Source organism: Terrapene carolina, unplaced genomic scaffold (assembly GCF_002925995.2).
Source record: "Terrapene carolina triunguis isolate 2854851 unplaced genomic scaffold, T_m_triunguis-2.0 Scaffold125, whole genome shotgun sequence".
NCBI classification, from domain to species: Eukaryota; Metazoa; Chordata; order Testudines; family Emydidae; genus Terrapene; species Terrapene triunguis.
The window spans coordinates 864138-932163 of NW_020664476.1; the positions used below are offsets into that span (position 1 = coordinate 864138).

The 68026-nt window shown below is 47.1% G+C and overlaps 1 protein-coding gene across 1 annotated transcript; it reads left to right on the forward strand.

The window, feature by feature from the left end:
• Positions 1–28306: 28306 nt before the first annotated feature.
• LOC112126067 (TFIIA-alpha and beta-like factor) lies at positions 28307–50443 on the forward strand. Its single transcript, XM_024224477.1, has 9 exons — positions 28307–28327; positions 31164–31265; positions 31880–32003; positions 35220–35275; positions 36815–36908; positions 40084–40685; positions 45887–46168; positions 47785–47874; positions 50336–50443. Exons 1-9 carry the CDS (start codon positions 28307–28309, stop codon positions 50441–50443), a joined length of 1479 nt encoding a protein of 492 aa, XP_024080245.1.
• The last annotated feature ends 17583 nt before the right edge of the window (positions 50444–68026 follow it).

Below are 68026 nucleotides of genomic sequence, written 5' to 3' on the forward strand. Positions count from 1 at the left end.
TCAACATTGTCTCTAGTGCCCTGCATTGCTGGTGTAAGTCTTCTTCAGGTATAGTGAGGAGTTTTGGAATATCATACAACATCCCAAATATACTGCTGTGTTCCTTGAGCTGCATGAAACGTTCTTCAACTGACTGTATTGCACAATCTAGCACCTGGTTAAAGAATTCAACTGTGAATTGTTGTTTGAGGTCTCTTATGGGATTATCCCATGCCTCGTAATCAAAATGTCTTCTTCTTCTTCGGTGACTCTTGTATTCTTGAATGGATGGGAAAATAGCTTCAGTGTGAAGTTCCTCTGCCAACTTCTGTGTACTCTTCAGAACATTTTGAAATCCCTCGTCTAACCTGTAAGACTGTAGGTATGACTTTGCTTTGTCCACTTGTTCCATTGCTCCAGATATATCAAGGTCAACCTTGGAGTCTCTTGCTTACAACATTTATTTCAAACAGTATGTCATGCCACAACACTAAGCCACACAGAAATTTGAAGTTATGTATGTTTCTGGTGATTCCATTTCTCTCTGCCACTGTTCTCCCATGAACAGTTCCTGTCATAGCATTATCCTCCATAATGGCAACTATGGCATCATCTATCTTCCCAAGTTGGTGTTTGATAGGCTTTATCACCTCCGCTCGACTTTCCCATCATGTGGCACTCAGTGGTTTTAGTGTCAGAGTGGATGTTCCTAGATGTTGCTTCAAAATTTGCCATCAATGAGTTGATGCAGAGAAAAATACATAGATGCTTTGAATTACATTAAAAAATTCAGCAGCCTCACAAGAAGCTGATGCTGCATCACTGACCACCAAGTTCAATGAATGAGAACTGCATGGGACAAAAAAACTCGAGGGTTTAACTCTCAGATCCGTGTCTGCACGCCTCTGTTCTTTCCTCTCATGTTGGCACCATTATCGAAGCCCTGACCTCTCATGTCAGCTATCGCAATTCCCGTATCTTCCAGCTTTTTAAGAAGCACATTTGTCATACCAGCTCATGTAGTATCATCAATGTCAATAAATTCTAGAAATGCTCTCTGACAGTCACCATTGCAGGGACATTTTCACTAGGTTCTGTTATTGTTACAAAACACACCATTAAAGTAATTTGTTCCGTATGGCTGATGTCAGGTGTGCAGTCCAGAATAACAGAGTAATATCTTGCTGACTTCAGATCTGCCACAATCTTCTGTTTGACTTTTGTTGCCAGTAATTGTATGATCTCATTTTGAATTGTTTTTCCAAGGTAGTGGTGTGTGTACATTTCTTGGGTGGTGACTCTTCTTAGATGCTCCTGGAGTACAGCATCAAACTCAGCCATCAGCTCCACAATTTTATGGAAGTTTCCACTGTTTGGCACATACAGCTAATCTGAAGTGCCACGCAGTGCTAGGTTTTGGGTAACAAGCATTCTCACAATGGCAATGAGCCTTTTCAGAACATTTTGCCAGTAAAGAGACTCTGATGCAATTTTCTCTTGATGCTGATCATCTATGGTGGCCTTTAGCCTTAGTCTCATCTCAAGCTCGTTCCACCTATGGAATGCTCTCTGTTGATTTGCTGCCTTCTCATGGCATGCCAGATTTCTAGCCAGATTTTTCCAGTCCTTTGTTCCTGTAGAACCCAATGTGGCTGGAAGATGAGACTGGAAGAGTTTGCAACAAAAACAGTATGCAGCATTCTGGGTTTTTGAGTACATAAGCCATGGCCTCTCCACTTTGTCACCATTGGGGATTTCATGCCAGTAATGTGTTGGATGGAAACTTCTATTTTCATTGTCTTTGGGGAACATGAAGTTTTTGGGGAGGAGATGACCAGCCCTCTGTGGAGAAAGAAGTGGTTCGGGATTATTTAGAAAAGCTGGATGAGCACAAATCTATGGGGTTGGATGCGCTCCATCCGAGGGTGCTAAAGGAGTTGGCGGATGTGATTGCAGAGCCATTGGCCATTATCTTTGAAAAATCATGGCGATCGGGGGAGGTCCCGGATGACTGGAAAAAGGCTAATGTAGTGCCCATCTTTAAAAAAGGGAAGAAGGAGGATCCGGGAAACTACAGACCAGTCAGCCTCACCTCAGTCCCTGGAAAAATCATGGAGCAGGTCCTCAAGGAATCCATTTTGAAGCACTTAGAGGAGAGGAAAGTGATCAGGAACAGTCAGCATGGATTCACCAAGGGCAAGTCATGCCTGACTAACCTAGTTGCCTTCTATGAAGAGATAACTGGGTCTGTGGATGAGGGGAAAACAGTGGATGTGTTATTCCTTTACTTTAGCAAAGCTTTTGGTACGGTCTCCCACAGTATTCTTGCTGGCAAGTTAAAGAAGTATGGGCTGGATGAATGGACTATAAGGTGGATAGAAAGCTGGCTAGATCGTCTGGCTCAATGGGTAGTGATCAATGGCTCCATGTCTAGTTGGCACCCAGTATCAAGCGGAGTGCCCCAAGGGTCGGTCCTGGGGCTGGTTTTGTTCAATATCTTCATTAATGATGTGGAGGATGGCGTGGACTGCACTCTCAGCAAGTTTGCAGATGACACTAAACTGGGAGGAGTGGTAGATATGCTGGAAGGTAGGGATAGGATACAGAGGGACCTAGACAAATTAGAGGATTGAGCCAAAAGAAACCTGATGAGGTTCAACAAGGACAAGTGCAGAGTCCTGCACTTAGGACGGAAGAATCCCATGCACTGCTACAGACTAGGGACCGAATGGCTAGGCAGCAGTTCTGCAGAAAAGGACCTAGGGGTTACAGTGGATGAGAAGCTGGATATGAGTCAACAGTGTGCCCTTGTTGCCAAGAAGGATAATGGCATTTTGGGCTGTAAAAGTAGGGGCATTGCCAGGAGATCGAGGGACATGATCATTCCCCTCTATTGGACATTGGTGAGGCCTCATCTGGAGTACTGTGTCCAGTTTCGGGCCCCACACTACAAGAAGGATGTGGAAAAATTGGAAAGAGTCCAGCGGAGGGCAACAAAAATGATTAGGGGGCTGGAACACATGACTTATAAGGAGAGGCTGAGGGAACTGGGATTGTTCAGTCTGCAGAAGAGAAGAATGAGGGGGGATTTGATAGCTTCTTTCAACTACCTGAAAGGGGGTTCCAAAGAGGATGGATCTAGACTGTTCTCAGTGGTACCAGATGACAGAACAAGGAGTAATGGTCTCAAGTTGCAGTGGGGAAGGTTTAGGTTGGATATTAGGAAAAACTTTTTGACTAGGAGGGTGGTGAAGCAGTAGAATGGGTTATCTAGGGAGGTGGTGGAATCTCCTTCCTTAGAGGTTTTTAAGGTCAGGCTTGACAAAGCCCTGGCTGGGATGATTTAGTTAGGAATTGGTCCTGCTTTGAGCAGGGGATTGGACTAGATGACCTCCTGAGGTCCCTTCCAACCCTGATATTCTATGATTTGATGATTCACTTGTTGTGGCCCCTGCAGTACAAGGAAGTCCCTCAGACTACTGCTCAAGTGGGTCCACAGTCCTGGATCATCTAGACTTAAGGAACTAAACTCAGCAGCAGCTGTTTCTTGAGCCTCCATCACACTCTTTTCTGATCTACACTTTTCTTCAGAAATGTACATGGTTACATCCATTTGAGATGGAGATATGGATGCTGCAGTAGCTGCCAGGTCACCTGCACTCTGACTAACAGGAAGATCAGGCATCTCCTCACCACTCACATCCTCACTGGGGCTGGAAGGCTCACCGTGAACATTTGAGTCTATGTATCTCAGGAAAAGCTCCTTCCTGCTTAGATAGAAAAGCTTCCTTTGCTTTCTTTCTTTTTCTAAATGCTGCCCCAGAGAGGTGTTTTCTTCTTTCACTCATGATTGCTGTTCTGTACCAGCTATAGTGGCTCTCAACACTCAATTGAAGGGGACAAATAAGCAGGCTGGTAGCAGGGCCTGAGTGAGGGAAGATATCAGCATCTTAAGGGCCTAACTGGATCCTACTACTTCAGCTGACTGCCTGTTCTCCTCAAGTGGGTTCAGGGAAGCAGCAGGAAAGAGGAAGCTCTCTGAGAAGCTGGAGTTAATCAGTCCAGGCCCTGGGGGTGCTAGAGAGGTACATAAGAGGCTCCTCCTCCTCTCTCTCCCTGCAGTTCCTGCTGCTTTCTGTTATTCCCTCTCACCTTTTCTCCTGCCTGCCTGTTATGTCTCTTGTGCCCTCCTTCCTCCGGCACAGCACTCCACCATCTCTGTGCATCTAGAGCAGAGAGAATACATATGCACCAGCAGCAGACACAATTTTCTACACTCTGGCTCCTAGTTGGCCCCCCTTCCCCCCAGTCTGGCACCTGAGGTGACTGCCTCAGTTTGCCTCATGGTAAGGCCATCCCGGTTTGCAGACAGATCCCTGCTTCAAAGAGCTTGCAAATAAGGTCTTCATCCCACAAAACACCTAGCACCACACCTAGTGCTTGCTACTATTGAGTCAATGGGAGTACTCTGAAGAGCCAGAACTATACTAGATAGCAAAGATCTGGCCTTAATGGTTTCCAATACCTCTCCCCAAAGAAATTCTAAAACTTAATGGAAATCCCTTGTCTGGAATCCAACTCTAATTGAAAGGCCAAACAAATAAACAGCGTCCATGGTAAAGTTCTTCCAGTTTTAACAATTTACCATGTATTAATTAATAACACAGGATATTTTTAAAAAAATCATTAAGATCACAGGTTTCAGATATCTACAACACTCCAAAAGAATTATGTTGTTAAAAGAATTCTTTTCTTTCTTACCGTAAGCCACTAACACTTATGTAAACTTTGTTTGAAATGTAACCATGCAAATATAATGAGCTAGGCCTATCCACATGCTTTTGCTCCAGGATTCATTCACTAAAGCCCCAATCCTGCAAATGCCTATGCATGGGAGCTCTCCACATGCATAACTGTTTGCAGGATCAGTATCTATGAGAGAGTAAATAGCATGGAAGCAGCTTCTTAAAGCCACACCAGTCAAAATAAAATCACAGATCTATTTCTTTTAACCTTGGATTGCTGTACTTTACCCATAAGATCACTACAACAGAAAGATCAAAGTGTTTTTTCAGTTTGTTCACTGTGTGGACTTGACAGCAGTTTAGAGCCTGATCCTGCACTTATTAAGACCTCACTGCAACCTAATCTGCACCCTTTAAAAATACTCATATAACCTCCTCAGAACTCTAGGAAGAGGATAAATTATTAACACTTATCTACAAAAGCAGCCTAAATGCTTTACAATTAAAAAACCACCAATACAAGTCACATCTTGCATTAAGATCTGCTAATGTAGAATCCCTCAGCCTTCTTTACCTCTCTGCTCTGGATCTGTCTCCCTCCAATCAAACTAAATCTTAGCCCAGTCTTTCTAACATCTCCTGTCAGATGTCCACCAGCTGTCAATATGGCCAAAGCAAGCTCTTCATCTTTCCCTGCTGATGCTAGGTGAAACATATTTTGGTCTAGAACTGCTTACCCATTGGCTAAGCGGCAGTTCTGCAGAAAAGGGCCTGGGGATTACAGTGGATGAGAAGCTGGATATGAGTCAACAGTCTGCCCTTGTTGCCAAGAAGGCTAATGGCATATTGGGTTGCATTAGTAGGAGCATTGCCAGCAGATCTAGGGAAGTGATCATTCCTCTCTATTCAGCACTGGTGAGGCCATATCTGGAGTACTGCGTCCAGTTTTGGGCTCCCCGCTACAGAAAGGATGTGGAGAAATTGGAGAGAGTCCAGCGGAAGGCAACGAAAATGATTAGGGGGCTGCGGCACATGACTTACGAGGAGAGGCTGAGGGAAAGGGGGTTATTTAGTCTGCAGAAGAGAAGAGTGAGGGGGTATTTGATACCAGCCTTCAACTACCTGACCGGGGGTGGGGGACGGGTCCAAAGAGGATGGAACTCGGCTGTTCTCAGTGGTGGCAGATGACAGAACAAGAAGCAATGGTCTCAAGTTGCAGTGCGGGAGGTCTAGGTTAGATATTAGGAAAAACTATTTCACTAGGAGTGTGGTGCAGCACAGGTTACCTAGGGAGGTGGTGGAATCGCCTTCCTTAGAGGTTTTAAGGCCCGGTTGGACAAAGCCCTGGCTGGGGTGATTTAGTTGGAGGTGGTCCTGCTTTGAACAGGGGGTTGGACTAGATGACCACCTGAGGTCTCTTCCAGCCCTAATCTTCTATGGTTCTATGATTCTGACCTCAAACTCTCTGGGGGACAAGATACAGCTACAGTGTATCCAAGGGGACACCCAAATCTACCCAAACGCCTGGGTAAGGCTCGAGGTCTACCCTGAGAGGAAGTGCTACAGGTGGGCATGGTCCCCCGGCTAGCTTACCTGGTGGTATTAGGGTGAATTTGGCCGGCATTTGGGGAGATCCTACAGGACTTGGAACCATGTCAGCAGACCCCCAAGGAAGGAACTACTTGGACACCCCTTAGAAGCTGAGCCTGAGAAGGGCCACCCAATCCCCTGAACTGGCCGTGGACTCCCACCTGGACATGGATCAACCAGTAGAAAACACCCAAACAGAGCTTGAGAGAGACAGAGATTTCCTATGGGAGCAAAGGGAGGACCCAACTTTGAGTTGAGCCTGGGAACAGGCAGTGGTCCCAGATGCAGAAAGGGCTGACGTGCCGAAACTCCCACAGGAGTCATGGTTTGAGATCTGGAGAGACCTCATATATTGCATGGTTAAGGACCCCCAAACACTAGAGGCTATCCACCAGTTTCTGGTTTCCTGGAGATTGTGCAGGAGTCTCCTGCATTTGGCTCATGCGACGCCCTGGGCGGGGCACCTGAGTAGAGAAAAAACTCTCCAGAGGATAGTCTGCCGCTTTTTCTGGCCGGGCATCCACCAGGAGCTAAGGGACTATTCTGCCTCCAGCCCTAAAGGTAGGCATACCATTCGAATGCGTCGGAATGGATCTTATTGGACCACTAGAGAAGAGCAAGACCGGGAACTGTTTCATCCTGGTGGTTGTCAATTATGCAGAGTTAATAAGATACATGCACCTCTAATTTTATTACTAATGACATGAAGAACTAAACTGTATTTTTCACATTTCAAGGATTACAATGACTTAGAATACAGGACATTTTTACCTGGCTGATTCTGGGAAAACCTTCCTGGGAGAGTGCATCAGCCACTTGGTTAGAGGCTCCTGAAATGTGTTGTATTTCAAAATCAAAGTCTTGAAGAGCTAAACTCCATCAAAGAAGTTTTTTATTAGTCTCTTTGACTGTGTGAAGACACTTCAGTGCAGCATGGTCAGTCTGCAGGTGGAAACGCCGTCCCCAAATGTATGGGCGTAGCTTTTGCAGAGCATACACAATGGCATAACATTCTTTTTCTGAGACTGACCAGTGGCTTTCCCTCTCAGAAAGTTTTTTGCTGAGAAACATGACAGGATGGAATTGTTGATCTGGTCCTTCCTGCATTAAAATTGCTCCTACACCACGCTCGGATGCATCTGTGGTTACGACGAATGGTTGGTCGAAGTCCAGGGCCCTTAGTACAGGGTCAGGCGTAAGGGCCACCTTAAGCTGGTTAAAGGCTCTCTGACACTTCTCAATCCACTGAACTGCATTTGGCTGTTTTTTCCTGGTTAGGTCTGTTAGTGGGGTGGCAATTTGGCTGTAGTGTGGTACAAATCATCGGTAATACCCGGCCAAACCCAAGAATGATTGTACCTGCTTCTTTGACTTAGGGACAGGCCAATTTTGGATAGCATTTACTTTCACCTGTAGGGGGCTGATAGTTCCTTGACCCACCTGGTGTCTAAGGTACGTTACCCTGTTTAGGCCTATTTGACATTTTTTGGCCTTAACGGTTAATCCTGCCCCCCTTATGCACTGTAAGACAGCTTGGAGGTGTTCCAGGTGTTCTGTCCATGAATCTGAGAATATAGCCACATCAGCAAGGCAGGTGACTGCAAATTCCCCAAATCCAGCCAGAAGGTTATCTACCAGTCTCTTGAAGGTGGTGGGTGCATTTCGCAGTCCAAAAGTGAGCACATTAAATTCATACAGCCCTACATGGGTGATGAAGGCTGACCTTTCCTTGGCTGGGTCATCTAAAGGCACTTGCAGGTACCCCTTAGTTAAGTCTAAGGTGGAGATAAACTGGGCACGTTCCAGTTTTTCCCATAGCTCATCTGTGCGTGGCACTGGATAGTTTTCTGGGTGAGTTACAGCATTTAGTTTACGGAAGTCCACGGAAAAGAAGATTTCTCCATCTGGTTTGGGAAGCAGAACCACTGGAGAGGCCCATGCACTCTCAGAGGGGCGGATTACACCCATCTATAATATATCCTTGATCTCCCTTTCTATTGCGGTTTTGGCTTGAGGAGCCATCCGGTAGGGTTGGGCTCTAATTGGGTGAGCAGCACCTGTGTCAATGAAGTGGTATGCCCATTCTGTCCATCCTGGGGTGGCTGAAAACATTGGCACGATACTGGGGCACAGCTTCTGGATTTGCTGTCGCTGCTTACGCCCAAGGGTTATGGAAAGGTTCACCTCTTCTACACCACTGTTGCATTTTCCTTCATAGTAGACTCCTTCAGGCCACTCAGCATCGTCTCTCTCCTGGGCTGTAAACTGGAGAACCTTGATTTCTCGGGAATAAAAGGGCTTTAGAGAATTGACATGGTATACTTTAGGTTTTAGGGTAGGGTCTGGGAACACTATGAGGTAATTAATAGCTCCCAGGCACTCTCGGACCATAAATGGCCCCTCCCACGATGCTTCCATCTTATTGGCCTGGAGTGCTTTCAGGACTATGACTTGGCCACCTACTCTGAAGGAACGCTCTCTGGCATGTTTATCATACAAGGCCTTTTGTTCTTGTTGAACATCCTGTAGGTTTTCTCGAGCAAGGGCTAGAGAGTCTTTCAGGATGTTTTGCAGGTTGGTTACAAAGTCCAAAATGTTAGTTCCTGGAGAAGATGTAACCTCCTCCCATTGCTGCTTCACCAACTGTAATGGCTCCTTAACTTCGTGGCCATAAACGAGTTCAAAGGGTGAAAATCCCAAACTGGGATGTGGTACAACCCTGTAGGCAAAGAGCAACTGCTGCAACACTAAGTCCCAATCATTGGAGTGCTCATTCACAAATTTACATATCATGGCCCCCAAAGTCTCATTGTACTTATCCACAAGGCCATTAGTTTGATGGTGGTAAGAGGTGGCAACCAAGTGGTTCATCCCTTGAGCTTCCCAAAGACATTTCATGGTCCCTGCCAGGAAGTTAGTTCCTGAATCCATAAGGATATCGGAGGGCCAACCTACCCTGGCAAAAATGTCTGCCAATGTCGGGCTCATGCCTTTAGCCCTGGTGTTGCTTAGAGCTACTGCTTCCGGCCATCGGGTGGCAAAATCCATGAAGGTCAGTATGTACAGTTTTCCTCTGGGTGTCTTTTTAGGGGAAGGACCCACAATACCCACAGCTACCCGCTGAAATGGAACCTCAATTATGGGGAGTGGCTGAAGAAGGGCCTTGATCTGGTCTTGGGGCTTTCCCACCCTCTGGCACAGCTCACGAGACCGGACATAGGTAGAAACATCCTTGCCCATTCCCTCCCAGTGGAATGACTTCCCCAAATGGTCCTTTGTCCTGTTCACCCCAGCATTGCCACTAGGGTGATCATGGTCTAAGCTCAAGAGCTTTTCCCTATATTTAGCTGGAAGTAGCAACTGTCTCTGAGGATGCCAGTCCCCCATGTGCCCACCAGAAAGGGTTTCCTTGTATAAGAGTCCTCCTCCTACAACAAACTTGGACCTATTAGAAGAGCTGAGAGGCAGTGGGTCGATCCGTGCCACCGTCCAAGCTCCCTTGAGGCTTTCATCCACTTCCTGCTCTGCCTGGAACTGCTCCCTTGATGCTGGAGACATTAGTTCCTTGCTGGGTTGTGGACTTAGGCTTGGTCCCACTGGAAGCGATGCAGGTGATGGGAGTTTCTCTGTTGACTGTGAACAGCTCTTTGCTGGTGCATTAGGTTGTATTTCAGGCTCCGATTCAGCTTCTTGCACCGGTTTACCTGCTGGTGCAGGCTCTGTGGCGCCCTTTGGTGCCGGCTTCCCTGACTCTGGTAGGGTTGCAAGCATGGGCTCTGGTGCTGACTGCTCCACCAGTTTCGATTCTTGGGCTGGTTCTGGCTGAGTCCCAGGAACTGGATCTACAACTGCTGCCATAGGCTTTGGTCTGGGGTCTGGTTCCACTACGTTAGGCTGGGTCCTGTGGTATCAGGGGACACAGACTGGGTCCTTGGGAGCTCAGGAATGGAGTTAGGTGTGGAGGCCTGTTTAGCCTGGGTGCGGGTGACCATCCTCACCTGTTTTGTTAGCCTCACATGGTTGGCTAAGTCTTCTCCCAGCAGCATGGGAATGGGATAATCGTCATAGACTGCAAAAGTCCATATTCCTGACCAACCCTTGTACTGGACAGACAACTTGGCCATAGGCAAGTTAAAAGAGTTGGCCTTAAAGGGTTGAACCATCACTTGGGCCTGTGGGTCGATGTGACACCTGTGCTCCAGTGTCTCTCCACACAGTAATCTTTCTCCTGCCCACACTCACAGTTTCCCTTCACTCTGGGGGTATTTGCGAGGCATCTGGGCCTGAAGGCTCTCGTTGGGAGCCCGGGGTGATGAGTTGAAGTCGGCTGGTGCTCTTGGGGCAGTTGGCCTTCACATGCCCCATCTCGTTACATTTGAAGCATCATCCAGCTGACTGTGGGCTGGGGCGAAGTGGGTGGTTGGAGAGTAGGGTGGTGGGCCAAAAGGGCATCTGGGGTTTCCCTGGCTGTGTGGAGGGTTCCTCCTTGTGAGGTGGGGCCTTGGGCTGACTCCGATGGTGGAGTGTCATCTCGGGTTGCCCCTTCTGGTATCTGCACCAACTGCTACTAGCTTTCTTCTTCTCCGCCACCTCCACCCATTAGGCTCCGATCTCCCCCCCTCGATTACAGTTTTGGGCTTCCCATCTAGGATGTACCTTTCTATTTCCTCAGGAACACCCTCTAAGAACTGTCTCTCCTAATACAAGTGCTAGGTGTGTCGGGAAAATGCCACGTCTGGGTTCCACCTTAGGGCTCTGAACCGCCGACGGGCATGCTCGGGTGTTGGCCCCATCCGAATTCTGGCCTTTTATTTAAAAAGTTCGAACTCATTCATGTGTTCTTTAGGCATTTCAGCTGCCACCTCTGCTAAGGGTCCACTGAGTTGTGGCCTCAACTCCACCATATACTGGTCTGGAGGGATGCTGTACCCCAGGTAGGCCCTTTCAAAATTTTCTAAGATGGCCTCTGCATTATCGCCTACCTTGTATGTGGGGAATTTCTTGGAATGGGGAGTGGTATCTGGAGAAGGACTGTTAGGGCTACCTGGTTGACCCAGCTTAGTCTTTTCCAGCTCTAAGTGCTTTAGCTCCATTTCCAAGCGCTTCGCGTCTCTCCTCTCCTTCGCTTCCACCTCCAAGTGCTTCGTCTCCACTTCCAAGCGCTTTGCCTCTGCTTCTGCCTCCAAGTGCTTCATCTTTAGGAAGAAATTCCTTTCTTCCACAGTTAGAACTCGGCCTGGGTTAAGGACATCCCTCCATCCTGGCACTGGGATCTCGAGTGGGGGAGGGCTGACCCCTTCTGGGAAGTCTCTGTCATGGAGCTGGAGGTCTGGGCTTGATCTGTGTCTGTCTTCTCCGTGGCATGCCGCTTTGGGAAGACTGGTTGCTCTAGGGTTTCGGTGCCCGACCGCAACTTCATGCACAGGGCTGCCCTACTCTAGCTTAGCTATTTAGTTGCCAGGAAGCTAGAAAAAAAATAAACTGATTGTTGGACTCCCTTGCTTGGCAGGCTGAACCCTTTCCGTGCCTGTTCTCCCTTAGGCAGCAAAGAAAAGGAAAGAAAGAGAGAGAGAGAAAAAAACTCCCTGGCTTTGCAGGCTGCCAAAAGGAAAAATGTGTCCTTTTAAAATCCTGAGGTCTGTGCTTCTGGTTCAAAATGATCCCACTGGTCTGCCATCATGTCAAGACTGATTCCCCACTCTGGCACTCTTAGTGCAGAAGGTGGGGGCCCGCAAGGATTCTAAAAATTAATACTGGCCACTCCAGGCTTGTATAAACTCCCAAGGTTACAGCGTTTTCTGACCTTGGATGGCTAGATGCTGCCACCACCCAAGTGCAAAAACCCCTTTGAGAACCCAGGAAGGCACACTTCAGAATTCCTTCATGTGGGGTACCCTCAAGCCCTTTCACTCCCCCCTCTGTGGAAGAGCCGAGAAAGAAAACAAAGGAAATCAGCTGTTACCACCAGCTAATTAAACAACAGATACACAAACCTCTTAAGACACAAAAATCCAATCCTGTTCTTAAAAAAAGGTAAATTTTATTAAAAACAAAAAGAAAGAAAATACATTTGGAATTTAGGCTTTTTGCTAGATTAAAAAAAAAACAACAATTACAAGGATTAAGCACCAAGATAGCTCTCTTGAGGTCCGGTTACAAGCAAAACAAAAGCACTGGGGGTTAGCACAGAGGAGTCCACAAGCAATAAAGAAATAAAAGAAATAAACCTAATCATGTCTTCCCAGACATTTCCTGATCTACTTACATTTCTGGGGTTTCAAATGAGTAGTTTCTAGGTATGATCTGGTGATTTTTCATACCTGGCCCAAAGCTTTCTACAGCATAGTTCCAGCCCTGTCTCCGCTCTCCAGGAGAACAACACAGACAGACAAAGGGGAAGTTTTTTTTTATCAATTTTAAAAAGTTCTAGCCTTCCTATTGGCCCTTTTGGTCAGGTGCCTACTCCCTTCCTTTTACCTATGCAGGGAGACTTTTTAACCCTTTACAGGTAAAGCAAGTAGAGAAGAACTACCAAGGGGGATTTATAGCTAACTGGCTGGCTGGGTGTCCATAAAAGGGAGCTGCCCCCCATTTCATTTATCACAGCCCCTTCGAGGTGTCCCATTGTGTAGGACCCATGGATTATGAGATCAGGTTGCCAGGCCGAAGGAAGGAAGTGCACATGTACCATGTGAACCTGTTAAAAACCTGGACGAGCAGGGAGGCCTTGTTCATTGCACTGTCACCCCCTGAACCGGAACTGGCGCTCCTAGTGGGGGAACCGCTGGACCCAAAACTGGCGGTATGGGAGAAGGCCTCAGCCCCATGCAGCAGGAACAAGTACAGTGCATCTTGCAGGGTTTTCAGAACAGCCTATCTACCCACCCCAGATGGACCAACCTCATAAGCCACCACTTTGCAACAACTCCGGGGTAGAAAGTGAGGGATGACTACTGGCATCTCCCCCGGAAGTTGTGGGCTGCCGTCCTCCAGGAACTCAACACGATGTTGAGATGGGAGTAGTCGAAGAATTGCAGAGCGAATGGAGGAACCCAATCGTCTTGGTACCAAAACCAGGCAGGGGCATCCGATTTTGTATTGATTTCTGCAAGGTCAATGCCATTTCCTGGTTCAATGCGTACCCGATGCCACATATCAAGGAACTTCTAGAGCAGCTACGGAGAGCCAAATATCTGTCAACCCTGGGCTTAACGAAGGGTATTGGGAGATAACCCTGATGCCTAAATCCCGGGCAAAGACTCACGCCATGCCATATGACCTCTTCCAGTTCATAACAATCCCATTTGCATTGCATGGGGCAGCTACCACCTTCCAGAGGCTAATGAACTAGGTTTTACAACCCCACGACCGGTATGCTGCAGCTTATATAGATGACATTGTTATCAACAGAAGCAACTGGGAGGACAACCTGCAGCACCTTGCTAATGTCCTCAAGGCTGAGAGAGGAGGAAGGAGGGAAGGATCACCTGCCAGGTCCCTCTTAAGGGAGAGGGTATGTGATGGGGTGAGCATACCCTGCACTGGGCTGGAAGGGGTTAACCATACACAATCAGTTGAGTAAATCCCGCCCCTCAGACCGTAATGGGCATGTGCCAAGTGCTATGCTAGTATAAAAGGGAGCAGCCCAGCTCAATCTGGGCTGACTGCTGGAGAGGAAGGACCTTTGGTGAAGGCTCCAGCTGAGGAGCCATCCAGCTGAGGAGCCTGTGGGAGCCGGAGATCCCAAGATTCGGACTGGAGATTTGTAGCCAACGGAGCCCTGGGTAACTATCCACTCTGAGGAGCCCGGAGACCCTGACGCCCCATGGACTGAAGCTTCAGGAAGTGTGGTAATAAGTGACCCAGGGAGGGTGAGCAAATAGTATTTTCCACCCGTGTGAGCTCAGCGTGTTTCGGTGGGATTCCCCACAGACCCAGTGGCGGACCACTCCGCCACTGGTAGGGCCCTGGGTCAGGGGCCGGTGAAGTTGGGTGGGCTCGGACCCCCCTGCCTGGGCCACCCCACCCTGCCCGTGGTGGCGCTGGGGTATTGGCCACTAGTCCACACTGCCCTGTATCTGAGGGCTGCTATACTGATTCTGGCCACTAGGCCGCACTGCTGTGTATCTGAGGGCCGCTGTATTGACTCTGGCTGCTAGGTCACATTGCCCTGAAGGCAAGGGTCACTGTATTGACTCTGGCCGCTAGGCCATACAGCTGCGGACCCAAAGGCTGCTGCTTTAACTCTGACTCTTGGACCTTAGTGTGGAAAGGTCCAAAAAAGTTGGGTAGACAGTAACCGCGGTGTCCTCACATCCACTATCCACCGGCAGGGATGGGGTGTGCATACACTGCCCCAGATGCCATCACGCAGAGGTGTGCTGGTTTGACAGCAGGGTTGCATTGCAGCATATCAGGGTGTAACAATGTCTCAGTGCGATTCCATCAAGTAGGGCAGCAGTGACCATGAGATGGTTGAGTTCAGGATCCTCACAAAAGGAGGAAAGGAGAGTAGCAAAATATGGACACCGGACTTCAGAAAAGCAGACTTTGATTCCCTTAGGGAACTAATGGGCAGGTTCCTCTAGGAGCCTAATCTGAGGGGGAAAGGAGTCCAGGAAAGCTGGCTATATTTTAAAGAAGCCTTATTGAGGGCTCAGGAACAAACCATCCCGATGTGCATGATATAAAATTATTCTACTTAACTGCCAGGGGGCAAATTTGTCACGTACACACAGGGTCAGCTATAGATTGTCTTAACCCAGGAAGTTCCTTCGAGAGGAAATGTAGCCAAACTCCAAACCTGGAGACAATGGAACTTTCTGTGCCTGCGTCCTGTAGATAGCTAACCGCTTGGTTTGCAAAATAAGCAAGGAGGAGGGGGCAAGTAGATGGACAATAAGGGGTCACAAGAGGGGCAGATACATGTAGCTTGCTAATTATGTATGGTAATGATAACAAATTTTGGCCAATCATAGAGCAATAAATTATCATAAGCAACTGCATATAATGCTTTGGTGTAAGTGTTTTCTTTGTTCTTGCTGACTTATGAGCTCGAACCCAATTGCAATTGAAATAAACAGATCGACCCTCCCAGGGCTCCTTGCTTGGCTAGCTATGTCCGTCTCTCCTTATTCCTCAGCTGGAACGGACAGAAATTTCTATGACAGTTTTGGTGACCATGAAGGGACTTCTCCAGCTCAGAACTGCTCCGTGGCCCCTCCCTCGAGAAGGGCCAGCGCGCGCCGATGTGAGCTTACCTTGGGTTGTCTTGGGAGTTGGCCCCCGGCGGGGACGATAAGGAGGACTCTGAGAAATGGACCACAAGCAACCAGACAGATCGCATTGGAAGAGGCCTCATCAGGAGACGGGTAAATTGTCTGTTTTATGTTATGTGTACACGGGGGGTCTTAGACCCGATGGTTTCCTTGGGACAGCCTCGGTGAAATTACTGGGACATCTGTCTGGCAGTTAAACACTTTTAGAGTGCCAACCCAGTATAAAAACAAGTTTCGGATGACAGGAGATTACCCAGGCAGGAACAGAGGCTGACTGGATAGGCTGGGTGGTCTCCCCGGGACATAAAGGAAACCGTCACTGACTCCAGGGCTTTGTTCTCGGTAACACTGCGGATGGTGGAGAACTGAAGCAGGGAATTTAGGAGTCAGTTAAACCTGACATGGGAAATTGTCAGGGGAAATTCGATGCCGGCACACTTCTGGGATGTGTTCTCAGGAATTGGGGAAGACTTCACCTCAAGACCTTGAGAACCATCCTGGAGGATTTAAGACCAGAACGAATGAATTATTTGTATTTGTTTTATAGCGCTGCTCCAATTTGCAAAGATAAAGAGTGCACTCTCATGTTACAACAAGCTAAACCTCCTCCTTACCAGCAGTGTAGAGTAGAGGAAGATGATTATAGGCCTGTTCCCCCACCAGCTGCGTCCCCTCAACCCCTTCCCGTTCAGGTAAATCAGGTGGTCCCAGGGACCGCCTCTGCACTGGTGTAGGATCTGCCTCTAACCCTATCCCGACCCCGAGCCACATTGTATCCTGATCTGCCAGTGGCCTATAATAACTGAAGCCACGTTCGCAGGCAAAATCTGCCCGACTCCTCGTCCGGCTCATGGAGTTAGTCTCCCGAGTGTGTTCCTGGAGATGTCAATTTCAAGTTAATTAAACAAGAAAGACAGGACTCTCCGGCACTCCAATTGCCCTTTAGACAGTACCCTGTTCCTACCGGAGAGGGTCAGGTTGTTGACCACTATGTCCACACTCCTTTCTCTATCCATGACCTATTGAATTTGAAGATTACCACCCCAAAGGTCAGGGATGACCCAGAATCTGTACATAGGACATTGAAAGAAAGGAAACAAGTGCTCAGTCGAGCTCAGGAGTCTATAGGTGATTTATCCCTACCGCCACCAGTACGGAATGCCCTGACAGCAGGAGATGTAACTGGGGGTGATCCTAACTGAGATTACAACAATACTGGAGAACAATATAAGTTAACCTCTTTAAAGACTGTAATTTTAGATGGAATTAAGAAGGCTGGGCAGAGAACTACTAATTGGAGTAAAGTAACTTCTGTCCATCAAGGCCCAGATGAACACCCCTCAGACTATTATGAAAGACTGATGAAAGCTACTAGGTTGTTTGGGGGTCTAGATCCTGAAGCAGAGGCAAATATGCCAGTGATAAGAGGATTGGATTGTTTAAAGACCAGGCTGCAGAAGATATAAGGTGGAGATTAAATGTTGTGTAAAATTTGCAGGGATGCCTCTCTCTCTCAGATAGTGGCTATTGCCACCAGAGTGTTTAATGGGTGAGAAGCCCAATGAAAGGCTGAGAGGGTGAAGGAAGAAAAAAGGAAAATATAAGAATGTTGGCGGCTGTATTGAAGGGAGCAGAGCCTGGTGTCGGCAGAGGCTGAGGAAGAGGACAAGGGTTCATTGGTAGAGTGGGACCCAGTAAAGGGTCCCACTCTACCAATTTGTTATTTGCTGTCATCAAGAAGGGCACATGAAGAGAGATTGTAAACTGAGAGCCCAGGGACAACTTAAACCTCCTCAAGGTGTTAATAAGGGCCAAGGTCCAGCTTGGACACTGCCTAATCAACCCTTCTAGGGGATGATGCAGGATGGGGACTTTATGACTGATGGGATGAAGGGGGTTCCATGTTGTTATGTTGCCCAGTGTTTTCCTTATCCCCCAATGATCCCCTAGTTCCTTTGATGATTGGATGAAAACAGTATGATTGCTTATTAGACACAGGAGCCACCCTCTCCACCCTTACTGATTTGGATCTTCCTAAGAGTGGCAAAATCGAAATGTTATGGGAATTGAAGGAAATCCTTTTCGTTGTCAGATTTCCAAACCTTTAAACATACACATAGGGCCCCTGTCTGAGGAACACGCCTTCCTACTTACCCAAGGACCAACCAGTTTATTGGGACACGATTTGCTGTGCAAACTCCGGGCTACTGTTCACTGCTGTCATAACTATAAGGGGAAGGGCAACAGCACTAGTGATTTTGAGATTTCCCTATACCCAGGAATCCAGGACCTACAGAAGGATGAACCTGACCCAGTAAAATGTACTAAAGATACTACCAAATCCTTTGAAAGTATTAAGACAGCCCTTGCATCGGTACCTGCCTTGGGATTCCCGGATTATAGGAAACCTTTTACCTTATTCGTTCATGAAAGGGCAGGGGTGGCCTCTGGTGTTCTTACACAAGCTTTAGGATCACAGCAACGGCCTGTGGCCTATTTTTTAGCACTACTGAATTCTGTTGCAAGAGAAGCAGTAGAATGTTAAAGCTCTGGCTGCTGCAGCTTTGTTAGTTGAGAAAGCTCAAGAGTTGGTACAGAGACACCACCTAGTGGTAAAAGTTCCACATGCTGTTACTCTCCTTCTAAATTAACGAAATACCCAACCTTTCACTAATGAAAGATTGACTAGAGAATCAGTGGATGGTGTAGACCTTGCCTGGACTAGGGTGACCAGATCGCAAGAGTGAAATATCAGTACACATTGGGCGAGCGGGGCGGGGGGAGGGGAGAGGACGACAATGACAGACATAGGTGCACAGAGCCATGAGAGGGGGCCCTAGGAAGCTGCGAGAGGGGGCCCTAGGAAGCTGCGAGAGGGGGCCCTAGGAAGCTGCTGGAGGGGTTGCATAGCCCCCTGCTGCAGCCCGCACCACAAGCCACAGGGCAAGGACACCTATTGAATTCAATGAGAATTTTGCATGTGAATTGATGTACCTAGTTCTGAGATTATAAAGCCAGAAGGGATCCGGTGATCACCTGGTCTCACCACCTGTATAGCACAGACATAGAACTTTCCCAAAATAATTCCTAGAGGATAGCTTTTAGAAAAAGCTTTTAGAAAAACACCATAACCCTTAGTATATTGTTAATCGTTAATTACTCTTACCATTGAAAAGGTATGCCTTATATCCAGTCTGAATTTGTCTAGCTGCAACTTCCAACCGTTGGCTCATGCTCTACCTTTCTCTGCTAGACTGAAGTGCTCATTATTAACTATTTGTCCCCCATGTAGATACTTCCAGTCTATAACCAAGTCACTTCTTAACCTTCTTTTTGTTAAGCTAAATAGATTGAGGTCCTTGAGTCGATCACTATAAGGCATGTTTTATAATCCTTTAATCAGTCTTGTGACTCTTCTCTGAACACTCTCCAATTTATCAATATCCTTCTTAAATTGTGCACACCAGAACTGACACAGTATTCCAGCAGTGGTTGCACCAGTGCCAAATACAGAGATAAAATAACCTCTCTACTCCTGCTTGAGATTCCCCTATTTAGGCATCTGGTCACCCTATTTCTGTATGCATTTCCCCAGGTTTTTTTGTAAAAATCAAAACTGAACTGCCCCAGAAATTCTGTCATGTGGAATCATCGTGAAACTCGCATGGCTCCAACCCTGCCGATGAACCTTTAGATCCACTGCACAGACTTCTGCCACTTGAGCTAATGGAGTAAGTGATGGCAGAGACAGTAGGTTGTCATCCTATATGTGATAGATCAGCTCTATAGGGGGATGAGACATTTTTTTTGCCACTGGGTTTCACAGATATCTGCTGACAGAAGAGGAACTGTGAAACTCAGGAATCCTGGGTCTATTCCAGGCTCCTGAATGGAGTGGTCTCTAGTAGTCAAAGACCCTTCTTCCCCGTCCCCTCCAGTCTATGTCTATCCTATTGCTGTCTAACCCGCCCCAGCTCCTCAACTGATTTCAACTGCCCCCCACTACCGCTCTGGATTCCTTGTCCCAGTTTCCTGGTCCTGTCTCACTCTCCTCTCTCCCCCCCACCATCCCTCAGATGGGATGTTCGTTCCAGACTGGCAAAATTATAAGGCTTCCCAACATTTCAACACTTCCCATTCTAAATTTTTGGTTGCTTAACTATAGGCTAGCTCTGCCTACAACAAAGCATATTTGGAACCTCTGATTAAAGGGATTATAAGTCTAGCAACCTCCATCATAGCTAGTCACCAAAGATTGAACCCAAGCCATCCAGACTTAGAAGCATGAGCTTCTACTACTTGAGTTCAAGATATAACTCCCTTAGCTGGTAGCTATACAGTTATCCTCTAAAAATCCACCAGAGGAGGGCACAAAACACATGTTGGACAGTGAATTACAAAAGTGCCAAATATTATCATTAGACCTGCAATACTTTTCACAATGAACATCAGCGGGGGGATAAACTGGGAGTTTAAGAATATTTGGAAAAGAATTTTAGAATAACATTCAGTGCTGTGGTTTAAAAGAAAAAAAACCTGTTAAAACTCATAACTTAGCAGTATTCAGTGTTTTAAAAAAAAAAAAAACTTTTAGGAGCTATGGGATACAAGTTAAGAATGTTGAAACAGGAAGATGTTATACTTAGTTACCACTTGCGCAAGGTGGCGTGCTATGTAATACTTGCAAGATTTCACTGTAATGTTTTACAATATATAGCAGCGCAATGCTGATTCCATTGATATTGTTGAGCAATTCATGCTGATTTTATTTATTTCAGCCCACATTTTAATAGTTTTGAATACTATAGATCACAATTTTCAGCTCAGTTGGTCTGAACATGCAGAGATTTAAAACTGCTATGCTCTAAACTGTATATTAACTACAGTTTTATAAACCTGCATGTCAGAGAACTGTGTGCCACTACTACTAAACAGTGGCACAAGGCAATTCAGTGTGAATCACAGAAATATAGGACATCAACAGGTCATCTAATCAAACCCCTGCACTGAGGCAGGACTGAGTAATAACAACACTAGACCATCCTTGACAGGTGTTTGTCTAACCTCTTAAAAAACTCCAATGACTGCTATTCCATAACCTCTCTAGGTAATTTGTCCAGTGCTTAACTACCTTTACAGTAGGAAGTTTTTCCTAATGTCTAACCTAAATCTCCCTTGCTACAATTTAAGCCCATTGCTTCTTTTTCCTGCATGTCCTGAGTGGGATGGGGGTGAGTCCAGGCAGTGGGATTGTGGGGAGGGAGGTAGAAGAAGTCGGTGGGTGTGTGGGGATGGACCAGGGGAAGCAGGGTGGAGGAACTGAGGGGGACAGGACTGGGACTGGGGGAGTCAGGGGGGCTGAGGGGGATGGGACAGGACTGGGATGGGGGGAGCAGGGTAGGGGCTGAGGGGAGCATGAATGGGACAGGGTAGAGAGCTATGTAGAGTGGGGCGGGGCGGGGGAGACAATGGGGCTGGGCTGGGGAGGATCGGGGGGTTGGGGAGAGGGACAGGGTCTGGAGGGGATGAGACAGAGGGGAGCAGGACTGGAATGGGGGGAAGTTGAGGGTGTGGGACAGCAGGGGGAGCGATGGGGGTGGGATGATGGGAGAGGCTGAAGAAGAGATTTGGGGTGGGGCAGGGACTGAGGGCAGTGGGTTCGGGGTGGGAGGTACGGGGGGACTGCGGGGGAGGCTGAGGGAACAGGGTCAGGGTGGGGGCTGAGGGCATTGGGTTGGGTCTACACTGGCACCTCTCAGCATTGCTGTGCCGGGCGGCAGACCTGCGCCAGCGCTACCCTGGCAATGGAAGAGTCCTCAGTGGAAATGCAGACTTCATGACACAGACCCTCCTCATCACTTCAAACCTGATGCTGCTCTGGTCAGTCGCTAGGCTCTTGTCACTTTCAAACCCATGCAGGGTATCTGGCTCTTTTCAGTTCTCAGGTTAAGAAAAGCCTCTGCATTTTGTGAGGGCTTCAGCATTCACATTCCTACTTCACAAACTGTCTGCCTGACACATTGCTCCCAGGGCATTCATCTTTATTCATTACCAGCAGGTCCATCAGATTAACGAGCAACACAGGGGGAAGCAACACAATGGTGTCAAGGATTTTTAATTTTTCAAACCACTTTGGCCTCAACAGGGATAACAGCAAAACTGGACAGAGCAGATGGGTGTCAGGATGGGTTTGGGTATTTATTTATTTATTTTTTTAAGTGAAAATGTTTGGGTCTGAGCAAAGGCTGCAAACTTCCCTTTGGAAACCTCTGCTGATCTTTTGCCCCAGGGGCTAACGACAGCCTGGAATCTGGGAAGATTTCCACATCCATGCAGGGTGAGATGATGGCGGGGGAGGGGAGGGGAGGGACTGTGGGGGAGGCTGTTGGAACAGGGTCAGGGACTGAGGGCAGTGGATTGAGGGTGGGGGGCACAAGGGGGACACTGCGGGAGAGGCTGAGGGAACAGGGTCAGGGTGGGGGCTGAGGGCAGTGGGGCTGAGGGGAGCCCCCCCCCAGAGATACCTGCCAGGGGGCCAGGTGAGCCCAGCAGTGCTTACCTGGAGCGGCTCCCAGGAAGCAGCCAGCAGGCAGGTCCCTCCCAGTCCCTCTGGCCCCTTCCTAGGGTCGGGTCGAGGGGAGAGGGGCGGGGGGGCTCTCTGCCCGGCGACCGCTGCCTGCTGCCGGAATCTACAGGCCCCGCCCCGCTGCAGCACGCAGGAGAGCGAGACCTCCCTGCCTCTCTGTGTGCCGGGGCAGGGGCAGGGCTGTGCTCTGCAGGCTCCTGCCGGCCAGGCAGCGGGCCCCGTGGGCTGGCTCTGCCGCACCGGGAGCTCAGCTGCGCGCTGCCCCAGGGCCCAGGGAGGAAAGGTGAGTGGCGCCGGCGGTGCCTGCTTGCCGCGGTCTCCCTCATATAGGGTTACCAGACGTCCCAACCAATGTAAGGTCGGGACGCGGGACAAGTCCCCGAAAATCGGGACTGCCCCAATTATATCGGGACGTCTGGTCACCCTAGCCTGGACTGAAACTTAAATTCCCTCGAAAGGGAACCCCTAGATGAGGTCCCCAGTGAGGGAGCGACACTTGTTGGCCGACCAGCAAGGCCAACCCGAAGTAGATGACTACAGGGCAACCAAGGCCCTAAACGACTGATATCAGTTTTCGATGGATATAGAAGATTGGACTGTATTATTTGGATTAACGTTTATTGCTCTTTTTTCTTTTATTTGTTGGTATTTTAACCTATTGTGAAAATGTTTCCTCTGTTGATTTTGTTGTTTTTCCCTTCTCTTTCTTATGGCCATAATAATTTCATTAGATTTAGCCATGTGGTGAGGAATAGAATCCCAGAATGGAGGAATGACTCATGCTGGGTGTGCACCTTTGTGCCTCCCGATGCAGAATGAGGACTTTCTTTCCTTCCTATCCCTTTGACGGCTGCAAATATTACTTGTTCATAGGTGTATGTTACTCCCCATCGGGCTACGACTCATACCTGGCAACAAGAAGGTATAAGCCCTAACTCCGGGTATTTGTTAACCTTCAAGGCATAGGGTGAGTGGTGTCTCCTGGGAAATGGGCTAGACCTGTTTTTAAGGAACAGTACTTGCAAATACTAAGTGGGCCCAGATGGTGATGGAGAGTGGGTCACTCCCCTCGTTTATTGTTTTGACACCACTGACGACATTAACCACAAGGGTGTCTGCGCCAATAGTGTCTGCTATGAAAGCTGCACTATGGTATGGGAAAACTCCGATGGAAAATGTCTGTATGCAGGCAGGAATGTAGAGATGGAGACATCTCCTCGACGCACGGGCCTATTGGGTTTACGGGACGTTATGCATCCCTGTTACAAAAAGCATTGGGGGTGACATGGGATACTCCTCCCGGCCCTGTTCCATCAGGGTTCAGTTCTTACTGGGTGTTTGGGAATAAAGCCTATCATACCCTTCCAGTACACTTCTCAGGTTCTTGTTATCGTGCCTGGTTGTTACCCCCCACTTGTATTGTGAAACAATTACATAAAGGCAAGATTAAAAATGTAAGGCACACTAGCAAACCTCAAGCTGAAGAGGATGCAGCCCTTGAACCAATGATGTGGACAACATTCCCTAATAATCGCAGACTTAGGAGAGGGGTTATAAGACTCCAGGGTATTTTAGAAATTATGGCTAATGAAACTGCTACCATAGTTACAAATCAAGCCACTGAGCTTAAGCAACTTAGACAGTTAACTTTACAAAATCATATGGCTTTAGATATTCTTTTAGCAGCTCAAGGAGGAACTTGTGCCCTTATAGGCCAAGAGTGTTGTGTATTTGTGAATGACACCTATAAAGATACCTTTGACAGAGCAGCCCACTTAAGAGACCTCGTCCGAGACAGGTCTGATGAAGGTAGCTGGACACATGATTGATTTGATGGTTTATTTTCCTGGTTCCCTTCCTTAACAGGCTGGTTAAAGGGACTTGTCAAGGCTGCTTCCCCACTCTGAACTTTAGGGTACAAATGTGGGGGCCTGCATGAAAACTTCTAAGCTTAACTACCAGCTTAGATCTGGTCCGCTGCCACCATTCCCAAAGCTAATTCCCTTCCCTGGGAAGCCTTGAGAAACTCTTGACCAATTCTCTGGTGAATACAGATCCAAACCCCTTGGATCTTAAAACAAGGAGAAATTAACCATCCCCTCTCCTTCCTCCCACCAACTCCTGGTGGATCAAGATCCAACCCCCTTGGATCTAAAAACAAGGAAAAATCAATCAGGTTCTTAAAAAGAAGGCTTTTAATTAAAGAAAAAGGTAAAAATCATCTCTGTAAAATCAGGATGGAAAATAACTTTACAGGGTAATCAAACTTAAAGAGCCCAGAAGACCCCCTCTAGCCTTAGGTTGAAAGTACAGCAAACAGAGATCAACACTCTAGTAAAAGGCACATTTACAAGTTGAGAAAACAAAGATAAACTAACACGCCTTGCCTGGCTGTTTACTTACAAGTTTGAAATATGAGAGACTTATTCAGAAAGATTTGGAGAATCTGGATTGATGTCTGGTCCCTCTCAGTCCCAAGAGCGAACAACCCCCAAAACAAAGAGCACAAACAAAAGCCTTCCCCCCCACCCCCAGATTTGAAAGGATCTTGTCCCCTTATTGGTCCTTTGGGTCAGGTGTCAGCTAGGTTACCTGAGCTTCTTAACCCTTTACAGGTGAAAGGATTTTGGAGTCTCTGGCCAGGAGGGATTTTATAGTACTGTACACAGAAGAGCTGTTACCCTTCTCTTTATAGTTATGACAGGACTCCTGAAAGGAGGTGTTATGATTTTACTGATGATTGTGGTTTTTTGTGTGTTTAAACTGTCCATGTGGATAATGTCTAAATGTGCTAGGGCAACTAGCAAATTGAAGGGAATATTTCTCTCTTTACAAGAAAGACAGGTTTTGGCAAAGGCGGGAAACCATGCCAGATGCTGATATTCTGACCCTTACATATTTGCTGTAACGCTCCTACTGCTGTGAAAGTGTGATCATGAGCCCATTATATGGGTCATGATCAAAGGGGGGAAATTGATATAAAATTATTCTACTTAACTGCCAGGGGGCAAATTTGTCTCGTACACACAGGGTCAGCTATAGGTTGTCTTAACCCAGGAAGTTCCTTCGAGAGGAAATGTAGCCAAACTCCAAACCTGGAGACAATGGAACTTTCTGTGCCTGCGTCCTGTAGATAGCTAACCGCTTGGTTTGCAAAATAAGCAAGGAGGAGGGGGCAAGTAGATGGACAATAAGGGGTCACAAGAGGGGCAGATACATGTAGCTTGCTAATTATGTATGGTAATGATAGCAAATTTTGGCCAATCATAGAGCGATAAATTATCATAAGCAACTGCATATAATGCTTTGGTGTAAGTGTTTTCTTTGTTCTTGCTGACTTATGAGCTCGAACCCAATTGCAATTGAAATAAACGGATCGCCCCTCCCGGGGCTCCTTGCTTGGCTAGCTGTGTCCGTCTCTCCTTACTCCTCAGCTGGAACGGACAGAAATTTCTATGACATGCAGAAAGAATAGCAAATATTGCAGGTGACCAGCTTGGCTTAACAGTGAAATCTTTGGTGAGCTTAAACACAAAAAGAAAGCTTACAAGAAGTAGAAACTTGGACAGATGACTAGGGAGGAGTATAAAAATATTGCTTGAGCATGCAGGGGTGTAATCAGGAAGGCCAAAACATAACTGGAGTTGCAGCTAGCAAGGGATGTGAAGGGCAACAAGAAGGGTTTGTTAAGAAGGTATGTTAGCAACAAGAAAAAGGTCAGAGAAAGTGTGGGACCCTTACTGAATGGGGGAGGCAACCTAGTGACAGATGATGTAGAAAAAGCTGAAGTACTCAATGCTTTTTTTGCCTCGGTCTTCACAGACAAGGTCAGCTATAAGGACTATTTAGAAAAGCTGGACATGCACAAGTCCATGGTCCAGATCTAATGCATCTGAGGGTGCTGAGGGATTTGGCTGATGTAACTGCAGAGCCATTGGCCATTATCTTTGAAAATTCGTGGCAATCGGGGAAGGTCCTGGACGATTGGAAAAAGGCAAATATAGTGCCCATATTTAAAAAGGGGAAGAAAGAGAACCTGGAGAACTACAGACCAGTCAGCCTCACTTCAATCCCTTGCAAAATCATGGAGCAGGTCCTCAAGGAATCCATTTTGAAGCACTTGGAGGAGACGAAGGTGATCAGGAACAGTCAACATGGATTCACCAAGGCCAAGTCATGCCTGACCAACTTGATTGCCTTCTATGATGAGGTAACTGGCTCTGTGGATATGGGGAAAGCAGTGGATGTGATATATCTTGACTTTAGCAAAGCTTTTAATACGGTCTCCCACAGTATTCTTGCCAGCAAGTTAAAAAAGTATGGAGTGGATGAATGGACTATAAGGTGGGTAGAAAGCTGGCTAGATTGTTGGGCTCAATGGGTAGTGATCAATGGCTTGATGTCTAGTTGGCAGCCAATATCAAGGACTGCTCCAGGGGTTGGTCCTGGGGCCGGCTTTGTTCAACATCTTTATGATCTGGATGATGGGATGGATTGCACCCTCAGCAAGTTTGTGGATGACACTAAGTTGGGGGGAGAGGTAGATAAGCTGGAGGGTAGGGATAGGGTCCAGAGTGACCTAGACAAATTGGAGGATTGGGCCAAAAGAAATCTGATGAGGTTCAACAAGAACAAATGCAGAGTCCTGCACTTAGGATGGAAGAATCCCATGCACTGCTACAGGCTGGGGACCGACTGGCTAAGCAGCAGTTCTGCAGAAAAGGACCTGGAGATTACAGTGGATGAGAAGCTGGATATGAGTCAGCAGTGTGCCCTTGTTACCAAAAAGGCTAATGGCATATTGGGCTGTATTAGTAGGAGTATTGCCAGCAGATAGAGGGGAATAATCATTTCCCTTGTTTCGGCACTGGTGAGGCCACATCTGGAGTATTGCATCCAGTTTGGGGCCCCTCCGCTACAGAAAGGATGTGGACAAATTGGAGAGAGTCCAGCGGAGGGCAACGAAAATGATCAGGGGGCTGAGGCACATGACTTATGAGAAGAGGCTGAGGGAACTGGGCTTGTTTAGTCTGCAGAAGAGTGAGGGGGGATTTGATAGCAGCCTTCAACTACCTGAAGGGGGGTTCCAAAGAAGATGGAGCTCGGCTGTTCTCAGTGATGGGATATGACAGAACAAGAAGCAATGGTCTCAAGTTGCAGTGGGGAAGGTCTAATTTGGATATTAGGAAACACTATTTCACTAGGAGGTAAACCACTGGAATGAGTTACCTGGGGAGGTGGTGGAATCTCCATCTTTAGAGGTTTTTAAGGCCCGGCTTGACAAAGCCCTGTCTGGGATGATTTAGTTGGTGTTGGTCCTGCCTTGAGCAGGGGGTTGGACTAGATGACCTCCTGAGGTCTTTTCCAACCCTAATCTTCTAAGATTCTATGGTGTTTCAGCAGGGTGTGATTACAATGTATCTGGGTGTGACAATGTCTCAGTGCAATGCCATCACGCAGGGGTATGCTGTTGTGACAGCAGGATCGTTTTGCAGTGCATCACAGCACAATGGTGACTACAAGACGTAGCAGTTGGTCTGGTAGCAATTTACCTTTGGCAAGCCCTGAACAGAGTCTTCTTCGACCCCGCTTAGGGTGCTGGAGCCATGTGGTGCCTAGCCGTGCTGGTGCAGTGTCCTGTTGCCAGTCGCCACACAGAGTGACCCCGAGAGCCAGGGCCGGCTTCAGGGTTTTGGCCGCCCCAAGCAGCCAAAAAAAAAAAAAGCCGCAATCGCGATCTGGGGCGGCAATTCGGCAGGCGGTCCTTCGCTCCGAGCGGGAGTGAGGGACCGTCCGCCGAATTGCTGCCGAATAGCTGGACCTGCCACCCCTCTCCGGAGTGGCCGCCCCAAGCACCTGCTTGCCAAGCTGGTGCCTGGAGCCGGCCCTGCTGAGAGCTCTGCTCCAGGGCCAGGACCGCTAGTGGACAGCAGAGCGCTCTTCACCACCCAGCCCCAGGTCCTGGCTCAGTGGGGCGGCAGCATAGTCAGGCCTGGACACCTCCGGGTCAGTTGCCATGGGAACAGCAGGGGGCGGCAGCGAGCAGCTGCGCAGGACGTTACACGCTGAGCCGTGTGGGCCCAGCGCTTTTCTGACGGGGAGGGGACGCGTCTCTTGCCGGAGCAGCCATGGCTCACGCAAACCCCGTGGTAAGGGCTGGGACCAGGGCGGTCTCCCGCCGAGGGGCAGAAGGGAAACGGGGAGAGAGGAGAAAAAGGAGCTGCCTGCCCAGGTCGGCCTGTAGTGTAATATATTAGGGTTTTACAGGAACGTCCCGGATGCCTTTTCCCTCTGCCCTGTGACAGGCCGTCGCCCAGGGCTGTGCCGAGAGGGGGCAGATGGATTGCCCCCTCCCCTCCGCTGTTATGCTGAGCGAGCGGGGTCCCACTTGGTACACAGACGAAAGTGGGAAACGTTCAATGTTTGGTTTGTGCCGCCCAGGCTATGCTTAGACGCTGCAAGCTCCTGCCCTACAACAGCTAGACGAAAAAGGAACGATGCACCTGGAGGAGACCGCAATCCCCGAGCTCTGCGTGTAGACCTCGCGTTTGCGACCTGAATTACCAAGAAAGGGGCATCAGATACTATTTATCCTCCCGTGTGATAGCATTAAAGACCTTCAGTTATTAACAGAACACCGACGTGGTTTGTGCAATCAAGCAAAAGTCTATCAGACTCGGTTTTGATTTAGTAATTGCCTCAATTTGTTGTTCTTGTTGCCGAAATTAGAAATGGACTTTTAAAATAAAATCTGGAGACTAGAGTTTAGTTTGAAAGCCCTGGAAGCCTTCTTTATTAAAAAAACAAACTGTTTTGTGTGTCATTGAGTAAAAGCATTAATCGTGTGATGTTGACAGTTATTATATAGTTTTCGAATAAATCTGACCTAGTTTGGATAAATATCTCTTATTTTCCTGAAATTAGTTAGCTGGTGCTAGGGAGAAATCTGAATCCTTCACTCAAACTTACTTTCTTATGCCCTGTTTTTGAGCTTCCTTTGTGAGCCTCCCACAGGAACATCCTTCTTGAGTGTTTGGAAAGCATCTAGCACATAGTGGGTGCTATCAGAAATAACTGTTGCCTTGCTTTAACTTTAAGATGTAAATACTGCCATTGAAGTCATGGAGATTTAAAGTTTTTAGGATTGGGGCCTTAATAATTTCCACCCTCCTTTTTATTTTGTTACATTCACCACTTCCTCACTTCATACTTCATCACTCCCCCAACACTGCATGTTTTTTTTAGGAAGCTGAAAACTCATTTCAAGACATGACAATTATTGATCTGTTTGACCTCATGGTGTGACAGTTGTATGTGTGAGATAAGAGTAGAGCACGCTAATATACACGCTCTATGATAATTGTGATCATGTTGTAAGTACAGTATTTAGTGTTGGAATTGTGAGGTTACCATTTAGGATCCTGTTTGAAACATATATCAGAATAAGACTTTTAACTTTTTGTAAGACTTTGCATAATAAAATATAACTTGGTCAGTTTCCTTTGAGAATTAGGTCATTTGAAAGCAAAGTGTTTGTTTTACAATAATTTAATCTCAAGATGTCTACTGAATTGGCAGGGGGAGGCCATTTGAGGTTCTTGACTATAATTGTGCAAGAGCTGATTTTATTTTTTTCTACAGCTGATATGTTGAAATGTACCTTGGAATTTTTCTAAGATCTTTATTGTCATCTGCCTTTACTGCCACCCACCCCCTCCCACATGGCTATGTATGTTGTTGTTGTGAAACAATTGTACACTTGGGCTGATTGCTTTTTAGCTAGAAGTAATTAGTTACTTCACAACAGCGTCATGCCCTCAGATATGTTTCACTTGAAAATCATTTTATTTCACGCATCCTAATTTTACAATAATGAGAGAGTAGGTTTATTTTTAACATTAAGATTAAAAAAAAAAGGGAACTATGAAGATTTAGAATCCTAACACTTCAAAGATTGGCTAAAGGTTCAGGTTCTAGCCTAATGTCAGCACATGGCGTACTTCATAGTAATCACTGTTCTGATTAAAACAGCTTTTAGCAATTGAGGGCCCTAACCTTGCAATCAGATCCATGTAGGTGACCCCTTCAGCCTGCACAAAGCCCTGTTCTCAGTCTACACTTGGGAATCTGGCTGTAGGATTGTGACCTAAAAGAGAAACTATTAGCCTGAGCAGAGGGGCAAAAAATCTCCAGGTCTGATTCTGATGACATAAACTGATCAAATGCATTGACTTCAGTGTAATTACCTTCAGATTACATTGGGTTTTTCTTCCTATTTTTATTGCAACTTTTGAAAAAGTCACGTTACATTTTTCTTCTAATCTGAAATTATGTATTGATAACTGTATTGTTATAACATGAGTTAGCAGCAAAATAGCTATTACAATCATAGCCATAAAGCAACAGTCTCCACTCTCTGTATTTGGCTCACAACTGAAGCTGCTCATGTTCTAGAAACTAGCCAAACTAGAAAGTGTGTTTTTTATTTTCTTCCTTATATTGTTAGTTTCTTCCTAGAGCTTCTTTGTGCAGCTTTAGCCAGTGCTACTTTAATGGTCTTACACAGCAAATGCTAGCCTGAAACAGAACATGCTAGTTTGAGAATATGCTGGAATTGTTCTCCTAATGATTTTAGGACTCTTGCTGGATGTTATAGCTAAAAATAACTATAAATTAAAAGAAATCTAAAATTGAGGCCAAAATCCTAATTTTTCCTTTGATATTTTATTGTTAGTTTTTCATTCTACAGTGCCATAAGTGATTTGGTAGAGGAAAAATGTTCTGGCCTATCTAGTTATCCCAGCAGTTGCATGGGCCAGAATCTTCAGCCATAAATGGTACTGTCCCCTGGATCTGTTCATTTTATAATATGGCTCACAAAGCCAGCTTACAAATCCTACCTCTAGTCAGAGAGTCTGTACTTCACTTGGAGCTATAGCAAATGTCAGCCTGTGTTTTAAATTCTCTGAATTGTGTTTTATTCAGCCTAAACTCTACAGATCTATTATTGAAGATGTGATTGAAGGTGTCTGGGAACTCTTTGCAGAAGAAGGTGTGGAGGAACAGGTCTTGAAAGACTTGAAGCAGGTTTGTTGGATAATGATAAATCAAAGAAACAGTCTTTTTCTTGGGATATCTTCTTCTACCTGTCCTTATTTTTCTAAGGCCCCACAGGGTACAGGCACCTTCCATCAAAATCAAAGAGAGATACATATATCCTGAGAAACATGAATTGGAGTCCAAATCTGGTACTTATTCTTAACATTCTGCTGTTGAATGGTTTCTTAGGCTTGGTCTACACTTACCCCCCAATTCAAACTAAGGTACACAACTTCAGGTATGTGAATAACGTAGCTGAAGATCGAAGTACCTTAGTTCGAACTTACCTCGGTCCACACGCGGCAGGCAGGCTCCCCCGTTGACTCCGCGGTACTCCTCTCGTCTAGCTGGAGTACCGCAGTCGACGGCGAGCACTTCCGGGTTCGACTTATCTCGTCCAGACAAGACGCGATAAGTCGAACCCAGAAGTTCGATTTCCAGCCGCCGAACTAGCGGCTGGGTGTAGACGTACCCTTAGATTCAACCATTCAGTTTTCAGGATTATCCTGAATAGTTAAAGTGCCTGAAAACTTTAAATATATTAATGGATGAAAACTGATTTGGGCGACTTAATAATTTTCTTATTAACATCTTTTTCGCAGGTTTGGGAAGCTAAGGTGACTCAGTCTAAAGCAACAGAAGGCTTCTTCAAGCATAGCCACTATTCACCCCAGTTCACCTTGCAGTTGCCACACAACTTACATCGCACACTTCAGACATCAACAGGTTGGATATTATTTGTGAGAGGCCAACAGTTGCAATTTAACACTAGTTCAATGTTTCAATAACCTCTTCATTTGAATTGTGATGGGCCAAATTCTGTTCTCTTTTACTTTGGTGTAGATCTAGAATGAGAGACACTATGAAACTGAAAGCAGAATTTGGCCCACTAAGGGATAAATCCTGTTCTGGCACGCTAATGTAAATCCAGATATTTGAGTTCAGTAGAGCTACTTCAGATTTGCACTGATGCACATGAGATCAGAATTGTACCCCTCTGTTCTCTAGGCCAGAAGTATAGCACATCTTAAAATTTGTAGTTTTTTTTTTTTTTTTTTTATTTTAAGAAATGTGGACTAATTCTAATTCAGTTTTTGTTTTTTAATAGATTGTTCCAGTGTTGAATAATTCAAACTAAAAAGAGGTACTTTGTAGGGTTGTCAAGCGATTAAAAAAATTAATCCCGTGAATAAACAATAATAGAATACCATTTATTTAAATATTTGTGGATGTTTTCTAAATTTTCAAATATATTGATTTCAATTACAACACAATACAAAGTGTACAGTGCTCACTTCATATTTATTTTTGATTACAAATATTTGCACTGTTAGAAATAGTATTTTTCAATTCACCTAATACAAGTACTGTAGTGCAATCTCTTTATCATGAAAGTTGAACTTACAAATGTAGAATTATGTACAAAAAAAAGTTTTATTTTTGAATGCAATGTAAAATTTTAGAGCCTGCAAGTCCACTCAGTCCTACTTCTTGTTAAGCCAATGGCTCAGACAAACAAGTTTGTTTACATTTGCAGGAGATAATACTGCCTGGTTCTTGTTTATAATGTCACCTGACAGCCAGAACAGGCGTTCTCATGGCACTGTTATAGCTGAAATCGCAAGATATTTACATGCCAGATGCACTAAAGATTTATATGTCCCTTCATGCTTCAACCACCATTCCAGGGGACGTGCTTCCATGCTGATGACGTGTTCTGCTTGATAACAATCCAAAGCAGTGCGGACTGACACATGTTAATTTTCATTATCTGAGTCAGATGCCACCAGCAGAAGGTTGATTTTCTTTTTTGGTCGTTCGGGTTCTGTATTTTCCACATTGGAGTGTTGCTCTTTTAAGACGTCTGAAAAAATGCTCTACCCTCTCAGATTTTGGAAGGCACTTCAGATTCTTAAACCTTGGGTCGAGTGCTGTAGCTATCTTTAGACATCTCACATTTGTATCTTCTTTGCGTTTTGTGAAATCTGCAGTGAAAGTGTTCTTAAAGTGAACATGTGCTGGGTCATCATCTGAGACTGCTATAACATGAACTATATGGCAGAATGCATAAAACAGAGAAGGGGACATACAATTCTGCCCCAAGCAGTTCAATAACAAATTTAATTAACACATTATTTTTTTAACGAGCGTCATCAGCATGAAAGCATGTCCTCTGGAATGGTGGTTGAAGCATGAAGGGGAATGTGAATGTTGAGCATATCTGGCAAGTAAATACCGGCTACAAAAGTGCCATGCAAATGCCTGTTCTCACTTTCTGGTGACATAGATGAGAATTGGGCAGCATTATCTCCCGTAAATGTAAACAGACTTGTTTGTCTGAGCAATTGGCTGAACAAGAAGTAGGGCTGAGTGGACTTGTAGGCTCTGAAGTTTTACTTTTGAGTGCAGTTACGTAACAAAAATCTACATTTGTAAGTTGCACTTGCACAGTAGAGATTGCATTACAGTACTTGTATGAGGTGAATATACAATTTCTTTTGTTTATCATTTTTACAGTGCAAATATTTGTAATAAAAATATACATTTTGATTTCAGTTACAACACAGAATACAATATATATGAAAATGTAGGAAAAAATCCAAAATATTTAATTTCAATTGATATTCTATTGTTTAACAGTGCAATTAAAACTGCAATTAATCACGATAATTTTTTTAAATTGTGGTTAAGTTTTTTGAGTTAATCGCATGAGTTAACTGCAGTTAATTGACAGCCCTAGTACTTGGTTTTAGGGACAGATCTTAGTCCTTTAAGTCCCTTTGCACCACTCTGATGGTTCCAAGAGTACTTAAAGCTGCCTAGATCAGCAATTGAGGGTCCCCCTACTGTGAGAGAGCATTGACAGCAGAGACAGGGATCCAGTGGAAAAAATAGTATGTGAATGTGTAAGTCAAGATTGTATCATAATATATATGCACAAGTGATCAATTAAAGGTGAATGGGCAACTTTGATTCTGGTATTTCCTAATTTTTTGAGTGCTTGATTGTGTAACCTTAATGTTTTATTAATGTAGTAGTATTTTTAGATGTAGTAATAATAAATATACAGGGACATAGTACTCCTGGGCATTGAGTCCTGTCCCCAATGAGTTGCAGGCAACTTCATCATACAATCCCATTTATAAATGTATCAATTTGTATATGCTAGGTACAGAGGCATTATTTATTTAACCTGGCCCAAGGGTTCTAGATTCACTCACTATGGGAAGCATTCTAACTTTTCCTGTAGAGGCGGGAAATACCTAGGGTAGAACAGGCTCTATTACAGGTAACACAACTGTAAAAATGTATGGACTCTGTTTATGCTTTAAGTAGGATTTTCAAAAGTGGTCAGCACTGGTCTAATTCTGTTCCTGTTGTAGTCAATGAGAGTTTTACAATTGACTATAATGGGAGCAGATAAACCAATGCTGAGTGTTCTGAAAAATCCCATCCTGCTTCTGCTGCTAGCATTATTGGAGCTGCACCGGTGCAGAAAATTGCTTACAAATTTTCCTAGTGTTGACAATGCAGTACACTTGATATAAGTTTGTTCAGTCAGGTTAAAATGGTGGTGTAATAAATAGAAATGCCAAACTTAATTTCTACAGTGCAACTCCAAAAAAAATCTTTTAATTTAACTCTTCAGTCTGCTTAACTCAGCAAGGTCTTGTGAATAACAGTACTTATAAATATTCTAGATTTAGTATAAGGAAGACTTGCTGAAATATTAAATAATGGCAAATGTGTTCAGCAGTGTTCAGGATTGTTCACTTAAAACATATTTATCGCTGTAACACCGATTATTAAGTAATTTGTCTTGTCCTCAATGTAGTTTGTGTTGACAGAAGCTACAATGTGTATGAAATTGAATGCTAATTCTTTGGTGTGCCTGTATCAGTGTATCTTTGCTTTTGTGTAATACTTATTGTTTCTGTGTAGCTTCTTTAGTCATCCCTGCTGGCAGAGGTATTCAACAATTCACAACAGCAGACCTGGTATGTAATTTTAATGCTATTTTATTTCTAACTTTACAATATTTAACACTCTAAATGAAAAAGTTAAGGCTCTTTCCATGTGTTAAAGGACTTAGTGGGAGGCGGAAGTGTCTAGATGCTCTAGACCGGGGGCCACAGGGACGTGGTGCCGGCCGCTTCCAGGAGTGGCGCGGGACCAGGGCAGGCAGGGAGCCGGCCTTAGCCCCGCTGTGTGCCGCTACCATCCTGGAGCCACTCAAGATAAGCGGCGCCGGGCCGGAGCCTGCACCCCAACCCTCTGCCTTGAGCCCCCTGCTGCACCCCGCACCTCTCCTGCATGGCAACCCCTTGCCCTGAGCCCCCTCCTACACTCCGCACCCCCTCCCGCACCCCAAACCCCGCTCCATCCCTACATTCATGGCCCTGCATGCAATTTCCCCACCCAGATGTGGCCCTTGGGCCAAAAAGTTTGCCCACCCCTGCTCTGGACAGCATGTGGGTAATTTTCAGTGCCTAATAGTACTTCTGATAATTTTGTCTGTGCCCTACATGATGTACAGTAGACAAGAGGGAGGAGTCTTTGCTGGGTGTGTGCATTCAACATCTGCAGAATCTAAGCAGGGGAGGAGGGATAGCTCAGTGGTTTGAGCATTGGCCTGCTAAACCCAGGGTTGTGAGTTCAATCCTTGAGGGGGTCATTTAGGGATCTGGGGCAAAAATCTGTCTGGGGATTGGTCCTGGTCTGAGCAGGGGGTTGGACTAGATGACTTCCTGAGGTCCCTTCCAACCCTGATATTCTATGATTCTATGATTTAAAAATAAAAAAAGAAAACATAAAATTTAGTCCTTATAGTTGTGATTAAAACCTTTCAAATCTAGCTGTCTCCAGAGACCCCTTCAGAGCAACCACCGTTGCCAATGGAGTAAGGGGGGGGGGAATGGGTGTTCCTGGCTGCTCTGCTATTAGAGCAACTGTTGAAAATTAGTGGAAGGGATGGCTGCCATTTTTAGAAGTTAGGTGTATTGGTGGAGTGACACCCTGTAAAGCAGGGAATCCTGGAAACAGGCTCAGCTGCCCTAGTAGAGGGCTTTGTGGATGTGCAATGTGGTGGGGGGACATGTTGATTTATTTGGGTGGTGGTAGGGCTGCCTCATATTCACATACTGTTAATATTGAAATGCAGGAGGCTCTTCAAACACTGGATATTATGGGGGGAAAGTAGTATACTGGTGCTTGAGGTGCAGAGTGAGGGGCTGCAAGGAGGAGTTTTCCCTAGAGAGGACATAGGTGCTGGAAAGGGAAGGGGCATATTGGGCAGGGAGCATGTAAATGGGGAGGTACTCAAGACAAGTCTAATTTTCTTAAGCATTTCATTACAAAACACTGCTCACCTTGCTGTAGCTTAAGGGTCAAAACCATTTTTCAGTAGGGATGATCATGGGGAAAGACTGTAACTTAGATTTCTTGAACTGCATTTTGCTAAGTATGACTGTTAGGGCCTCAAAGGATAGAGCACGAAACGCAACTTAATTTCACTAGTAAATCTGCTGTGTGTCTAGGATGCTTCACGAACCAGTGCAACTTTGACTCTCCCTTCGGGTATCGCTTATCCTATCCATGTACCTGCTGGAGTAACGCTACAGACTGCATCTGGTAAGATTAAGAAAAGCTGAACTCAGACACCAGTTATAGTACATAGTGTGTTGACCTGAATTTATGGGCTAGTTTATTATGGCTCGCCAATGATCTGACCAGAAGATATTTAGGTTCTTGTCCCAATTCAGGCTACAGGGTTAGAGAATGCAGAGTTCGACGTCGTGAGAGGACCCTCAGGTTGTGTAGCAAGGACACTTATACTGAGGACAATACCAAATTGTTAAGATCTTTATTAAAATGAATGAAAGAATAATAAACCATATAAAACAGAGTCACAAAGAAGTAATACAATTCTATTACCTCTGGTGATAACATCTCTATGCTAAAAGACTACTTAAACTAGCATTCTTACATCCTTCCCTGAAGACCTGGTAGTGGGAGACAGAGGACCAGCCTTGTCTCTGGCATGCCCAATGAATTTGATGGTCCAGGCTTCCCAAGTTGGTAGGGATTAGGTTCGAGTGTTGAATAGCTAAGCTATATTGCAAAGTTGAGCTGATAGCTTGATAGAAGATAGGAAAGAGCGACCCTCCTGCTTGGTTGTTTGCCCTCTTTTAGGGTCCTGGCACTACCTTAATCAAGGCCCAACCATGCCCAAATCTTATTTCCTCACCTAGATAAATCTTTGGGTACACTTACTCTATAGAGTATCATATTATGACATATAGTCATATGTATTAATATTGATTATGTCATCCCCGAAACCATTACCCTTGGCCTAACTTATGACTTCCATGTGCTGCGGTGTACCCTGCGGTTACCAGTCTGTTCCAGATCTATGGTAAACACGTTCACTTCCCCAAAGTCAAAAGGGGTAACCAGTAGGCCATTTATCTATGCCAAAGGTTACAAACACTCATATTGACTTGCTCTAGCTAATCATATAGGATATAGGTTCCTTGCGTTACAGCCAACTATTATAAATAACACAATATGGAATTCAGCATAAACAAAACCCAAGAAAATAATATAATCAATCAAACCAATGAAGAAAACACATTATGCAATATAGCAAGCTAGCAAACTGACCTCATGGGCTACAACTATGAACAGATCTCGAAAGATGATCACAAGTGCATGGGGTGTAAACTGGATGCCAAAGTAAAGCATTGGTGGATAAAACAAATTATACTCCTGTCTTTCTCTTTCTGAACCTGTAGCCGATTATAAAGTGACTGCTATTGACCAGTTACAGTGTCTGTTAAATCTGCAGCATGTAATAGTGCACCCCTGCAATGTTATTTAACATCATTCCCAGGTGACGCCATCAGGGCCGGCTCCAGGCACCAGCTTACCAAGCAGGTGCTTGGGGCGGCCACTTCAGAGAGGGGCGGCAAGTCCAGCTGTTCGGCGGCAATTCGGCGGATGGTCCCTCACTCCTGCTTGGAGTGAAGGACCTCCCGCTGAATTGCCGCTGCAGATCGCGATCGCGGCTTTTTTTTTTTGTTTGGCTGCTTGGGGCGGCCAAAACCCTGGAGCCGGCCCTGGACGCCATTCTCTGTTATACTGCTCCTGCTGTAGGTTCTGCTGTGTCAGTCCAGATGTGGGCATGTCCTCCTCCTGACTGAAGGAGATAGTCTATCCAGTCTCCAATCAGTGCAGACAGATTCTGCCTTGTCAGGGTGGATTTTCCTTAACTGCTTGTTTTGATCAATTCCCTCCATCCCCAGTCCCAACCCTTTTCTTTCTGACAGGGTTACATAGGATAGCCTAGAAGGCTGTGTGGAGAAATTAACCCTCTCCTTGCACTCACCAGAGCACTTTGAGGGGAAGGCAGCCCTCGGTGGTGTAACCCTGGGAGTAGTTGTGGGGGCGGGAGAGGGTAGAAGAGGGGCATTGTCCCCCCCCCAAACTGCAACTCTTGGGCAGGTGTAGAATTTGCCCCCCACCTCCACCTCATGCAGCCCCATTGGCCTGACTGGAGCTGTCTCCCCAAATATAAATCAAACCAAACCAATGGGTGTAACCACTTTTCTCTTAAACTGTTATTCAGAGTAGAACAGCAATGTAAAATAACACCATCTTCCTCCATCAGATCTACTTATGTGTATTGAGTCCTATCTATTGACTTTAATGATACCCATACATTTTACCACTTCAGCCTTTTGGAAAACTTAATAGGCCACCAGTAAGGGAAAATATATTGGTAGTTCAGCCTCTAAGCCCAGGTGCTGAGATTTTTAGCAGAGTACTCTCTCCAAACACTGCTGGAAGTGGTGGTGGTTCTGTCTCCTGCCTCAAGCTATGTCTAAATTTAAAATGCTAGTGGCGCAGCTGCACTGCTTTTGCACTTTAGTGTAGACACTACTTATGCTGATGGGAGGGCTTCTCCCCTCAGCGTAGTAATCCATCTCCCTGAGAGGCGGTAGCTAGGTTGATGGAAGAATCAGGCAGCACAGACAATACTAAAGAGGTTTATTCACGGCACTGGGAAGACTGATAAACAGCTTTAAAAGTATGATGTTACAGTGACCAGTTATATACATTTTCTTATTAATCTATTTGCATTTATTTTGTACTTACAGAGACAAACATTGTTTCAGAGAGAGAGAACACTTAACATGATAATGACAGGAAAAGAACATATGCATAGAAACCATTCTGATTACATTAATTATTTGTGACTATCTTTAAGGCAAAGGGGTGGGGTGGGGGTAGGAGTGAGTGTCCACAGATATCCGGAGAGCTGTGGAGGGTTTGTACTGTTTTCTTACTGAGAGGCTAAGTTACTGGGCGGTCATCTGACCATTTAAGTTATCAAGTGTTTACAGCTGCCATTGTCCTTGGGCCTCTGGTAGGCCTGTTTGTTAGTTATGTGGGTTTCTGCCTCAGCTGCTAACTGAATTTTTAACTCTTGCCTAACAACACATACCTTGGTGCACATAACAAAGTTTATTCCGCACATGGATGGAAAAAATTAGAAGGAACATTGGCCCCTGCCCTTGTGCTGCTGCAAAATAGGAGTGTTGTGTCTCCAACTCCAGAGCCTTTTGATGGTTGGTTTGTATGGTGATTTCATACTATTTTAAGGCCAATGTAGAAAGTATAACTGAATGAAGTGGGAATAGGCAATTCTGGCATCTGAATTCTAACACTGATAACAGTAAGTCAGCATCAGCTTAACTCCCAACAGGTAGCTTCAATAATCCACTGTTAATACTTCTCTCTATAGGGCACCTCTATAAGGTAAATATGCCTGTTATGGTTACACAGGCCCCAGGAGGTACAAGTATTCTGCAGCATCCTATTCAGCAAATATTTCAGCAGCTTGGGCAGCCTTCAGTACTGCAGGCCAGTATTGCCACTGTTGCACAGGTGAATGCATCTTCTGTTCCGGCAACTGCTGAAAGACTACAAACCCAGGAAGCCCCACTCCAGCAGCCCACTGTACTGCAACAAAGGGGAGTGGAAGCAAAACACTCGGAAAACTCTGCAAATGCTACTCTATTACAGCAACCTACTAGGAGTCAGCAGCAAGTTACAACTAATACAGTTTTGAATCATCAGGCAAACTCAACAGAAAATTTCCAATACACCAACCTTCAAACAGCTGTGTTTACTTCAAAATCCTCTGAAATGGATTCTACCACTGAACCAATGGCAAGCGGTTCATTCAGCATAACTCGGAGTGTGCAAGACCAATTATCCACAGAGCTACAAGATTCAGTGCAGCAACAGGTGTCTGATGATATCATTGAGATGATTATTCTGGGTAATGGCTTGGATGCTAGTACCCTTCTAAAAGAGCAGGACAGCATTTCTGTCACGGAAGAGGTAGGACCTTCATTGTTTAAAAATTTGTAATGAACTTTAACTTGGTGAAAATATCTGATGAAAGTAGATACTTATCTGAAGAATCAGTATATTAAAGCAACACTATAAAACAAATCTGTTTGTTACTAACAGCACCTCTACATTTTAAAAATGGAAAACTTCAAGAATCTAAGGGTATGTCTACACTTACCCGGTAGTTCGGCGGCGAGTGATCGAACTTCTGGGTTCGACTTATCGCGTCTTGTCTGGACGCGATAAGTCAAACCAGGAAGTGCTCGCCGTCGACTGCGGTACTCCAGCTAGACGAGAGGAGTACCGCGGAGTCGACGGGGGAGCCTGCCTGCCGCGTGTGGACCGAGGTAAGTTCGAACTAAGGTACTTCGAACTTCAGCTACGTTATTCACGTAGCTGAAGTTGCGTACCTTAGTTCGAATTAGGGGGTTAGTGTAGACCTGGCCTAACTTATAAGCAAATCGCATACATTACACTTCAGTTCGTTTGGACAACACGAATGACCTATTCATTTTTACTTTCTGGTTTTCATGCATTAACATTGCTGAAATATGTAGATTAAATGGGAATGTTCATACCAATGATCTTTTTAAAAACTGCCATATCATTGTGACCTTGAAATCATAGGTCAGATCCAAGCCATGGTGGGCAAATTGCCTTTTGAATACAATTTGGCTAGCAAATGAGAAGGAATTCCTGTCAGACTATGTACTCACATTCAGAACCCACAAGTTATATTGTGATATGAGTGAAAACTTAAAAGAAAAGTGTATTTCCCTCAATTAAAAACAATCATCATTCAACTAATGCTGTGCAAATAGTTTGTATTAGATCGCTGATTTCATTAAAGAGTCTCTTTTTTATAATTTATGGAATGTCCACAAGCAGATTGTGGTTTTCTTGAATTTATTTGTTTGAACTGTCTAAATTGTGTACTCCATGAATTTATTACAAATATTTTAAATTCAAGCTGCTTAGCTGTGATTTTTGTCTTGTAAGCCATGTGGTATTGGTTTTATTCCTTGATCAGATGAAGGGAAAGGCTTTTCTGGTTAAAATTGCATTTGGCAACAACTGTTGCCTGGAAAACCCCAATCACTAAAATATTCAGAGTGCACAAATGTGGTAAAGGTGAATTCATTTAAAATCATGAACAAAGACTAATGGAACACATTCTGCATTATTCAGTCAGCTCTATATGGAACCTGGTTTTGAAACAAACTGATATGGTCTGGAAGGTTTAGAAGAATGGTCAAAAAGAAGGATCCCAGGAGTACAGAATAATGCAATAATATTTCAATGTGGTATCTCAGAAGTGTGTGGGTTTTTAATCTTTATTACAGTGTTGAATTCTGTGGGACATCCTAAATGATTCTAGATGATTGAAGACTCGGATTCCCCCCCCTTATTAAGCTCTTAGAATCATTTAGTACTAATGATTATAAGACAGAGGGGGGCAAACTACGGCCCGCGGGCCACATCCGGCCCGCTGGACCCTTCCCTCTGGCCCCCGAGCTCCTGCCAGGGAGCGGGATCAGGACAGGCTTGTGGAGGAGCCAGCCCAACTCCCCGGCAGCGTGGTGAGCGGGGTGGAGGCTAATCCCTGGCCCCTCTCCTTCTGCTTCCCTCTCTCCCTCCCTCGCAGTCACAGTTCCCCCAGCACCTGGGCAGCGTGGCTGCAGCTCCGGCTGCGTGGCACAGCTATAGCGCCGCCAGACCTGGTGCTCCAGGGCAGCGTGGTCAGGGGGCGGGGAGCAGGGGTCGTTGCAGGGGGGCAGTCAAGGGGCCTGGGCCCTGCTGCTGGGGATAGGGACAGAGCAAGCCAGGGCCTCCCTCCATCCCCAGCATGCTTGGCCCCTGTCCCCAGCAGCAGCCAAGCCCAGACAGGGAGAGAGCCCTGCCCGACTGCCAGGAGAGCAGCCAAACAAGCAGGGGAAACGCACAGGGAAAGGACTGAGCCCCCCCTTTCCCCCACCCCACAGGTAAAGTGGGGCAGGGAGGGTTGGATAGGGGTGGGGGGCCCCAGGGGAATGGTAAGGGGGTGGGGAGCAGGGGAGATTGGATAGGGGATGGGCATCCCGGGGGGATGGTCAGGGGACAGAGAACAGGGGTGTTTCGATAGGATGCAGGAGTCCTGGGGTGCAGTCAGGGGTAGGGAGCAGGGGAGGATTGGATGAGGGTAGGGATTCTGGGGTGCTGTATAGGGGGCGGGGGCCAGGCCACACCTCGCTGTTTGGGGAGGCATAACCTCCCCTACCCAGCCCTCCATACAATTTCTGTACCCAATGTGGCCCTAGGGCCAAAAAGTTTGCCCACCCCTGTTATAAGACCTATACAGCTGCATTTTCAAAAATGACTAATGTCTCAATTTTTGGGTGACCACCTTGTCACTATTTAAGGGTGCTGATTTTTCAGAAAATGCAGGCTCCTATTAAGGTGTTTCATGTTAGGCTATGAAAATCACTAGTTACTTCTTAAAATCTTGGCCTTGGAATCCAGTTCTGGTCTCATTGAAGGCTTCATTATTGTAAGAGTCCACAACCTGAATGGACATAAGGCCCATTTGTAAGGTTCTGATGACATGAGCAGACAACTCCAAGCTTTGGTTTCATGGCTCATGTCAGCAGAACCCTTCAATAAATAACCCATATAATTATTACACAGAAAAACAAAAACTGTTATAAGAACATTATTAAGGGCCCAAAGCCAGAATGAAGGTTGTGTATTCAAACCCTTTGTGCATATGCATTATGAGCGTATGTGACCGTGTAATTAAAGACTACTTTTTCTAGAGGACCCCTGCCTTATTCAGGGCACAGGATGGACAGTACTCCCTGAATGAGCAGTTATACAATATTTTGTTTGTGCTCAGGTCACATTTTCAAGCTTTTTTCCACATCCATGAGTGATAAAAACATGGACTTTTTGTTTTGCTTTTCAAGTGAAAAGTGAAATTCTCATGTATTGTGTAAAAAAACCACTTTTTAAATAAAACACCAAATTTTGTGAGACTCTTGCTAAGATTGCAAGAGATAGCAAACCTGACTCCTGGGCTTTTGTTATGGTAGACTTTTTCAATACATATGTTTTATAGATTGAATGACTATTCAGACTATATTAAATACCCCTTTCTACTGTTAAGATGTGGGAACTACTGAGTTGCATATATGACTTTTAGTTGTTCTGTCTCAGTGCTTTGAGGTCCTGATCCAAAACCCATTGAAGTCAATAGCAGCCTTTCCAGTGACTTAACTGGCATTAGATCAAGCCCTCTATCGATTGTAGTCAGTTTCTACCTACCACTGCGGAATTTGGCCCACTGTGGTATAAACTGAGGACAGGGATGATTTAGTTGGGATTGGTCCTGCTTCGAGCAGGGGTTGGACCTCCTGAGGTCTCTTCTAACCCTCATCTTCTGTGATTCTATGACTTGTCTGCACTTACAGTGCTGCAGCTGTAGCACTTTAGTGAAGATGCTACTATGCTGACAGGAGGCCTTCTCCTATCGGCGTAGTTAATCCACCTCCCTGAAAGGCAGTAGCTCTGTTTACACTGGGGGGTGGGGGTAGGTCAGTAATAACTGCGTCACTCAGGGGTATGGATTTTTCACTTCACTGAGCAATGTAGTTATATTGACATAAGTTGGTAGTGTAGACCATTGGCTCTCAACCAGAGGTACGCAGAAGTCTTCCAGGGGATACATTAACTCATCTAGATATTTGCCTAGTTTTACAACAGCCTATATAAAAAGCACTAGCGAAATCAGTACAAACTAAAATTTCATACAGATGATGACTTGTTTATACTGCTCTATATACTATACACTGAAATGGAAGTACAATATTTATATTCCAATTGATTTATTTTATAATTATATGGTAAAAATGAGAAAGTAAGCAATTTTTCAGTAATAGTGAACTGTTAAACTTTTTTGTATTTTTACGTCTGATTTTGTAAGCAAGTAGTTTTGAAGTGAGGTGAAACTTGTGGGTACACAAGACAAATCAGACTCCTGAAAGGGGTACAATAGTCTGGAAAGCTTGAGAGGCACAGGTGTAAACCAAACCTAAGGCCACGTCTACACTATAGACCTATATTGGTATATATCTACACCCCTGAGTGACCCAGTTATACTGACCTCTAACCCTCTGTGTAGAGAGAGCTATATCAATGGGAGAAGCTACTGCCTCTCAGGGAGGTGGATTAACTACGCTGATGGGAGAAGCTCTCCTGTTGGCATAGTAGCATCTTTACTAACGCACTACAGCAATGCAGCTGCGGCGCTGTAGCTCTGTATGTGAAGACAAGTTCTAAGGTATTCGTTCCTGAAAGTTATCAGTGTTTTTTGATGCAATGGATGCTTTGGTATCAAGGAATTGCCTATACATAGATACATATATGTTGTCGCTAGATGGTATTTTCTAATGGAAAACTTGTCCGTCAGAAAATTTTCAATTAGTTGAAATTGAAACGTTCCACGGAGCGTTTTGTTTTTAACAAAACTTTATTTAGAAAAAAATTGAAACAAAGCATTTTGATGTTTTTATTTCAAAATGACTTTCATTAACAAAACTTTTTAAATTTTTATAAGATATTAAAATATAGTAAACCCTAATTTTAAAATAATATATGAAGAAATCAAATCAAAACAATGAGATTTTAACTAAATGAAACATTTCAGTTTACCTGACCAGAGTATTTTTGGAAATTATATTTTGCAAGAGTCTTTTGAATTTTTGGCATTGTTACTTTTTATTCTGAATCAGAATTATTTTTTTTCCAAATGTCAGAATTTCCCTTGGAACAGAAATTCTGATTTTTTGAACAGTTCTAATATCTATTGATTTTTTTTTAAAAGGGAAATTTGCTTTGAGTATTAGAGACCGTATTTAAAAACCATGTCTGGAAAAATGGATTTCATATTATTGAACAAGTATTTGAAATGGGGTTCATTTCAGGAAAATGTATATATGACCAGATTTTCAAAAGTGCTCAGCTCTCATAATTGGGGCTTGACTTTAAAAAAAAAGAGCTCTACTCCCATTTAAACACCTAAATAAGGTGACAAGTTTTTCAAACTTAGTACCCAACAGATCTCCTAGAGAAGAATGGGAGCTATTGGGTGTTGAGTTCTTGTGAAAAATCGGACCTCTTGTCAAGCTCTCATTGAACCTTCTTATTCCTGTCAGATGGAACCTACTGTACTGATGGAATCTGACATACGGACAGAAAAGGATATCTGCAGTGACATTGAAGGGATCATTCAGCTAGATGGAATTGATGATGTTTTTCCTAAGGAGGAAATAGAAAGTACAAGAGATGTGGAAGAAAATGAATTTATTGGTATTATTGATGCGGAGGATCTGAAAGTGTTGGAAGAGGAGGAAGATGAAGAAGGTGACAGTATTTCAAATGCTGAATCCAGCGGCAGCAGTGATACCGAAGAGCCCCAAATAGACATAATTGAGGAGGTAATTAGTTTAAACATTCTAAAGCAAGTCAGAGAAATGTGCCTATCTGCATGTCTGGTTGCTTAGATCCAGAATATCCACTGGTAGATTGAGGCAGAATACATGGTTAAACTGTGTTTTCAGAGCAGAATGTAATAGCTATGGGGTGGTTTGAGAGCTTCTTGGGCAGACCATAAAAAATAGGAGGAGTTGCTGTGATATTTGTTGCTTATTGGATGAATTAACATGCTTTTAATTACCAAAACTTGAGGCTGGAAGTGAAATTCTGGCCTCACTGAAATCAAAGGGACTTTTGCTATTCGTTTAAGGAGGGTCAGGATTTCATCCTGGGCCTCTATCCTGGGAAGCAGTGACTCTGGGAAAACATTTTGGGGTCATGGTGGATAATCATCTGAACATAAGTTCCCAGTGCAACGCTGTGGCCAAAAGGGCTAATGTGATCCTTGGATGTATAAATGGGGGAATATAGAGTTTTGGCACTAGTACGACTGCTACGCTACTCTGATATCCACTATTAAAGTGGAATATTGATAAATTGGAAGGGTTTCAGCTAAGAGCCTCGAGAATTATTAAAGAATTGGAAAACATATCTTTATAGTAGTAGACTCCTGGAGCTCAATCTTTTTAGCTTAACCAAGGATGACTTGATCACAGTCTGTAAGTCCTTATGTGGGAAACAAAATTTGATAATAGCCTTTCGGTTTAGTAGATGAGGCTATAACAAGATCCAGTGGCTGGAGATTAAATCTAGACAAATTCAGACTGGAAATAACAGTGAGGGTAATTAATCATTGGAATAATTTAACAAGGGCTGTGGTGGATTCTCCATCACAAAATCTTTAAATCAAGACTGGATGTTTTTAAAAAAAAGATATGCTCAAATTCAAATAGGAATTAATTCAGCAAAGTTCTATGGCCTGCATTACACAGGATGTCACACTAGATCAGGGGTTCTCAAACTTGGGGTTGGGACCCCTGAGGGGGTTATGAGGTTATTACATGGGGTGTCACAATCTGTCAGCCTCCACCCCAAACCATGCCTCCAGCATTTATAATGGTGTTAAATATGTTAAAAAGTGTTTTTAATTTATAAGGGGAGTTGCACTCAGAGGCTTGCTGTGTGAAAGGGGTCACCAGTACAAAAGTTTGAGAACCACTGCACTAGATGATCACAATGTCCCTTCTGGCCTTAGAATCTATGAATCCCAGGTTTCCATTGCTTCTAAAACACTAAACAAGATTGGAAGGGGAATCAGGCAGTGTATGCTACAGGTTGTCTGTTTCCCAGGAGACCAAGGACAGCTGAGGAACACTTAGTCACAGAACAACTACATGTATTATATGATTTTTCTCCTTGAATCACCTTTCAGAGAGTCTTGCCTCGTGACATATGGAAGTTGGTTTAGCATTCCAATTTCTGGGAGAGAAAGTGGAGTTAACTTTGTCAGCCTTGAGTGCTACTTGTAATTATAAATCTTAGTCATTTTGGGGGGGGGGGAGGGGAATATCAGTGTGAAGAAATGTCTTGTGCATAATGTCTTGTGTTACATCAAGTATATTAGACTTTTTTAAACAACAGTAAGTAATGGTGTTTAAATGTGACCTTTACTCTCCAGGATCCTTTAAATTCTGGTGATGATGTCAGTGAGCAGGACACACCAGACTTGTTTGACACAGATAACGTTATAGTTTGTCAGTATGACAAGGTACAGTATATAACCCTGTTTTGTTCCTTAACAGTAATTTTAGCCCATCCATTTCTGGTAAGAATTATTTTTGGGGATGTGTGTGTGTGTGGAGAATGTCAGTTGTTTCATCAGTATTTTAAATAATTTAATTATCTGTTGGTTGAAATGCACATAAAAACCAAAAGAATGTAAACTTATTTGCACTATTGTATTAAAATTCATCTACAGTTTTCCTGTAAAAGGAGAAACTTCTTACAAGGGCTGTCAAAGGAGAAGGATTTCAAATCTAACATCATAAAGTGCAAAATAAAGTCCTGTGATGACTTGTGTGTGTGTTGCCTTCCTGCTCTCTGTTCCTATTTCGTTTCCTGGTTCCTGCTGCCTGAACTCAGTGCTGCTGTTCCTATTTAAGGATGCATGTGTAGCGCTGAGGGTGTGCAGCTATTCAGGGCAGGCTGCTACAAACCTGCTGTTTGGACTGTTATGGTTTTTCTTCAGATTGTTGCTGACCTCGCTCGTTCTTGGTTATTGCAAGTTTTCATTGACAATTTACCGGTATGTTCTGCTTTGTGGTGTGGTGGTGGTTTTGCGTTTGTTTTTTGTGGTTTGGGATTGCTGTTCTCAGTGCATCAGAGTGTAACGGGTCCCAATCCTGCAGACACATGCACATTCTTAAATTTAGTGAGATGAATAATCTCAGTGGCGTCAATAAAACTACTCATGAGTAAAGCCAAGTATGGATTGAGTGAGCAATAAGAAGAAGGGAAGAGTATGCTTCCTTATCTGGTAGTAAAATATTCCTAAAAGGATTTTAAAAATGTTTACCACAAATCCATCTTTTCAAATAAGCAAAGCAAATAAGCAAAGTTCTTAATGAAGACACATGGTCCGTCCTGTGTTACTGTTCACAATAAAGTTCATTCTGAGCTAGTTTAGAGGTCAAACAAACCCTTTGGAACTCAGGTGGCTGCTTTTTTGCTTTTGTGTATCTGAAACTCAAACTGGAAAACCAAACTTTGTTAGAATTACATCTTATCTTGAAATCATGGAAAGTTTCAGCTTCAACACATTTTATTTTTGTCAAATATGTGGCTTTTGAAAATAGAGGCCTACATTTTCCAAAGTGATTACTGATTTTAGGTGCCAAACTTGAAATGCCTTAAAGGAATCTGAGATTTAGAAAGCGATGAGCACTTGATCTCGGAAAATCACACCATTTAAGGTGTAACAAGTTGAGTACCAAAATCACTAGTCACTTTTGAAAAATTTAGGTGGTCAGAGTTTGTATAGAAAGCTCATCTGAATCTGAACTACATTAGTTGTATTGTGATACTATGATATTTCTCCCTAAGAAACTTAATAATACTATAAGTGCTGGAATTTTGAAACGTTCCTCTCTAAAATTAAGATTTTGTATGGATGAATGGAAAATTTGGTCTGAAATATATTTATATCAATGTGGAGCTTGAAACCAGAGCTGCTGTGAAGGGATTTCATAACAGATGTGATTAGAATTTGAGAGCTATGGATTGGCATGAAAGTCTGAGTCTTTCTTGCCCCCCCCCTCTTTTTTTGTGTTTTTGTTTAATGCTATGAAATAATATGTTGGCTAGCTAATATATTGGTTACTTTTCCCAGACAGACCAGTTTTACTGAAAAAATTTCTAAGGGAGGGCGGAGAGATTGAAACCATGGTCTCTTTGGCCAAAAGGCAGAATATAATTATCTTGTAATTCTGTTCCTAATTATCTTTAGGGCTATTAAACATAGTGGGAGGATGGAAGTGGGATGACTGTCATTCTAACATGTTCCAGCTCTTTGAAAAAAAAACTTCTATCACAAATATCATTACCAGAAAATCAGGAGGCATTCTTTTTGTTTCCTAGTCTTGAAAACCGAATCAAGTTGAGAATCTGAAGAATCTATAAAACCATTTAATTCCATGCCTTTCAAGATGAACTACAAAGATTTTTGTGTTGCACAGAACTTTTTTTATAGGTCTACAGTATGAAACCAAATATGTTTGGTGTAAAAATATGAATACATTCATACATTCTTTGTGTGGAACATTGTGCTTTTTAGCCATATTTTTGGTTGCTGTATTATTTTGGCCTTGTCCTACTATCCTACCATGTCCAGTACTGCATGCAAAATACAAAAATGCAATACACAGAAATGAGTAGCTGCGCCCACAAGTACTCATTTTATTGACTGGATACTCATGCAATCTAGGTGTCGATATTTGAAAATGTATCTCTTGGTCTATTCTCTGGCATGTCAGACTTTCACAGTACTCCATATCTGAGCTCTGTTCAGAGAAGCAGTTTTTTTATGTATTTGTTAGCACTAAAGGTTAACTTCAGTCCTTCAGCCCTACCCCCCTACCAGCTTTGTTTAATTCTTAGAAACTAGTCAGTTTCTGAAGATGTTCTAGTAACACACTTTTGGGGGCACTGATTTTCACTTTTTTTTTTATCAGATTCATCGAAGTAAGAACAAATGGAAGTTCTATTTGAAAGATGGAGTAATGTGCTTTGGAGGTAAAGACTATGTGTTCGCAAAAGCCATTGGAGATGCGGAGTGGTAAATCCTCACTGGAGTAAGTGAAGTATAATTTTTTTTTATTACAAAATGTTATATAACCTTCAGTGAGGAGCTACTGAACTTGCTATGTTTTGCAATTTTTAAAAAATGAAAATGAAACTGCATTTGTTGAATAAAATATATGAAATTGAAAATTAGTTTTGTTTCTAATAAATGCAAATTAAGACTGTTTTATGTTCACCATTCTTTTTTTTCTGATTTATATTGTTACCTTTTTACTAAAAGAAGTATAATCAGAATGAATAGCTTTAATTAACAACTAGTGTGTTGGATCTGTAAATGGAATAACAAGTAGCTACATTTATGTAAGTTCAACTCCTTTTTTCTTGATAAGTTAAAATGCAATGATTTTTACAGTGTTAGACAACACAATTCTTAGTGATTTATGTTAAAAGAAATAAGATTGTGAATTCACTGTAATATCTGTGAATGTTTATTTTGTTAAAAGATGCTGATGTGTGTTAGCTATACCTCCTCCCCCCCTTTGCATCTCATCCTTCTGGTGAAGTGCATCTCGTCTGCCTTTAGTCTGAAGCTATCAGTGCAACCCAGAATATATGGGTAGAGGACCCTGAGTTAACAAGACTTCAGCATTGTTATCAGTTGTTGCATTTTCTTCAAATATGATATGTACTGAGGAATAATAAATAGTCTCATTTAAAAAAAAGTACCTTATTGTCATAGTGTGTATTAAGCCATTTAACTTTGCTTCTGAACACACTAATAAACTGTGAGTGATATAAATTGACTGTGCCTAATAAAGAAGATACAATATCATCTCATACAGTTTTCTAGTCATGATTTGTTCTTTTGGTCCTTCTTAAAAATAAATAATGCTTTAATGGGAAACATATGCATGCCAAAGGGGAGTGGGGAGCTGGATGCACCAGCTCGGGAAGGTGAAATCATAGCCCTGACAAGGGCCCAGTTGAATTGCTCAAAGCTTTTCTTTATTCACCTAGAAACAATGATTGAAAACCAATTTGCTACCCCTCAGGGTCTAGTATAGCCCTCCGCAGCTGAGGCGTATTCACAGCCAGATCAGTTCTCCTGCATGGCAGTTGTGAAGAGCACCTTCCCTGACCAGTGGCATAGCCAGGGTTGCTGCTGAGGAGGAGCGGTGGAGAAAAAAGGCTCATGTCCTTCGGCGGCATTTCGGCGGCTGAAAGACAGAGCGGCGCATGCGCAGGGCCGCCGAAATTATTCTTATTTCGGCGGCCCTGCACATGCGCTGCTCCGTCCTTCGGTGGCCCTGCGCATGCGCCGAAATGCTGCCAAAAGACGGAGCGGCGCATGCGCAGGGCCGCCGAAAGACGGAGCAGTGCTGAAAAAGGCGCCACTTGGGGAATTCTGGGCTCGGGGAGCAGGCGCTCCCCCTGTTACCCCCCTAGCTACGCTACTGTCTGACCCTGGGTCTCACCTGTCTGCTACTCTTGTAAGATGCCTGATATGTGATGTCTGCAAAGCACGTGACTAGGAGCAGACTTGTGACCAATAACTACATCTCCCAGTGTTAAAGGGCCATAACAGGCTGCCTGGGGCATATGTATGTGTCTCAAAGCCCAGTATTCTGTTACACCACCCCACTGCACATTTGCCTCCTTGCTTGAGTTTACTGTATTTTTCTGGAACCTGGTGCTGGAACTGCTAAGTCTTGTTGATCTGGATGATTTCCTTGTTCATGTGGATGATGATTCTTCTAAGCTGACTCAAGGTCTCCTGCTTACCATGGTACTATCTCATGCAGCTTTGGGCACAGCACTCACGTGACTAGCCATACTCTCTATCTTACTTTTGAGAGAAGGGTGAAGATTGTTTGATTGAACAGTGTGAATTGGGAGTGCTTTGTTCCAGGTGGGCCTTGAGTGGGCCTGACTGGTATAAAAAGGCAGTCAGCAGCAAACCAGCTGAGCGGCGAACAGCAGAGGCTAACAGAGGGAGTTTGCCTGGGAGTTCGCCTGCGGAGAGCCCACTGAGCCTTACATCTCGCGGGCTTCTGTGAGTTGCTGCAACAGCTGAGGAAGCTCTTAGAAGGAAGGTAATATGGAAGGTGAGCATTCAGTTGTTATAACCTGCACAGGTTGTGCCATGTTTGTCTTTCTTCCACAGGACAGAAGCGACTTTGTCTGTACAAAGTGCAAGCTGGTCTCCATATTGGAAGAGAAGGTTCGAGGTCTGGAGAAACAAGTATCGACCCTGCGTTGCATAAGAGAAAATGAAAATTTCCTGGACAGACATCAGGATATGCTTCTACGGGCACAATGTTCTGAAGAATCGGAGCAGGTTGTGCAGAGGGGACTGAGGGACGGTGTAGAAAATTGGCAGCATGTGACCTCCAGAAGAAGAAAGAGGAGCGTCCATGTACCAGCAATGGAGATACAGGTGAGCAACCATTTTCATGTTCTCTCCACAGGTACTAATGCGGAGAGTGGAGTTGATGATACATCTGAGGGAAGGGAGCAGAAGGAGACTCCACCGATTGGAAAGCATGAGATGCACTGTCCTAGGGATGGGGGTTCCACAACCACCGCTCCCAAGAGAAGGAGGAGGGTGGTGGTGGTCGGGGACTCCCTCTTCAGGGGGTCTGAGTCATCTATCTGCCGCCCCGACCGAGAAAACCGAGAGGTCTGCTGCTTGCCAGGAGCTAGGATTTACGATATGACGGAGAGACTGCCGAGACTCATCAAGCCCTCGGATTGCTACCCCTTCCTGCTTCTCCACGTGGGCACCAATGATACTGCCAAGAATGACCTTGAGCGGATCACTGCAGACTATGTGGCTCTGGGAAGAAGGATAAAGGAGTTTGAGGCACAAGTGGTGTTCTCATACATCCTCCCTGTGCAGGGAAAAGGCCTGGGTAGAGACCGTCGAATTGTGGAAGTCAACGAATGGCTACGCAGGTGGTGTCGGAGAGAAAGCTTTGGATTCTTCGACCATGGGATGGTGTTCCAAGAAGGAGGAGTGCTAGGCAGAGACGGGCTCCACCTAACGAAGAGAGGGAAGAACATCTTCGCAAGCAGGCTGGCTAACCTACTGAGGAGGGCTTTAAACTAGGTTCACCGGGGGAAGGAGACCAAAGCCCTGAGGTAAGTGGGGAAATGGGATACTGGGAGGAAGCACAAGCAGGAGAGTGCAAGAGGGAAGGACTTCTGTCTCAGACTGAGAAAGCGGGACAATCAGCGAGTTATCTAAAGTGCCTATACACAAATGCAAGAAGCCTGGGAAACAAGCAGGGAGAACTGGAAGTCCTGGCACAGTCAAGGAACTATGATGTCATTGGAATAACAGAGACTTGGTGGGATAACTCACATGACTGGAGATTGGACAAATGACCAGGGAAGAGTATAAAAATATTGCTCAGGAATGCAGGAGTGAAATCAGGAAGGCCAAATCACACTTGGAGTTGCAGCTAGCAAGAGATGTTAAGAGTAACAAGAAGGGTTTCTTCAGCTATGTTAGCAACAAGAAGAAAGTCAAGGAAAGTGTGGGCCCCTTACTGAATGAGGGAGGCAAACTAGTAACAGAGGATGTGGAAAAAGCTAATGTACTCAATGCTTTTTTTTGCCTCTGTCTTCATGAACAAGGTCAGCTCCCAGACTGCTGCACTGGGCAGCACAGTATGGGGAGAAGGTGACCAGCCCTCTGTGGAGAAAGAAGTGGTTCGGGACTATTTAGAAAAACTGGACGAGCACAAGTCCATGGGCCCGGATGCGCTGCATCCGAGGTTGCTAAAGGAGTTGGCGGATTTGATTGCAGAGCCATTGGCCATTATCTTTGAAAACTTATGGTGATCGGGGGAGGTCCCGGATGACTGGAAAAAGGCTAATGTAATGCCCATCTTTAAAAAAGGGAAGAAGGAGGATCCGGGGAACTACAGGCCAGTCAGCCTCACCTAAGTCCCTGGAAAAATCATGGAGCAGGTCCTCAAGGAATCAATTCTGAAGCACTTAGAGGAGAGGAAAGTGATCAGGAACAGTCAGCATGGATTCACCAAGGGCAAGTCATGCCTGACTAACCTAATTGCCTTCTATGAGGAGATAACTGGCTCTGTGGATGAGGGGAAAGCAGTGGATGTGTTATTCCTTGACTTTAGCAAAGCTTTTGATATGGTCTCCCACAGTATTCTTGCCGCCAAGTTAAAGAAGTATGGGCTGGATGAATGGACTATAAGGTGGATAGAAAGCTGGCTAGATCATCGGGCTCAACGGGTAGTGATCAACGGCTCGATGTCTAGTTGGCAGCCGATTTCAAGTGGAGTGCCCCAGGGGTCGGTACTGGGGCCGGTTTTGTTCAATATCTTCATTAATGATCTGGAGGATGGCGTAGACTGCACTCTCAGCAAGTTTGCAGATGACACTAAACTGGGAGGAGTGGTAGATACGCTGGAGGTTAGGGACAGCATACAGAGGGACCTAGACAAATTAGAGGATTGAGCCAAAAGAAACCTGATGAGGTTCAACAAGGACAAGTGCAGAGTCCTGCACTTAGGACGGAAGAATCCCATGCACTGTTACAGACTAGGGACCGAATGACTAGGAAGCAGTTCTGCAGAAAAGGACCTAGGGGTTACAGTGGACGAGAAGCTGGATATGAGTCAACAGTATGCCCTTGTTGCCAAGAAGGCTAACGGCATTCTGGGCTGTATAAGTAGGGGCATTGCCAGCAGATCGAGAAACGTGATCGTTCCCCTCTATTCGACATTGGTGAGGCCTCATCTGGAGTACTGTGTCCAGTTTTGGGCCCCACACTACAAGAAAGATGTGCAAAAATTGGAAAGCGTCCAGCGGAGGGCAACAAAACTGATTAGGGGGCTGGAGCACATGATTTATGAGGAGAGGCTGAGGGAACTGGGATTGTTTAGTCTGCAGAAGAGAAGAATGAGGGGGGATTTGATAGCTTCTTTCAACTACCTGAAAAGGGGTTCCAAAGAGGATGGATCTAGACTATTCTCAGTGGTATCTGATGACAGAACAAGGAGTAATGGTCTCAAGTTGCAGTTGGGGAGGTTTAGGTTAGATATTAGGAAAAACTTTTTCACTAGGAGGGTGGTGAAGCACTGGAATGGTTTACCTAGGGAGGTGGTGGAATCTCCTTCCTTAGAGGTTTTTAAGGTCAGGCTTGACAAAGCCCTGGCTGGGATGATTTAATTGGGAATTGGCCCTGCTTTGAGCAGGGGGTTGGACTACATGACCTCCTGAGGTCCCTTCCAACCCTGATATTCTATGATTCTAAGACTACACCATCCTTGGGGGGCAGACAGTAGGAGGCACTGCTTCCATCTGCTTCTTACTCCTTCTGCCTTCTCCAGACGAGCTGTCAGCAGTAATGAGCAGAATCTGATTAAAACAGAATGGGACTTCTGATAGCAAGAAGAGTGCACGACAGCCTAGTAAAAGGCCCCTCTCTTTCTCTCACATTTCTGATGCCTCCTCATCCTGCTCTGAGCTTCTTAATGCTGACAGGAAATACCAGGGAGCATGGCAGGATCTCCACCCCTTGGGAGAGATGCAGATAGCTCATTGGGGTGTGCAGTGGTGCTGGGAGGAGGGGGAAGGTTGAAGGGTTGGAAGGAGAGACATGAGAGGAAAATCCTAGCTAGAGAATGGAGAGAGCAAAACCCCAAACTCGAGAGATTTGAAGTCAGCTGACCTATTCCTGCTGCTGATGCATTTAATTTGTACTATGTCCCCTCAGGGGAGGTGGAAGATCATCACTGGAGGAATCTGTTTCTTCTGGTGGTCTGACAGGCCAACTCTTAGGCCTCACAGAATGCCCCACCTGTTTAATCCAAGCTTTATCCAGTGTAAGGAGGCTAGTGTCTTTTGCTGACAAGTTTTAAGTTCTCTTTGCGACATGAATTTTGTTGCATATTCCTAATTTATGTGGTTATGGGAATTATATTCTGTGACAGGATCAGACCAGATGGCTACGGGAGAGTGATCCTGCTAAAGGACCTCCCGCAGCCTAAGGGGAGGATCCACAAGGTCTGTGATCTCAATTAATTACGGGGCACAACTAAAGATATAACAGGGACAGGAGTGAGGTCACAGGGCTAAATGAGGGGAACCGTATGGGGACGCCGAGCAGAGAACCCTGGACAGTACCCACTGCTCCTCGAAGGTGTCAAGGTAGTCAGTGGATGCTGCCCAGAGGAATTCTGCCCAGATGTGTGAGCGGACGGAGGATTGGAAATAGGCCCCGCAGTCGCAGGAAACCCTGGCAACCAACCTCCTCTCTCTGGTCTTGTAGATGGCCATTTTGGCCAATGCTACGAGGAGGTTGAATCATAGAATATCAGGGTTGGAAGGGACCTCAGGAGATCATCTAGTCCAACCCCCTTGACAAGGAGGTCCCGTGACTTTGTGGGCCCACGGATAGGGAGTGCATAGATAAGGAGATGAGGGGGAAAATGCAGCCAAAAACGTAACAGGATATCTAAGAGGAGTCAGAATAGGGGCTGCAAGCTGGCGCACCCCAGATACGCGTGCGCCAGGGTCTCCCTCATGCCGCAGAAGGGCTTGGTGGCCTTTAGCAAGGTGTCGTCCGTGGCCGGGCAGGTGGAAGAGTCCAGGGGCTCCCCAGAAGTGAGAGCGGGAGCAGCTGTCATGGGAAGGGGGGGGCAGTGTAAAGTCACCCAGACTGAGGCCCGCTGGCAGAGGGTCGTCCTCTCCCTGGGTGACCGGGGTTCGACCCAGGGCCTTGATCTCCTCGAATGTGGAGGAGAAGTCACCCACCACCCCAGGGACTTCCCTGCTGGCACTCAGAGACACTTCCCTCAGAGGTTGCAGGGGCCAGAGGTGGCAAGGGGGCTGGAGGGGCTCCATCAGAGCCCCCTCAAGGGGGGAGGGACTCCAGAAGAGGGGCAGTGCTGCCCCCCCCCTTGCTGCCATGTCTTCCCCAGCTGGCTGTGGTGGATGGAACTCACTTGGGGGCAAGGCAGAAGGCTCAGCATCTATGGCCTCCTTCCTGGTCTTACGGGCGGCCTCTGCATCCTCCACATCAGATGGGAGGAGCTGAGCCCGAGCCTTCCGCTTGCCCCACTTACCCTGTACAAGGACCCAGCCCTACATGGTGTTATCTGTGGGCTGGCTAGCAAGGGTCGGGCCGGGGGGCAAAGGTGATGGCACGGGGACTCGGGGAGGTAGTGGTGGGGTGGCACAAGGGAGGGAAAACTCTTCCTGAGGCAGGCTCTCTCCCATGCCTGGCGGTACCCCCGCCACACCCTTCTCCACAGGCCCCACCAGACTGCATGCAGTGGAGGCGGCCCTCCCGCTCATCTCGGCACGCTGGGGGATGTACCCCCAGGGCCCGAGCGGAAGCAGTGGTGGACCGGGGGGTTGGGAGAGGGGCACCTGCAGAGCTGGTGGAGGGAGTAATGGGGAGGGATGCCGCGGCCGGTGGCGGGGCCGTGGCAGAGGGGGCAGCCCCTACCAAGGAGGGCTTAACCTTCTTGGCAGGGCCTTTGCCCTTCTTTTTCCCCTGACCCTTCCGGCTGGCTGGGGGCCCCCCCCGGGAATCAGATGGGGCAAGGGACGTGGCAGCAGTGGAGTCCACCCCTACACCCACCGCTGCCAGCGTCCCAGTGGAGGCGGTGGCAGGTGGTTTGGCAGTGGCAGCCGAGGTGGGGATCACAAGGGACGACGAGGGGGCAGATGGAGGAGTGGCAACAGGGTCTGCCTGAGGGGCCCGACCCACCTTGTCTCCTGCCATAATGAGCGGGGATGGAGGACAAACACAGGAGGGGGGTAGAGAAAGGGGGACAAGTCAACCACTCCTCCCTGCTCGCTTGCAGGCAGAGGAGCAGGGCGCCAAAATGGGAGGGGTGGACAGGGGGGCCTACAGAGGCAAGGATGGGGGTCAGTCACCCACACAAGATGGGATTCCGACTCCTCTAGCTGCACTAGGGGAGGGTGGTTATAATAGCATTGGGGGGCTGCAATGACATGGGTTCTACTGAAATAGGGGAGGGGCACAAGCACATGGGCGCACAGAGCAGGGGGCTAATCAGGGCTGGAGTATCGTGGTGGGGGAGGGGACAAACAGGCTGAAGGTAGGACAGGGCAACCAAGGGGCTAGCATCAGGGGCTGGGGCGGAGCAGATGAGCAAAGAAAATTGCAAGGGAAACGGGCGGGGCAGGCAAACAAACTGAAGCTGCTGAGGGGCTGGGGCAAAGAGCGGGAGCAAAAGGCTGCAAGGGCAGATGGCTCAGGTAATAAGGGCAAATGTGGTGGTCTGCTGTGGGGGGGGGCATGTGTGCTTGCAAAGTCTCTGTGCTGGCTGCTGTTACAGGCCCAAGTGGTGGAAACAGGGTGTGGCAAGCAGCTGAGTCCCAGAGGCAGGAGCTGAGGCAGATGGTAAGTGGCCAGTGGGGGTGGGGACACATGGATGGACCAGGGGGCAGGCTCCACGCCACAGCTACTACATCCCCACAGACACAGTCAAGACCCCCACCACAAGAGCACAGTTTGAAAGTTACTCAGTCCTTAGAAGGCCCCCTCCACAGTGGTCTGCAGAGTCCCTGCGTGCTTCCCCAGCAGCAGAAGATCCTCTTCTTTCTCCTCCTCGAGGCTCCAGCAGCTCCCAGGCAGCAAACGCAGCAGCAGTGGCTCCAGCAGGCAGTCCGGTGGCCAGGCAGGAGGGACCCTTCTCAGGTGGTGGTGACCACAGCAGCAACAATGGCTGGGGCAGGGGTCCCTCACTCCCCTCCTCTGGGGAGCAGGCTAGCAGGCCCCCCAAGAGGCTGCAGCAGGAGCAGCAGCAACCGGGGGGTCCACCAGTCAGCAACCAGGTAGCAGAGAAAAGGGTGTGTGTATGGTCTAGACAAGGGAGTAGGTGGAGCAGCAGCAGCGAAAGCCCAGGGTCTAGAAGCAGTAGCAGCAGCAGCAGCCCCCTACCTCCCTCCAGGCCAGAGGGCTACAGGAGAGTGATCGAAGGTAGAGACAGGAGCCCCAGCCTGTTTGGATCCTGGAAGTGGGTGGGCGGAAGCCCGTACACTGCTAAAAGATCTCTCCCAGCCTAAGGGGAAGATCCACGAAGTCTGTGATCTCAATTAATTACGGAGGACAACTAAAGATATAACAGGGACAGGAGTGAGATCACAGTGCTAAACAAAGAGAACCTGATGGGGACACTGAGCAGAGAACCCCGGACAGCACCCACTGCTCCTCAAAGGCGTCAAGGGAGCCAGCGGACGCCACCCAGAAGAACTCCACCCGGCTACGTGAGCGGACAGAGGCTCGGAAATAGGCCCCGCAGTTGCCGGAAACCCCAGCAGCCAACCTCCTCTTCTTGGTCTTGTAGATGGCCATTTTGGCCATTGCTAGGAGGAGGTTGACAAGGAGGTCCTGCGATTTTTGTGGGGCCATGGATAGGGAGTGCATAGATAAGGAGGTGAGGAAAAGTGCAGCCAGAAATGCAATAGGATATGTAAGAGGTGCTGCAATAGGGGCTGCAACCTGGCACACTCCATATACAAGTGTGCCAGGGTCTCCCTCATGCCGCAAAAGGGGCAGGTTTCCGGGATGGGGGTGAACCGCTCCAAAAACACACCTGAGCTCACGGCTCCGTGAAGGAGCCGCCAACTGATATCCCCGGCGGGCTTTGGGACCAGGGTGGAATATAGACTACCCCACCAGGGTTTCTCACCCTCCAGAGGTGGTAGGAGGTCCCGCCACTTCATGTCGGGATGGGATGCAAGGGTGAGGACGTGAAGTGTTTGGAGCACCTGCATGTACAGATGCATGCAGCTGGCTCACAGTGAAAGGGTGGGTTGGCCGGGTGGGTCCCTGGGTCAGGAGCCCAATGAAAAGGTCTGGAGTGCCTGGGGTGTAGGGTGGGCAGGGGGCGCCCTCCTGGAGGATGCGGTCGAGGTAGGCCCGAGCAGTGGGCGGTAAAGTGGCCCTCACCTCCTGAAGTACATGCTGGGGATTACGAGGGCTGGAGAGCCCCATGTGCTAAGTGAGCGCCAGGGGATCCAGCCATTCTCCCCGGTCGAAGTCCAGGTCTCCAAGTCTGGCGACTTCTGCCAGGACCAGTTTCTGTCGCACCAAGGGGGACTCGGTCACCTGCACACGGAGCTGGGGGTTGTGTAGCAGGGGTTCCGTGAGAAGATCCGCCCCCTCGGTGGCCGCCACGGACCTGGTCACCGAGACCAGTTTCCAGGTCCAGAGGAGATCCTGGTAGAAGACTGCAGCCCTGAGAGGTTTTGCGGAAGACCTCTCGGATGGAGATAAAGGAGCTGCCGGTCATATTGGAGCCCTTGGAAGTGGCGCAGGAAGGCATGCGCCAGTGCACTCCATGCTGGACTACCTGCACCATAAAGGAGCCTCTGCAGGGCCTGGAGGCAGAAGACGTGGACCTGAGTGCGCAGGCACTTCAAGCCATGTCCTCCCTCCTCCAGGGGCAGGTGGAGGACCCCTGCAGAGACCCAGTGCAGTCCTGGCCAAAAGAACTCCAGAACCAGCCTCTGGATATTAGCCAGGAAACCTGGGGCTGTCCCGGTGTTGAGCTGATGCCAGAGCATGGACAGGACTAACTGATTGAGCGCCAGTGCCCCCCCTCACAGGGAGAGGCACCGGAGTAGTCCTGTCCACCTCTGCAGCCACTCAGACACCCTGCCCTCCAACCCCAGCCAGTTCTCCAGCAGAGAAGGATGCGTGGCAGAAAGGTAAAGGCCAAGATAGAGCAGTGGACCCATGCTCCACCGGATAGCTTGAAACACGGGTGGAAGGGAGTTGGCCTGCCACCCATCCCCGACCACCAGGCTAGAGCTCTTGACCCAAGCAGAGGAGGCCGCCGAGTAGATGGCTTGGCAAGCCTCAACCCGCACCAGGTCGCCCAGGTCCTGGACCATGAGGAGCACGTCGTCAGCATACGCCAACAGGACCAACTGCAACTCAGGCTCATGGAGCACCAACCCCAGCACCGTCCGATGGAGGAGACAGAGGAAGGGCTCGATCGCCAGAGTATATAGCTGGCCTGACAGCAGACACCCCTGATGCACCCCACGCCCAAAGCTGATCGGTACACCCAAAGTGTACAGCACCTGGAGAAAACCCACAAACTGGGGTCCGAAGCCGAACGCCTGCAGAGTGCCCAGGAGATACCTGTGGTCCAGCCTGTCAAATGCCTTCTCCTGATCCAGGGACAGAAGGGTGAATGACAGACCATCCCTACACCCGAGTTCCAAGAGATCCTGGACCAAGTACTGATTATCAAAGATGGTATGGTCCGGGACGGTGTAGATCTGGTCGGGGTGGACCACGTCTGGCAGCACGGACCCCAGCCACAGCACGATGGCCTTCGCTATGATCTTATAGTCCGGGCTGAGGAGCGAGACAGCACACCAATTCTGAAAGTTGCGGGGGGGTCCCCCTTTTTGGAAGCAAGGTGAGCATGGCTTGCCCGCACGACAGGAGGAGGACCCCGCTCTTCAAGGACTCAGCCCAGACGGTGACAAGGTCCGGGATGAGGACATCCCAGAACATGCGGTAGAACTCTCTGGTCAGCCCGCCCATGCCCAGGGATTTATTCGTGGGCATGTGGCAGAGGGCTTCCAAGAGCTTGGCCGGAGTGAGAGGCAGCTCTAGCCAGTCCCTGTTGCCTGCGCTGACCATGGGGAGTCCGTCCCAGAGCACTCTGCAAGCATCGGGATCGGTTGGATCCGGGGAGAAAAGGTTCGCGTAGAAGGCCCTGGCCCTCTGTGACATTATTGACATGAACTGGGACTGTATAGATCATTGTTGCAACCAAGGTCCTGTAGTGGCACCAAATCTTGTATAAAGGGGGTCAAATAAGGTGTCTAAGACAAGGTTATGGTTTGCTGGTTATGATTATGCTATCTGTATGCATGTATCATTTTTGTATTTAAAGTTATAAGTATTGGTGCTATACTGTCTGTATTTCAAACTTGTGCTGTGCTTCTGGGTGACACCCCAGACAATTTGACATCAGCGCTGCCTAGCCTGCTTGATGGCCCATTAAGGACCATCAGCAATACAATTGACCCATTGAGAGAAGGCAGATACCCCTTATGACTCAGCAAGGCATGCAGGGACATGCCTATGGACAGAACTCTAAGGTTTTTCTATGCCATATGCTGGATAGCTTGTCTTTGGGACAAAGAAAGCAGAGACCACTTGGCAAGAGACTATAAAAGGCTGCTGCAGCTCCTCCATCAATCCTGCTTCTTGCCTCTGGAGGGACTTTGCTACAAACTGAAGCTCTGAACAAAGGACTGAATGACCTATCCCAGATGTGGATGTACTCCAGAGACTTGATTTGAACCTGCAGTTTATTCCATCACTACTACTAGCCTGAACCAAGAACTTTGCCATTACTGTATGTAATTGATTCCATTTAACCAATTTTAGCTCTCATCTATATCTTTTTCCTTTTATGAATAAACCGTTAGATTTTAGATTCTAAAAGATTGGCAACAGTGTGATTTGTGGATAAGATCTGATTTGTATATTGACCTAGGTCTGGGGCTTGGTCCTTTGGGATTGGGAGAACCTTTTTCCTTTTACTGCGGTATTGGTTTTCATAATCATTCATCCCCGTAACGAGTGGCACTGGTGGTGATACTGGGAAACTGGAGTGTCTAAGGGAATTGCTTGTGTGACTTATAGTTAGTCAGTGGGGTAAAACTGAAGTCTTCTATGTTTGGCTGGTTTGGTTTGCCTTGGTGTGCAAAGGAACCCCAGCCTTGGGCTGTAACTGCCCTGCTTTAAGCAATTTGTCCTTAATTGACACTCTCAGAAGTGTCCCACCAAGGGCAGCATCGTTATACCCTCCCGCGCATCTCCTCCCGACCCGTGAGGAGGGTGCCGTCCTGTGCCAGAAGGCAGGTGAGGTGCTTCTTAGCCTTCTTCTAGGGCATAGAAGAAGCAGGAGCCGTGGTCCATCTCCCAAAGGAGGTGGATGAAGGATTGAACAAAGGCACCCCAGGCCCTGGAGCTCCTCCCGCTTCTCCCGGCATGCTCCATAGAGGGATGGATCCTCGTGGCTGGTGGCCAGACGCCTCTTCAGCTTTAAGACCCTGTTCCAACTGCTGTATCGCTGCATCCCTCCACTAGCTGGTGCCCAGGGTGTAGTCACGGCAGAAGAGCTGGGCATGCACCTTCCCCACATCCAACCATCGCCGAGCCGAGGGAAAGGCACACCTCTGCCCTTGCCAGGCCAGCCAGAACTCCTGGAAAGACGCTATGAAGCCTGCATCCTCCAGCAAGATGTTATTAAAGTGCCAATAGGCCAGCCCCAGCTTCTCCACGCTGAGAGAGGCCATCACCAGATGGTGATTCGAGAATGGGGCCGGCTGGATGCTGGAGATGTGGGCCCGTGAAAGGTGACCCAGAGATGCAGCAGGTGGCCTGGCACAGCCTCGGCAACCCCCAGCACCTCAAGCCGTAGGTTGAGTGAGAACAGGGTAGCCACTCCAGCCGTACGAGCTGTGAGGTGGCTAAAATAGACCCTGTCCCCCACTCCAGCCGCCAACTTGCTTTGTCGGCTGGATCTGTATGGGTCTCCTGCAGGAAAACCATGGAGTACTCCCCATCCCGAAGGAAGGAGAGCACCTGGCACCTGCGGAGACCCACCCTACAGCCCCGGGTGTTTAGTGTAGCAAAGGTGATGGGTACCATACTGGAGGGCTGAGGGGGATCCTCGCTGGCAGGGAGCTCGTGGCCCCCATGGGGCCACAGAGCAAACAGTGACCGACCCCATAGGTGAGCAGAGAGTCACGGAAGCTGTGGGCTCACTGGTAGGCTGAAGCGGCCTGCCTCCCGGTCCTTTTACACTCCCCCAGAATGGCCCTCACGGCCCAGAGGATTTGATAAGTCGCCCCAGAGCTGGAGAGCAAGCTGAATAGGCATCCTGAAGGAATTCCCACAGCTCCTCTCGCAGCCTATCGGGGGGTGGGGTCACTGACCGCTGGCCGTCCTCCGGTGGGGCCCCTTCGCATCACCATGGCATACCGAGATGGGCAGGCAGGGGGTGGACCCCTGGCATGGCACCAGCTGTGCCGGCACCATGCAGCCCGCCTCAGACCCCTGCTCAGAAGGGGGCAGCGGAGGGAAAATAGCAGCCCCTAGGGCATCAGGACAGGGGAACATGAAGGCCCTGGGGGTCATCCACTGGCAAGGGGAACGAGACAACCCTTGGGGCGGCAGCCACATGGGAGGTGGAGGGGCGGGAGACGGGATCAGCATTGGGGGTGGGGGCAGGGCAGGGATCAGCAGGGTAAGGGAGAGGAGTGGAATCGGGATTGTGAGCAGGGTCAGACCCAGGGCCTCGATCTCCTTGAATATGGAGGAGAAGTCACCCAGCACCCAAGGGACCTCCTTGCCGGCACCTGAAGCAATGCTCACCATGGAGCTTGCAGGGGGCTCAGATGGCAAGGAGGCGGGAGGGGCACCATCACAGGCCCCTTCAAGGAGGGACTCTGGAGGAAAGGTAGTGCTGCCTCCAATTGCTGCCATGTCTTCCCCAGCCGGCTCTGGCAGATGGAACCCACTTGGGGGCAAGGCAGAAGGCTCGGCATCTATGGTCCCCTTCCTGGTCTTATAGGGGGGCCTCTGCATCCTCCACATCAGAGGGGAGAAGCTGAGCCCGAGCCTTCTGCTTGCCCCGCTTCCCCTGTACAAGGACCCAGCCTTCCATGGTGTTATCTGTGGGCTGGCTAGCAGGGGTTGGGTCATGGGGGAAGGGCAATGGCACGGGGACTCGGGGAGGTAGCAGTGGGGCGGCATGAGGGAGGAAAGACTCTTCCTGCCGCAGGCCCACTCCCATGCCCGGCGGTACCCCCGCTGCACCCTCCTCCACAGGCAGGGCCATTGTGCTCATCTGGGTGCGCTGTGGGAGGTGCCCCTAGGTCCCAAGCGGGAGTAGTGGTGGGCTATGGAGGAGGAGGAGCAGCTCCAGAGTAACTGGAGCAGCAGCGAGAGCCCAGGGCCTACCAGCACCACCACCAGCAGCAGCCCCCTTCCTCTCTCCCTCCACGCCAGAGGGCTACAGGAGAGTGATCAAAGATAGAGACAGGAGCCCCAGATTAAGCAGGTCCCTTTTCCCTAGGTAAGATAACAGGAGCAGTTCCAGAACAATCAGGAATTTACTAGCTCCAATTAAAGCAGGCAACTTAATTAGGACACCTGGAGCCAATTAGGAATCTACTAGAACCAATTGAGGCAAACAGGCTAATCAGGGCACCTGGTTTAAAAAAAAAGACCTCCCTTCAGTTGGTCTGGTGTGTGGAAGGAGCTAGGAGCAAGAGGCCATGCTTCTGGAGGACTGAGGAGTACAAGCGTTATCCGGCATCAGGAGAAAGGTCCTGTGGTAAGGATAAAGAAGGTGCTGGAGGGAGACCATGGGGAAGTAGCCCAGGGTGTTGTAGCTGTCATGCAGCTGGTTCAGGAGATGTTGCAGACAGCTGCTATCCACAGGGCCATGGACTGGAACCCAGAGTAGAGGGTGGGCCCTGGTTCCTCCCCAACTCCCCATTTGACACAGGAGGAGTTGACCTAGACTGAGAGTCATATCAGAGGGGAAGGTCTAATTTGGAGAAGGGATCTGGTCTGTCCCCGACCCACTAGGTGGGACAACAGAGACTGCGGGGATTGTTCTCCTTCCTTTGCCCCAGGTTGACCAATGATGAGGCTAGCTGAGTGAACGGCAGGTTTGAGTCACTAGCAAAAGTGGCCAAATTGAGGGCTGCCATGAATCTCTGAGGCAAGCAAATCCACCAGAAAGCGCAAGACCCACCAAAGCAGAGGAGGAACTTTGTCGCAGTTCCCAAAGAAATTTTTAAAAATACACATTAGGGGAAGCTATGCAGGGGTGGGTTAAATCTCTTACTGTATGAATCCTCCTACTTATATGCCTGAACATATAGTCTTGTCAAGTTCAGTACATTCAGATGGATGTACTGATCTGAGTAGTTCTGACCTTGTTCTGTTGACATTTCAATATCGGAACTATAATGGCATACATGAGCATATGTAATGGAAAGATGAGCACATTTAGGGTGACCAGACGTCCCGATATTATCGGGACAGTCCCGATTTTAGGGGACTTGTCCCGCATCCCGACCTTACATTGGTTGGGACATCTGGTCATCCATTATGAGGGGGACTGCGGCAAGCCAGCGCTGCCGGCGCCACTCACCTTTCCTCCCTGGGGCAGTGTGCAGCTGAGCTCCCGGTGCGGCGGCGCCAGCCCACGGGGCCTGCTGCCCGGCCGGCAGGAGCCTGCAGAGCGCAGCCCTGCCCCTGCCCTGGGCACACAGAGAGGCAGCGAGGAGGCCTCGCTCCCCTGTGCGCTGCAGCGGGATGGGGCTTGTAGACTCCGGCAGTGGGCGCCGGGCAGAGAGCCCGCCCCTGCCCCCCAACCCCTGCCCCCTGACCTGCTCCACCCCTAGGAAGGAGCCAGAGAGACTGGGAGGGATCTGCCTGCTGGATGCTTCCTGGGAGCTGCTCCAGGTAAGCACTGCTGGGCTCACCTGGCCCCCTGGCAGGTCCCTCTGGGGGGGCTCCTCTCAGACCCACTGCCCTCAGCCCCCACCCTGACCCTGTTCTCTCAGCCTCCCCTGCAGTCCCCCTGTGCCCCCCACACTCAATCCACTGCCCTCAGCCCCCCTGACCTTGTTCCCTCTGCCTCCCCCACAGTCCCTCCCCTTCCCCCCGATCATCTCACCTGACCCACTGCCCTCAGCCCCACCATACCCTGTTCCCTTAGCCTCCCCCGCAGTGTCCCCCCTGTGCCCCTCACCCTCAATCCACTGCCCTCAGCCCCCCTGACCCTGTTCCCTCTGCCTCCCCCACAGTCCAGCCCCATTGTCTCCCCCTCTCCACTCTACACAGCTCTCTCTACCCTGTCCCATTCATGCTCCCCTCAGCCCCTACCCTACTCCCCCCATCCCAGTCCTGTCCCATCCCCCTCAGCCCCCCCGACTCCCCCAGTCCTGTCTCCCTCAGTTCCTCCACCCTGCTTCCCCCGGTCCATCCCCACACACCTACCGACTCCCTCGACCTCCTTCCCCCCAATCCCACTGCCTGGACCCACCTCTGTCCCACTCAGGACATGCAGGACAAAGAAGCAATGGGCTTAAATTGTAGCAAGGGAGATTTAGGTTAGACGTTAGGAAAAACTTCCTAACTGTAAAGGTAGTTAAGCACTGGACAAATTACCTAGAAAGATTATGGAATACCAGTCATTGGAGTTTTTTAAGAGGTTAGACAAACACCTGTCAAGGATGGTCTAGTTGTTATTACTCAGCCCTGCCTCAGGGCAGGGGTTTGACTAGATGTCCCTTCCAGTCCTACATTTCTGTGATTCACACTGAATTGCCTTGTGCCCCTGTCTAGTAGTAGTGGCACACAGTTCTCTGACATGCAGGTTTATAAAATTGTAGTTAATATACAGTTTAGAGCATAGCAATTTTAAAGCTCTGCATGTTCAGACCAACTGAGCTGAAAATTGTGATCTACAGTATTCAAAACTATTGAGATGTGGGCTGAAATGAAACCAGCATGAATTGCTCAACAATATCAATGGAATCAGCATTGCGCTGCT

Excerpts from the sequence above, each read along its gene's own strand:
- LOC112126067 (XM_024224477.1), top strand. The coding sequence starts at position 28,307 with ATGGCTCACGCAAACCCCGTG. Across the intron at positions 36,909-40,083 it reads AACGCTACAGACTGCATCTG|GGCACCTCTATAAGGTAAAT; the intron begins GTAAGATTAAGA and ends TTCTCTCTATAG. Across the intron at positions 46,169-47,784 it reads AAATAGACATAATTGAGGAG|GATCCTTTAAATTCTGGTGA; the intron begins GTAATTAGTTTA and ends TTTACTCTCCAG.